At 36.3% G+C, this 71364-nt stretch overlaps 6 protein-coding genes across 10 annotated transcripts; 4 read left to right on the top strand and 2 right to left on the bottom strand.

Moving 5' to 3' along the window:
• The first annotated feature begins 11936 nt into the window (after positions 1–11936).
• On the top strand, positions 11937–13032 carry LOC111789319 (ethylene-responsive transcription factor ERF021-like). Its single transcript, XM_023670045.2, has one exon. The coding sequence runs from the start codon at positions 12101–12103 to the stop codon at positions 12629–12631; it is 531 nt and encodes a 176-aa protein (XP_023525813.2). The 5' UTR covers positions 11937–12100; the 3' UTR covers positions 12632–13032.
• A 9179-nt stretch (positions 13033–22211) lies between these two features.
• LOC111789384 (ethylene-responsive transcription factor ERF022-like) lies at positions 22212–22682 on the top strand. The gene has a single exon (XM_023670142.2). The coding sequence runs from the start codon at positions 22212–22214 to the stop codon at positions 22680–22682; it is 471 nt and encodes a 156-aa protein (XP_023525910.1).
• A 12509-nt stretch (positions 22683–35191) lies between these two features.
• On the top strand, positions 35192–39968 carry EMB2820 (Cytidine/deoxycytidylate deaminase family protein). Of its 3 annotated transcripts, XM_023667495.2 has the most exons (10): positions 35192–35416; positions 35501–35586; positions 35681–35732; positions 35933–36006; positions 36511–36632; positions 37012–37094; positions 37299–37395; positions 38259–38720; positions 38983–39095; positions 39600–39968. In XM_023667495.2, the coding sequence occupies exons 2-10, from the start codon at positions 35526–35528 to the stop codon at positions 39760–39762; spliced, it is 1227 nt and encodes a 408-aa protein (XP_023523263.2). In that variant the 5' UTR covers positions 35192–35416; positions 35501–35525; the 3' UTR covers positions 39763–39968. The 3 variants fall into 3 exon arrangements, with proteins under 3 accessions (XP_023523263.2, XP_023523264.1, XP_086977098.1); XM_023667496.2 differs by lacking the exon at positions 35192–35416 and having other exon boundaries at positions 35517–35586; positions 35681–35727; positions 36501–36632; XM_087120972.1 differs by lacking the exons at positions 35192–35416; positions 35501–35586 and having other exon boundaries at positions 35675–35732; positions 36501–36632.
• A 1920-nt stretch (positions 39969–41888) lies between these two features.
• Positions 41889–44016, bottom strand: LOC111788793 (small ribosomal subunit protein uS4y). The gene is made up of 3 exons (XM_023669298.2): positions 43857–44016; positions 42973–43354; positions 41889–42336 (listed from the first exon to the last, which is right to left on the bottom strand). The coding sequence occupies exons 1-3, from the start codon at positions 43882–43884 to the stop codon at positions 42153–42155; spliced, it is 594 nt and encodes a 197-aa protein (XP_023525066.1). The 5' UTR covers positions 43885–44016; the 3' UTR covers positions 41889–42152.
• A 3717-nt stretch (positions 44017–47733) lies between these two features.
• LOC111788578 (uncharacterized) lies at positions 47734–57343 on the top strand. 3 transcript variants are annotated; one of them, XM_023668958.2, is made up of 19 exons: positions 47734–47885; positions 47990–48094; positions 48208–48264; positions 48398–48468; positions 48555–48654; positions 48776–48846; positions 49857–49957; positions 50066–50169; positions 50477–50530; positions 50638–50693; positions 51248–51286; positions 51445–51589; positions 52214–52392; positions 52486–52553; positions 52660–52732; positions 52821–52882; positions 55193–56123; positions 56499–56789; positions 56895–57343. In XM_023668958.2, the coding sequence occupies exons 1-19, from the start codon at positions 47832–47834 to the stop codon at positions 57187–57189; spliced, it is 2856 nt and encodes a 951-aa protein (XP_023524726.2). In that variant the 5' UTR covers positions 47734–47831; the 3' UTR covers positions 57190–57343. The 3 variants fall into 3 exon arrangements, with proteins under 3 accessions (XP_023524726.2, XP_023524723.2, XP_023524725.2); XM_023668955.2 differs by having other exon boundaries at positions 51224–51286; XM_023668957.2 differs by having other exon boundaries at positions 47749–47882; positions 51224–51286.
• Positions 57344–57736: 393 nt separating this feature from the next.
• LOC111788580 (uncharacterized) lies at positions 57737–64366 on the bottom strand. The gene is made up of 7 exons (XM_087120993.1): positions 64027–64366; positions 62622–63070; positions 61898–62083; positions 61622–61723; positions 61477–61548; positions 61256–61372; positions 57737–59243 (listed from the first exon to the last, which is right to left on the bottom strand). The coding sequence occupies exons 1-7, from the start codon at positions 64244–64246 to the stop codon at positions 57924–57926; spliced, it is 2466 nt and encodes an 821-aa protein (XP_086977119.1). The 5' UTR covers positions 64247–64366; the 3' UTR covers positions 57737–57923.
• Positions 64367–71364: the final 6998 nt, after the last annotated feature.

Genomic DNA, 71364 nt, shown 5'->3' with positions numbered 1-71364 from the left:
AGGTAGCGAAAGCAGAGGAGATAAAAAAGAAGGAGGTCACCTGTGACGGTGAGAAGAAGGAGAAAGAAGACGGAAACAATGCGATGCTATTGGAAAATAGGTCGCCGGAGAAACGAAAGTAGAGAAGGAGAAGGAGGTCATTGTTCCTGGAAGTGCAATTGAAGTAGTACAGGGAACTAAACCTGTTGAGGAAAAGCCGTTGGCCGGACAAGTAGAACAGGTAATTAAAACTGTCGATGAAAAGCAGTTGCCCATTGAAACGAAGACAGAGAAGAAGGCGACGATAATGGCGGCAGCAGCAGCGTTGAACAAGTAATTAATCTGGTGAAAGGAACTATTGATAGTGGATGTCATTATGTGAAGGCAAAGTAAGTAGAAAGAAACAGTTGCATGGGAATCCAATTACATGGACTTCAAAGAAACAAAGATGGTGACACTTTCATCCTGTGAAGCAGAGTATATTGCGGCGACGTCAGCTGCTTGTCAAGGAATATGGCTAGGACGTTTACTGAAAGAATTGGTTTGAAGAATATAAGAATGTGAAGATCAAAATACAAGATTAAGGGGATGATTTGTTAGTTTATTTAATCTTGTATTAACTGTAATTCATTTGTATTTACTGTTTGTATTTCAGATTATGTCAGTTAAGGGAAATTTAGCAGTTAACGTAAGTTTAGCAGTTAAGGAAAGTTGCTAAGGGAAGTTATTAGCGGTTAAGGAAAGTTATTAGCAGTTATTAATGTGTGGCTATTCTGTCTGTATATGTACTGTGTAACAAGTTGAATACAATGAGTAAGTTGGTTTTTCTCTTAGTTGTATGAGTGTTTTCTGACAAGCTCTCCCTGGTTGTACAGTTCCTTGGTGACTTCTTCTTTTGTCACCATTGTATTCACGTTTGGTAGACGGCCTATTATTGCTCCGACTTTCACTTGTGTAGAGTGCTTCTTCATTACTCTTCAATGTATGCCTCCCATTTGTTTAGCCATGGCTTCTTGGCTGGCTAACAAATTTTCGAACTCTACAAGTGATGGTTGAGTGAGCCATCCTTGTATTGCTTGAGATTTCTTGGGATGATTGTCACAATTTAGTGCAACTTATTTTAGTTTGAATTAGTTATGGAATATATGATATTCGTAATCTTCCATAATATATTAGTTAGGAAATATATCTTAGATATCGTAATCAGTTGAATTTGAATAATAGTATATTTTATTTTATTATCAGGATTTAGTTAGTTTATATTTTCTTTGTAGATATTATTTAGTATCTTGTATCCTATTTAAAGGTTGTGAATATCAATGAAGATTTAACATTCGATCCCAATTCTTTTTCTAATTCTTAAATCGGTATTCTTTCGTTGAGTAATAATATTTTCATATCTATGCACACTTTTGAGTGGTAGATATTGCTTCAGTTGGTATCAGAGCCAAGTTGGTACGATTTGATATTATTACTCAACGAGATGAATAGTGGGAGTGCTTCTATGGGTGTAGCTATGGAGAAGCTCGTTGGCAATAACTATAGTTATTGGAAGTTATGCATGGAAGCTTATCTACAAGGGCAAGATCTGTGGGATTTAATTGAAGGTGATGACACAGAAATTCCAGCCGATACTCCACAGAATGCAAAATTACGCCAACAATGGAAGATCAAATGCGGAAAAGCCTTGTTTACTTTGCGGACTTTGATTAGCAAGGAGTATATTGATCATGTTCGTGATTTAAAGTCACCAAAGCAAGTATGGGATACACTTCAAAAGTTGTTCACTAAGAAAAATACCGCTCGACTGCAATTTCTAGAGAATGAACTAGCTATGGTAACTCAAGGTAATTTTTCTGTTGAAGAATATTTTTTGAAAGTGAAAAATCTGTGTTCTGAAATTTTAGAATTAGATGCTGAGGAGCCAGTGAGTGAGGCTCGATTACGGCGTTGTCTTATTCGTGGATTACGAAAAGAGTTTATGCCATTTGTTTCCTCAATACAAGGGTGGGCAAATCAGCCTACAGTTATTGAACTGGAGAATCTTCTTTCCAATCAGGAAGCATTGATTAAGCAAATGACTAGCAGCAACGAATTTTCCCGAAAGTCAGAAGATGTGTTGTATGTCAAAGATCAAAGGAGACATAATTTTCATTCAAAGCCTTCATCTAGCAATGGGAATCAATTAAGAAGTGAGGAGTGGTCAAAGAAGTCATTTAAAGCTTGTTACAGGTGTGGAAAACCAGGCCACTTTAAACAAGATTGTCAGGCGAAAGTGGTGTGTGATCATTGCGGAAAGCCAGGCCATATTAAACCAAATTGCCGAGTCAAGATGCAGGAATCAGAAGCAAATGCGGTACATGAAAATAAAAGTTCTCCAGATCCAATTTGGGAATATTGCTTAACCACTGAGGTTCTTGACCAGCCAACAAACGTGACTTCAGCCGTATATCAAGATGACGTCTCTACAGGTGATCAAAATTCTAATTCCACTACTTACGCTTCTGAGTTTGATTCTCTCCAAATTTCGCATCTGGACTCTCTCTTTTTCTCCGATTTCAATTCTATTGCCCCTGATGACCCTTCTGTTTACTCCACGGCCTTGGATTTGAGATTCGACGAAAATGAAGTTGTCGAGCTAACGTTTGACGATCTTGACGGTCTTTACCTCCCCTCTGAGACTGACGATTTTCTCATCTTGGAGAATTTGGATCAAACTACCAATTCGCAGGATTCGGCTACTGATGCTCCGCCCCAGTCTGACCCAGAAATAGCTGCACTGCTTGATGATGATGATTTATCACGATTTGGATCTGATGTTGAGGACTTGGAGGAAGATTTCGTAGTTCAGGTAAATTTATGTGAAGAAGGGGAGGATGGTTCAATGGATAATAAGTTTAGTGTGGCTAAGGATTTTGAGAAGGCGACAGGAAGCCAGAATATTGTTAATAACAAATCTTTTGGCGACGACATTTTTGAGGATGCAGATGTTGACCATGTGGAGGATGATGTTGACCATGTGGAAGATAATGTTGATAAGCCACGAACTCGACAGCTTTTAGATGATCCATTTGATACCCTCTTAAGTCAGGACTATGCATCTAGTGACAACGGTGACAGTGCTTATGATGAGCATGATGGTTGGGTAGCTGAAGAAGATGAGTCCCTTGCTCAGAAGCTAAAGCATGCCCTTGGTGATCATAGTAAGGATGCCTTGGACCTTGACCAAGGATATAAAGCTCCTGCAAATATTTTGGGTGGACTTTACGTGGACTCAAATGGTGAAGGAGCTTTTATAGTTGTTGAAGCCTCACAGTTTAAGACCATTGGAGAGAAGTCTGTTTTGAGACCGGAACTGTCAAATGCTCTCAAAATTAGATCTTTTCAGAAGATTACCCGATTGAATCGCTGTGATGTGGAACTTATTAAGAAGGAAATCATTCAACATGATCTGTCAATGTCTTATTCAGGTGGTGGCATGCCTAAGAAGTCCATAAGCAAGCCTAGCTGGAAGAAATTCTTCGTAGATTATTTTGTTCGAGAGAAAGTGTTAACGCAGGATGTTGAATTGCAGGAAATACATACTAATGAGCAAGTTGCAGACATATTGACTAAGACACTTACCAAAGTGAAATTTGAAGTTTTTCGTAAAGGCTCTCGGAGTTATTGAGAAATAAGCTTGCACTAAGGGAGGCTGTCACAATTTAGTGCAAGTTATTTTAGTTTGAATTAGTTATGGAATATATGATATTCGTAATCTTCCAGAATATATTAGTTAGGAAATATATCTTAGATATCGTAATCAGTTGAATTTGAATAATAGTATATTTTATTTTATTATCAGGATTTAGTTAGTTTATATTTTCTTTGTAGATATTATTTAGTATCTTGTATCCTATTTAAAGGTTGTGAATATCAATGAAGATTTAACATTCGATCCCAATTCTTTTTCTAATTCTTAAATCGGTATTCTCTCGTTGAGTAATAATATTTTCATATCTATGCACACTTTTGAGTGGTAGATATTGCGTCAATGATGAACTAAGTTGTATTTATACTAGATAGTAGCCCGTCTATTCCTAAAATTTCTCAACGTTTTTCTTAAAATACCTAAATCATTTTCCTAAATTTATCTTTAAAATCCTTAAATCATTTTCCTAAATTCATTCTAAAATAGCTAAATCATATCTTAACATAAATATAATTACTCATGCAATGGTTGGACTTAACACTATTGGGCTAGTGGTGATATTTTAACAGATATTGCAATCAAAGACCATGACACGTGCATAGACTAATAGTATTTTAACTTTTTAGACTTAGGTTAGTATAGGGTGTCTTGCATTTAATGTTTTACTTTATTTATTTGTTATTGTTTTTATCTCGTTTTGAATATATTTTCGAATATGTAAGACCATAACCGTGTTTTAACATGGTCTTTATGTTTCACAATGATAATTTAAATGTTTAATTTCACATAAGAGCATAGGTTATGATGATGATAGCGACCTCAGATTAGCATAAATCTAGGTTGTTACAATTTGTCTAATAAACCGTATCTTTAAAGTAAAATATTATATCATATAACATAAGTTTAAGATTAAAAATGTAACTTATTCCTTTGTGTTTTGGTACAAAAATAGTGTTTTGTAATTATTATTTATCAAATATATTTTGAAAGCATATGAAACACCAATTTAATAAATCTATTTATGGGTTAAACCTTAGGACGACTTATAGATCGATTTTTTCGATTTCTAAGAAACAGTTTACAAAAATATAGATCCTACCATGAACTATATTGTCTCTTTTCTTCATTCTCTAGATTGTCTCTTGTTGTAGTCATCAATAAAACCTTTGGCCAATATTCCTCCTTTGAGTTTTCTCCCCCTATTTTTTTTTTTTTTTTTTTTTTTTTTTTTTTTTTTTTTTGTGTTCATCTTGATCAAGTGTGTGCGTTGATTGAGTAGAGCGATCCTAACAATACTAGTTGTTAGGTATTCCTCCTTGAGTTTTCTCTCTCCCATTCTTGAGTTCATCTTCATCGAATGTGTGCAGGATGGCTCAACAACGCACACACGGGATGAAGATGAACTTAGGAGAAAGAAAACTGAAGAGGAATATTGTTTCAAAATAATTGTAAGGTTGAAATGGAGTTAGGAAGGAGTAAAAAGGTAAAAAGGTAAAAGAGAGAAGGTAAAAATTTGTAGAAAGGTAGGTAGGCAATATATGTGTGGGTTCACTTTTTGTTTGACCTTTTTTTATTATTTATTTATTTAATTTCTTGCGAGGGATAATGAAAGGCAAAGAAAATATATTTGTTGTCCCTTTCAACTATTCTCTCTCCCAATTTCTAAGTCCCTTTCAACTATTCCTAACATACATAGTCGGTTACATATGGGCCATACAACCTTTCTCTTTTCCCCTCCCCTTTATCTTCTAAATTTTAATACAAATCTTACACACGCTTTCATATTTTAATAATATGATATTAAAACATATTTAAACATAATATATGTTTGAATTTGTATTATTAGATTTTGACATATGTGTTAGACTATTTGTTGTGTATACCAAACAGAAGTTCCAATAAGTTTGAGAGACTGGTCCCTTCTTAGACAGAGGTTAGTGAACCAAGTAAAAAGCAATGAAGGATACGTGACAACACAACATTCAAGACCCGACAAGTTCATTTTATTTCTTTTAAAATTTTGATTTATGAGATTTTATTGAAGACTTTAGAGATCAAACTTAAAGTTGTGGCGGAAGGAAGAAAAAATATAAAATAAAATTGGCAAAATTAAAAGAAAAAGTCAAAGTCAACCTAAAAAAAAAGAGGGGCATTTTGGTTATTTTTGCCCTTTTTTTCTTAGGTACTTGTATGTGAGTTACTTAAGGGTTATTGAAGAAGAAAAGGGGGGAAAAAAAAGACAGGAGAGCAAAAAAAAAAAAAAAAAGTTTGGGAACAAAGTAATTGTCGGATGGCTTTGATCCAGCTACTTGTAGACGTTTTACGATCAAAGTTCATTCACGAAAGATGCTCAGAGCCTTGAGGATATTCAATTTGGATTTTTGAATTGTCTAAATCTGTTAAGAAATGAGGAAAAACGAGAGGTAAAGGTTTCAAGATTTTAGACTCGATTTTTCCTTTAGATCCGAGATTATCCTTGAGTTTTAGGTTTTGAAATTAGTCTAAAATGATTTAGGAGGCAATTTTGCACAACTTTTCTGAAGAAACTAGACCATAAATTGATCGGAAGAGAGTTTCGACGAACTTCAAGAATGATAAGTTTTCTAGTTTTTTAACCAATTTTGAAGAAGTTTAATTCTTTCCTAGTTTGTGTAATTAAATAAAATTAATTTTGTTGGATTGCATCAGGGGAAGGAGGACGCATGTTAGCCTTAGAAAATTCAAAGGTAGGTTACGTCCCGAGACTCGAATGCACGCCTTATGAGCCAAAGTGGCAATCTAGTACTACTATGTGTCACACAGAGGACATGTCAAATCCTCCTAGGTTACGACTCGAGACTCGAATGCACGCTTTATGTTTTTGGCCAAGCGCTAGGAGTACAAAAGCAGTATGTTTGAGTTAGACCTAGGTCGGATAGTGTATCGCGTTGAGGCAACCAGGTGTCAAGTTCTCATGAACAAGGCATTTGTGATGTAAGCCCATCCTGATAGGGGGGTACGAGACCACATAGGTATTTTAGTAGCTGGCAAGCACATAAGGTCATTTCCCTAGGATCAAGATGACTCGTGGCCATGTAGAAGAGTTTATTTGTTAACCTTCCACGGTTGATGTTTAGACCAATAGGTGTGATATCAGATTTTATGAGATTGTGGCCTTGGGATACCCGTCATTCATTGTTGTGGTGTAGCAAGCTAACTAGGTCAAAAGTGCAGTAAAGATACTTCCCTTCGAGCTAAGATAAGTTGTCGAGTATATCCACGGTGCTAGAAATCAGAGAATATCCTCCAGACCTAGAGAGGGTTTGTTATGGATAAAAGAACCGCTCGAAACTTCGAGGTCTCCCCTTAAGCTCAAATATCTATAGAACTTAGACTTGAACTTCCTCGAGTCTAGAGAAAAGCTCATGATAACTTATTAGGGATTGGATGCAACAAGATAAATCTATCTCCTAACGTGGCCAATCATGAAGCTCAAAATTTTTGGCCTACATGTAGGCTTTCTACTGAGTATTTTTATACTCACCTCGTTCTACATTTCTTTTGTTGGTGTTCGCTAACTCTTAGAATTTGGGGAGAGTTTGGGAGCTGCGTGATCGCAGAAGCGTTGTCCCTGAGTATTTGTTCAGTGCGTCCTGTCTAGCTCTCTCAATGCTCTTTTATCTTTTTTCACAATAATATACTAGAAGCTAAAAAACCCTACTCTTTTAGGTCAAGTTTTCAAAGTTTGATTATTTTATATCAAACTATTTAAAAGCAAAATAAATTTACGAGTAGGAATTCTGGTACAAATATCCACAAGTCAAAATCATTATATAAATAGAAAAGAATAAAATCATACGATACATTAATTCTATATCGGTCGGTATCAACTACCATAGTTTTTGGGGAAAAAAAATCATTATTTAAACAATACCAACTTTGGAGTCATCCTTGTATTAAAATGTTAATCACAACAAAATTGAAGAATAAGCTGAAATGAGTGGATAATCTAATTCTCAAGGCCAAGATAATGAAGTTTGTAAATAAAGATGAGAAATAAAAAAGTGTTCACATTTGGTGTTAGATGATTGAATATTTAAAAGCTTTGACATTAATTCTCTAAGTATTGGGATTAAGCCAATGGGATGTGAAGGGCGGCGAGATGGCATCACCCACATGCTTTTACAAAAGCTACCAAGGACACAAAGATTGCTTTCCTTTCCATCAGATTGTCCTTTATGTTTTTTTAAGTTTTAGGTAAAATTCTCTTTTCCAATTCTCTTTTCCTCTTTTTGAATTTTTACATATCATAGATTTTTAAAGATTTATCGGATAAAAAAAAAGTGACAATTTGCAAAGAGAACGAGATGTATGATATGTCACACTACAAAAATATGAGGAAAGTATAGACGCCCCATGTCGACACCCCTCTATAGCTACTGAGATCATGCACCTGAAAAAGAAAAGGTAGAAACGGTTGTGTATTTAAATATACTCAGTAAATAACATACTTGTAGGCTATCATCGCATTATTGATCTAATAGGTGATCACGGCTTTACGTTAGGCTTTAGGTGGAGGGCTCACACGGTTCATAGATTTGGGTAGCTAGTTTTAATCATTATCCGTACTTCAAGAACTATCTTTATTAGGTGGGGTCAACATGGTGAGTGTTAACTTGTTGGTAATCCATGAGAGGTTTACTAGTAACTCATCCTACATACCATGTAGTCGTCAAAAGTTGGGGGGAGCAACCCCTCTATACGTGTTAGCTCTACTGATTACTCGTATGACCAGTGTCAGCTCCCTATACGGATCCACCGTGTAGGATAATCTGAGTAAATTATCAAGTCACATGTCCCTAATCAACTTCGAGTCTAGCTCAACGATACTGTACCATAGTGGAAAGGGAAGTGGAAGCTCCACAAACATTATATCGGCTGCTCTCGGCCTAGGCGGCTATCTTTGTCTACCCGGGTTGTTGCGATGGTTTTCTAGGTCCACAAACATGACACTAGGTTTCTTGGTTTCGACTCTTCGAGTCTGGTTCGTTTGGGAGCACTAAGGGCTACAGCCTCTAATAGACTCTCATGATTATAATGCACTCGGACTACTGGAGGCGTTTCAACCTAGGTCATTGTCTAGCCAAACTGATGTTCACACCCTAGTTTTGTTTTACTACAGGGAGAATCACACATTCAATCACCTAGAGTTATTGTACAATAAATTATACATACAGTCACATATGCTCTACGAGGTGATAACATCTATCAAGCACCCAAGCGCAGATATACAATTTTTCATCCTCAGTATTAGCACGATTACGTACAAGTAGTAGAAAAAAGTCCATCTCATCATGCGAGGAGTAATACAGTTATGCTAGTAAAAAGATTGACTATTCTCATGCTTATCCAATCATACATACAAATATTACTTCCTAGAATCTATGTGGTTACTTACTTGATTGTTGCATACCCAAACAAGTGACCAGAAATTTTATAAATTCTCTATAGCGTCCTAATTCAGATAAATATAAGTTAGGATTGAAATCAAGACGACAACGACAAAAAAAAAAAAAAAAAAAAAAAAAAAGACGGAGGAAAAAGGGCCATTCATGCGCTTCCCCACGTGCGCTCACACGCTACAAGAGGATACCACGTGCACAATGGTGTTCTACCGTTGTGGGTCAAGGGAGCCAGGTCAAGTCGGTCAAACAGATGCGAGTCACATTTTTGGGTCGTGGTGCGGGTCGGATGATCTGATTCGCTAGCGATACGTGTTTCCATTGGTAAGCTGACAAGCTATTCCTCCTAGTTTGCAACACATGTTGTTGGCGTTATGGACGTCTTCCTTGCCCATGTGGTTTGACATGCATCCCTCGATCTCCTTCGGCCGATGCGAATTACCTAGATTTCGATGAGAATTCTTCCTTTTTCATATTCACACTAATTTCTTTGCATTTTTATATCTTCTTGTACATAACTCAAATCAACTTAATTTCTAAGTCAAAGTTTTAGTCCATCTTCCTCATGGTATTTTTCTCATAATTTTAAATCAACTATATTGTAACTCGTGAGGAATCACTCTTGAGACGTCCAATATATCTTGCAAATCTAAGGGAACATTGAGACTAAAATCTCAAGCTTTTTTTTCCTTTTTTGAAAATTAGCCTTTAAATTCATCTATAAAATCTCAAAAGTTGGGTACGTAAAGAAAAGTTAAAGAAATTGACGTAGGTACTGAGCTCGGACATTACATTTGAAGATCTAGTTGATACTCTTTAAATAATATAGATTGAATTAAAAAGAAAAAAAAAAAAACAAAGCATTAAGATTTAAAACGTAAGCCAAATAATAACATGCAAGACGAGAAACTACTTGTAACGACCCTACTTTTTTTTTAAAAAAAAATAAGGTCGCCACTAAATGCATGTCATGATAACATCGGCAAAAAAAATCATTTTAAATAATTAAATTTAAATGTTGACATAGAACATAAACATTCATATATTCATTTTAAATTTAAAGATAACATCATAAGAATAGCGTAAATGAAAATAACGAAATAACTTTTCATATCAAGCTTTAAAAAGAAATGTAGTTGTCCTATACTAACTCGAGGCTACAGCTTAAATGTAGAAATTTTAACTATCCTAACTTTATTTATATTGCCTCCTTAAGTGACATCTTCATCCATATATAGGAGCCAATCATGCACACATGAATTTATTAGTGGGCTCGTATACGTACATCTAGACCTAACTATAGGCTAGCACATGCTACGTTGCGAGAATCCAGTAGAAAAAAAAAGAATGCATATCATATTATGGTGTATGTGTTCATACGAATCATATTGGAGAAGTATCCTGTGCACATGACATACAACATGCATGAGGTCTCATAATTTCAAATCATAATACACGGTTATGGTGCACATCATATGTAACGACCCTAATATTTTACCTATTTAATTTAAGGTCACTACTACCCCTTGAAATGGGAATATACATTAAATGGGCCCTATTCTTAAATGCCACTTACTCTCCCTTTTATTACCTCATGAAAGAAAAAAAAATGATTACAAGTAAAAAGAACAAAACATTATTGAAAACAGAGGAAAAACAAAAACCAAATGAATGTTTTATTCTACCCTATGGCTTATTATGCAAAAATATTTCAACTTATACTAACCTATGCTAATGATGCAAACCGAATTCAACCTAGACTACGAAATGGCAAAAAAATCAAACTATCCTATGCATGTGCCATGGTCCCGAGGTGTACGTTGCTGCCGTCGTCGTCACATGGGTGTCTTGCCCTTATCTGCAAAAGTAAAGTAGCACGAGGCTTGAGTATTTCTAGAATACTTAGTAAGTGACCCCCTATCGGGGTTATGCAACAATCACATGCAATGAAATGTTGGGACCTATCGTTTCGTTTCGTTTCATTTCATTTTCCCAACAGTATAATCCTAACGGGTAATCGTGGACGTGTATCATATACTCTACACACAACCCATACATGCGAGTATGGGCTCACCAGCTAGTTCGTACACCGCTGGGCCAAAATGTCATATTCAACCAACGATTCTTCTAATGAATCTACTTAACGTTGAGAGCGTTGTTCTGCAATGGCAACTCATCATGTACTACTGTTTGGTGGAAGATCTTACATAAAATGGGTTCTGGGAGGGATCCGTCAAGAAAATGAGGTACTAATATGCAACTACTCAAATCATGATTAGACTACTTAACGATATCTCTCAATATTGAATCAATAAAAAAATTAAAAGAAAAAAACCAATTAGATAATGTAAAAATTGAGTACGCAAAGAATATCCTACTTGTAGTATACTCCATTCTACACACGATCAAACCAAAACTCTTCTTTATACATCAAAAACATTGTGGGCAAGTATTATATAGTTTGCTAAGATGACATCACTGTCACCAATAGTATAATCACAACCACTGAGTCCATGCCGTGTGGATTACTTTCTTCATCTTCCCATTTCAAAATTAGATATCCAGTATTGTAATATGAAAAAGTTTGTGGGGTCCTTTCACAAATTTCCAAAACTCTAGCCACCTGATTGCAAAAACGCGTCCCTTACAGTAACCTCTGTTCTTCCCTTCAAATCCTTTTTTTTTTTTTTTTTTTTTTTTTTTTAATTTTAAAAAATTTTAAAAATTAAAAAATTTTAAAAATTTTAAAAATTAAAAAATTAGGAAGAATCTTAAAGTTTATGAACATGCTCAAGCAACTACTTGGAAGCTCACTCTAGAGCTTGTCATGGAAAGTGTCCACGTTTCAACCAAATTCTCATCTTGGTTTCTCTCTATATATACTCTTTACCTCCCTCACTTCATTTCCCAATCCTCAAAATAACACAAAACATCAAGACAAACCGACAACTTTTGTACTACATTGTATCTTGTCTCTTTTTTCTGTTGCATGGGAGAGCCGAGCTCGATGGGGAGACACGGCGCTGCAACGTCGATCTACCGAGGAGTTCGAAAGCGTAAATGGGGCAAATGGGTTTCCGAGATTCGCGAACCGGGAAAGAAGACGAGAATATGGTTAGGTAGCTTTGAGACACCGGAGATGGCAGCTGCAGCCTACGACGTTGCTGCCTACCATTTCCGTGGTCGCGACGCACGTCTCAATTTCCCTAATCTTGTCGACTCTCTTCCCTTACCTCTTGGTTCTTCCTCTGATGACATCCGTCTTGCTGCTCACGAGGGAGCGTTGCGGTTACGAACAATGCCGACCGTTGTGCCTGAGAGAAGTGGAACGGGTGGGTTGGGATTGGCCCCGGTTACAGTGCGGTTGTCGCCGAGCCAAATTCAGGCGATTAACGAGTCGCCGTTGGATTCGCCGAAGATGTGGATGCAAATGTCGTCGGAGAGTTTGGTGATGGAGGAGTATTCAAATGAGGATGAAATGTGGGAGAATATGCAGAATGATTCGCTGTGGGATCCTTAGGCTTATTGGGTAACACTATTTTTTTTTTATTTTTTTGTTTAGATTAAGAATATAAAAACGACAACATAGTTTTCATGAAAAATATGAATTGGGTTGTGTGTTAAACTAAGTATAGTATGAGATTAGATTAGATTAGATTAAGGAAGGTGGGTTAGTTAAGAAGATTAATTAATTAAGACCCCTTTGGAATGGGTCAAATGAAGGAAAGGGTGGTTTTTATTTTCCCCTTTTTTTCGAAATTGAATGGGAGACATAATTGGAGGGATTAATTGGGCCCATCAATTCCATTTGTAAATAGAATACTAGAATATTAGTGGTTAGGCAATATGAGTGTGTGGTGTGTGCATTGTCCAATCACATTTGTATCATGTTTATCCTAATGAACTTCATTATTATTATTATCACAACATTCTCTCTCTCCCTCTCCACGAACATCTTTTGTGTCACGGTAGTCTGCTCGAGTTCCTTTAGTAAACTTTTGTTATTGGGTTAACTATATACTTAGACATCTTTTTAGTGATTCACATGACATTATCACATAAGGATATTCCTATATTTTTTTAATCCTAACTTAAATTGTTGCATTTGTAAATTTTTTTCAACTCAAGCAATTTTTATTATTTAGTAACTTAATTATAAATTTTTTAGGTTAGCGGGTTTGAGTTGTATAAGTCATTTATTCAATTTTTTTTTTTTTAATTTTTCATAAAAGTAAAATGCACTTTGTAAAATATTTATTTATTTATTTGAATTAAGATTTTAGCTCGATTTTAATACATATTTTTAAAAAAATATTTTTAAAATTGTTAAAAATTATTCCAAAGAATAATTATGAAAAGGTAAACTCAATCTAATTTTAAGAAAATTTAGGAACCAACTCAGTACATAAAATTTTTATTTATTTAAATCGAAAATCTAACTAGACTCGAATAAGTTTATCACTCAATAGTAACCATATGAGTTAAGTTGAATTAATCAAGTTATCGAGTTTTTCGAGTCATAATTTTTTTTTTTTAACGCATCTAATTTCAAGTTAATTTTTTTTTTAGACAATTAAAGCATGTGCAACAAATAAAGCTTTTAAAGTAAAACAAAGATAAGCAATATAACTTTCATAATTTTTATTAAAATTTCCTTCACTTAGTTTTGTTTTCTCCTTAAATTTTTGTGTATTTATAGTGTTCTTTTCAATAACTTCATTTATATAATTGCAACAAATTAAAATTGTACCAATTAAGTTTTCATAAGTAATTTACGAATTTATTGTCAATAGTGAGTTATAGATATGACAATTTTTACCATATCTAAGGTTAAGTAAATTGAACTATACCTTTGTATTATTGTTAACCTAAAAAAAAAGAAATAAAGACAGACAATAACATGAGAATTAAATACAAAATGAAATCTCACTATAAGACGGTGCTATATTAAAATTTATTAGAGAATGGGAAATGGGCTCGATATACAACTACAAGTCAAAATACATATGACTCAAAATGTAAAAATGAAATGACGCTCCAAAACGACTCCCCCTGTGACTTTGCAACTATTGAACACTCATCCAGCTTGACCAACAACATGCAAACACTTGAAAAAGAGAGGGGTAAGTATAAAAATATTGAGTAAGCAACCTACATGTAGACTCTCATCACATCCTTATCCTAGTAGGTATCCACGGGATTTACTCTGGGCTCTAGGAAGTTCAGGCCTAGTCTCTATTGCTATTTGAGCATCTATGGTGCCGAAAAGTTCTGAATAGTACTTTAGCTGCTCACGAACTCACCTTGGGTATGGAGAAGGTGGTTCACATTTTTTTGACGTCGTGGATCTGCCAAACGACAAGTCCCTTCTTTACGGTGAACTATTTTTATGTTCTTTAATTTAGGTAGCTTACTTTGTCTGTGCTATGTGAAATCGGTGTCCTAGATCAAGGTGCTACCTCGTAGAACTCTCTATGGCAGAGATAGTATGGTGTGCGCTAGCCTTCTCATCATCAATGGGAGGTTAGTTGGTGGATCATCCCATAGGGCCATATAGTCACCTTAAATTGGGGGAGCGACCCCCCCTATGCGTGCCGGTTTCAATGATTACCGAGTGATTCACGTCCCCCCATAGGATGGATCTACAGTATAGAGTAATCCAAATGAACTATTAGATCACACAACTCTAATTGGCCTCATGTGTGGTTCGACAGTATAGGTATTGGACTGGTACTCGACAATTTGGGTCTCAAAGTGAAATGGGTAGCAGAGACTCACCAACTAACCAATGGGTAGTGGAGACTCACCAATTGGACTGGTACTCGACAACTTGTATTCTAATTATGCATATTATCTTTCTAGCTTTGCATAAAACATAAACACGACATGCTTCTCGGAAATCTCAATTTAGGGGCATAACGGTAATTATTTCATAACATACCTACAATATATACTCATCCAAAAACGCCCTTCCAAAATACTTAACTTACATTTTCTAACCACTAAGTTAAGGAATATTTGCATGTTAGCACGTCCTAGCGATCTCTAAAAGTATTACTTACCTAAAGTTTGTGTGGCTACTTATTTGGATATTGCATATCTTCTCGATCTGACCTTTTCGTTTGTCAGGAGCTTCAAATCTTTTGAAATTTCTCTCGTAAGTTCGAATTCAACTTAAAATAGGATTAACATCAAAATTAGAGTGAAAAACAGTCACACGAGAGTTGAACAAGAGTCGAATGGGTCAAGGATAGACGTACCCTCGGTGTGTCATAGGTTTGTTGTAGAAGACCTCGAAGGTTAACAATTAGGCATGGAGGAGATCATGTTTGAGTTTGAAGGTACGGACTTCGGATTTTTCAGAAACTTCAACAAACAAAATCTCACTCGATTCTTCACGAAATTGAGCTAAACTTGTCTTGTTGGATTCGTCTTGGAGAGTTCTAAAAAATTGCATAAGGGATCGATACCTATGATAGACCACGTGCGCACGTGGAAACGAACCACGTGCGCACTAATTAACCAATTTTCTAAGATAGACCAAGTAAATATTTCAATTATTTTGAAAGAAACACTCATAGGAGTTCAATCAGGTTCCGGCAATGGAATTGAAGCAGCTTTATTACTGAGTTCGCATCTTCTGCCGATTGTCAGCCTGTTCAGTTGACCTCAGAGGATTCCAGTCACCCGGCACAACATCTTTCTTTTCGGCGGCGAAACCATTATGTTGCCCAGGCTAGGACTACTCCAGAAGATCAGCAGTCAGGACCCCAAATATCTATAGTGGTCTACTGTAGGTTTCCTTTCCCTCCTGGGAACCCCATGTTTATCAAAGACCCATGCGATCTGGTACAGAGCCTTCACCCCAGAACCTTTTCTTTCCTCTATCCCCTTCTCTAGAAAGGGAAGAACTGGAGCCAGAGCTAGTTGGGTTGGGGTGAACCGCCTATAGTTTAATATATCCTCTCAATCAGCGGATTTGGATTCCTTCCTATATATATCCACTCATGTCTCGGTCTCACTGCTTCGCACCTTTTCGATTCATTCGCCGCCATCCTCTATCGCAGCGGAGCCATGTCCATCTCGACGCTTGAATGGGTTTCCCCGACCAGCTAAGAAAAATTTCTTTCCCTAAATCGGGCCCGAGACATTCAACAATGTTTGTAAGCATGAACTTTAACTAATTTAAACACGATATTGGAGGTCTAAGAGAAATGGATTTCTTACCAGTTTAGATCGTAAACATGAATTATGGTTTCCGCTACACTAATATCGACTCTGATTGATTTGTTGTGGGACTATGGCATAATGTAGATGAATGTACCAGGTTGATTGTGCATGATGAATGTGAATTATTACTCGTTAATGTCCCCCTAGAAGCATGATGGGATGTTGGAAAACATGTTTATGCCTTGATTACATTTGGATTTGATTCTTTGTGACCTAGAGTTACTGTATGCTTAAATTATGAACCTTACCTTACGTTTTACCTTTCTTTGGTCCTTTAGCCATGTTTAGGGTCCATTATGATGTTATGAGTCGGTTAGTACTACGTAGAGACAGTTAGAGTGCAACTTTTCATTGTGAACTTACCTTGATGGGTGAGGGTCTAGCTATTATATAAGAATGTGACGTCATCTACTTAAAGCATGTGGCACATTAGAGGGTACTATTGAGTAGGGGTATACATAGTCCCGGTTAGGTTGGGTTGAGGGATTTTTTTTGAACAACCCAAAAAGTTTGGGTTTGTTGGATTGGTAATCCAACACAACAAAAAAAAATTTCACAACCCAACCCAACTCAACCTTCTATTTTCGAGTTGGGTTTGGGTTGTTCCAAACTGAGAAGAGATAAGAAGTGGAGAAACAATCTATCGTCGAGCGGAGAAGTCTAACGAGAAACATAGAGAGGAGACGAAGAGAAACACAAAGCGAAGAAGTCCGATAAAAAACACAGAGCGTAGAAGTCTGACAGAAATTGAGTGGAAATCCGAGCGGAGAGACAATCAGCAACGACGTCAACAAGGTCGAGTGGAGAAATGGGAGCTGAGAAGAGAGTCTGACAGAGAAATAAAGAGGTGACTGGCAGGTGACGTTGACGTCCGCTATGAGACGAGAACTACGTCAACAGAGAAGACGAACGCTGTGGATGAAAACGATGAAGATGAAAAGCAAAGAGACAATGAGATAGATAATCATCATTACAATTATCAATTGAATCTCGTGTATCGAAGAGGAGAGAGAGAAAGTCTACACCCTAAAGAGTGCATGTGGCCACGTGGCAAGGTCATACAACATGACTCATGAGCGGGCTGCGTGGGCTTGAGCCTTTTTTTAAGGTTTTCGGGTTGGGTCGGGTTGTCCCAATAATTTGAATTTTGAACCGAACCCAACCCGAACTGGATCAGGTTCCAAAAAATGAACCCAACCGAAACCCGAAGTCCTTTTAAACCCAACCGAACCCTTATAATTCAGGTTGGGTCGGGTTGGGTGTACACCCCTACTAGTGAGGGAACTCTGGTTGTGCTTCATGGAGAGCTTGCCTTGTATCACAATCGCACTCTTGTTGCAGCAAGACAGTGATTGTGCGACACTTGTTCTAACCTAGCGAACATGTCAATCGAGTGAAATTTAGACTTTGCGAACAATATCGATATATGCTTGCGTCTCGGGTCACGTTTGAGATAAATGTTTTAAAAAACATGAGCGAGAAAATGTGTTGAAAATATTTTTAAACGATTAAACAACAACGAATTTGATAACATATAACTTTGGTAGGAAAAATTGACAATTAGTCATATCTTCCTATAGTATATTTTGGGGCATTTTAACCCTAGCAGGTGTAGACTTTATTTTGGTGACCGGTCATACATCCTTGTTGACACAACAGTAATAGTAAAGGTTTATCTAACATGAAAGCAAGTAAAAGAGGCTTGGAACGGGCATGTAGCGATTGACAACACGTCCTAGACAAGTATGACTAGGATATCTGACATGCAACTACCAACAACACACCTCAGACAAGCATACCGTGACACCTTGCACTACTTAAGCACCTCGAATGACATAGGAACATGGCGCTTGGTAGGCATCGTGAAGGGAGCTTTTGGTTAGCACTAAGTAAAAGGTATGTAAGGAGTTATAAGGAAACAGATAGGTTACCTATAGAGAGTGGTGAATCATCCATACTTGTTAGACTCGCCCTAGAGTCCAAGATTTACGGAGGCACTCTAACTTATGCATAAGAGGATAATAATTAAATGAATCATGGAGAGTAGAAAATGAGAAGCTAAATGCACCTAAGAATCTAACTAATCTTAATTGGTGACCTAAAGAGCCTATAGTACTAGAAAAGAACTCAAATTATAGAATTGGCTACATTAGGACCCTCGATAACTACCTAGCTTAAGAAGTCCCAAATATGTGAAGTCTCACTAAGAACTTAGATTGCTTATTGAATATTTTTATACTCATTATTGCTATTTCTATTTTACATATATATCATACGCACTAATGTTATTTTCTTGAAACTCGTACCATTTTGTAAACCCTAATCGTGCGAAATTAATTTTTAAAGTTGTCACATTTTTAACTCTTAAATATACGTGGTGGTCCATAATTTAAAGCCTCATGTAATGACAATTCTTAAGGCATTCTCGAGTCCAATGAGCTTTATGGGCTAAATAAAAGTAAAAGTAAGCTGAATCCGGTCAATCCGAGATGTGGGCGTTAAAATTACACATCCTCTGAAGGTATTGCTATTTTCTGATAAAGCTTCCCCAAAAATCCTCATACCCACACAGATAGTATTCCCCACTTATAAACTCGTGATCTTCCACTAAATTAACCAATGTGGGACTCACACCAAATCGTGATTCCCACACCAATTTAGTGCCCAATCGCATTAGGATTAATAAAAATCTTATTATAAAGTTAATGAAAAATCTAAATTGCATCTTAGTCCTTAGTATTCTTTTAATATTTTAATTGCCAAAATATCTATTTTAATCTCTTAAAGTTTATTATTTTTAGATCATATAAAACTTTTTAAATTGTTTATCTATCTGCTAAAAGTATGTTAGAATGGACAGATATACTTATCATTCTTGTACGTGCATGAGCTGAGATTCAAAATGGTTGAGAATTGAGCGATTCCAACGTTCAACAATTGATTTTGGAACGTCTTCTTCACTCTAATCATCACAACAACGAGTTCAAAGTGCTTCCTAAGGTGATTTCTTCTATCCAAGTTTCCTTAATTGTCGTTAGTTATGTTGAATTATTGATAGGTTCTATGTGATTTTTGGTTGGATCGTAAGCAAATTGTTCATAGAGAATTAATAGTACTTAAGGTGTAAATTATAATTACAGGGATAAAACGAACTTTTGAGTTATACTTACCAACGACTCGTGAAATATTGACATATTGATTATATCTATGAACACAACTTGTCCTACATTGCATAAAAATGCAACTCTATGCCTGTAATGGAGTGATAATTAATTAATAAATTAATGAAAATCATCGAGGTGATAATTAATTTAAGTGGGGGAGAATGTCAAAACCATACTATGAAGAGAGTACTAGGTTGTGACCCTCACGTTGCATCAAGAAAAGTGGCGACCCTCAAGAAGCATCAATCCGGCCACACAAAGGCCAATATAGAAGAATGTCACGATTGACTGAGATGGATGGTGCATCATCCAACACACCATATAATGTGTGCATTGAAGAGGAAACTAGCATAAGTAAGGATAATGAGTAGACATGAGCGTCACAGATAGGATTGTTGAAGGGTCGGGTATGGCCTAGGCCTTAACCTTGAAAGTTGAGGTTCTTAAGGGAATTAGACATGCGGTTCTGGAGTCAAGTCCGTCCATATGAAATATGAAAGCTCGGAAAATTTGGTGTCAACCGGACACCAGACGGAAGCTCCACAACATCGTATGGTCGTTCACCAAAATCATGTCAAAACCCGCCACTTTGAGAATGCCTTAAAATGTCTATGGGAGGAGGCATGGTGTCAGCTCTCAACCTCTCTTAGGCCCTATGGCCTAAGCGAGCATTTTGATACGAGTGTCTCATGCGACTTCCTTTGAAATGGGTCTTTTAAGAACAGTATCGGGTGGCACGAGAGTGCCTATATTGCGCCCCTGCTTGCATGTTAGAGGTTGAATTTGACACCCTTTATCTGGTACATTATCCGTAAATAACATGACATGGGCACGGGAGGACCAATATCTCAATAGAACCCGAATATTATGAGCGACATGTTGGCTTATTCTCGATGGCATGATCAAGTGAGTTATGATGGCCGACGACACCCCGCATCACTTGAGATGGCATCAAGACATATGAGTCATGTTGGTTGAGAACTAAGATGACAAGATGAGATGTGACAATGTATTGAAAAAACTTGATCCCAACTAGAGGCAAGACAGCGTGTGTGATCGAACAAGCTTGGATTTTATTAAATTTAATTTTAATATAGTCGGAGTTGAGGGCTGCGTAGGACGGTGAAGTAGAAGAACCGGTGGACGCGGAAATCGTAGGGCTTATGGGCGGATCACCCTGGCGGTGCGTTGACTATTAACAATGCCTTTTTGACGCTTCTTGTGTGTACCATTCCAATATTAGACGCACAAAAATTCAAATGTTTTTCTAGTTAGCTTGCTCCAGCTGTTTCACTCACTCCCCATTCTTTATTTGACTAAATGGATAACGAAAAAAAAAAACCATTTATTTGAAACCCAAAAATGTTTATATTTATATTTATATTTATATTCCTATTCATGGACCGAAATAAACACGTTGAAAATGAAACCTACAAAGCTCGTGCATAACAACAAAATTCAAATGTCTTAATTCATCTCCTTAGTCTCTACAACAATACGCTTAGTCGATGGAATTGAGAAAATTCTCTCCCTGTTGTTACAAACATATGATTCATGGGGAGATAAAGAAATAGATCGAACAAATCTTCTGTGTGTCACCCTTTTCCAATCCAAGAAAGATGCAATAGGATTTTCGGGATAAGGAATAAACAAACCATGGATAAATCTAAAAGACGAGGTCAACCTCTTGCCATATTTTTATCATCAAAGACGGTTTATTATGTCATTGATACACGCAACACTTGAAATAATATAAGGAAAGTTAAATACTAAATGAGACAAAAAAAAAAAATCCCAACACCGGAATAAAAAGATCAATGCACAAATTGAACGGAGCCACCAAACAAAAGAGAAAAGGGAAACATGGAGTTGTTGATCTTAGCTTAAAACTAAGACGAGTCCTTATTAGCCACTCATACGATCCTGCTTCAGCTTAATTCTTGTCATCGTTTGAACTAATTTGAAAAGAAATCAATAAAAACATCAAGAATGTTATATAAATACTCTTCGTTAAACCGAAGAAGATGAATGTTATATAAATACTCTTCGTTAAACCGAAGAAGATGAACTCCTCCTAATTTTTAAAATCCTTACGACACTAAATTTCTCCTAGCTAACTTAACTTTGGAGTCTGTGTAACAAGCACCACACTGACATGTAGGTTTTCTCTTGTTTTACAAATCACGTTCTTCCCTTCTCAAACAAATTTTATCGTTGCTATAACAAGAATATCAAACACATTCTTTTCATTTCTACATTTTTTTTTTTTATTAATTTTATTAATTTAAAACCCTTTGAAATAATTTATAGTTAAATATGAGGAAGATAAAGAAGAAGAAAAAGATTGAAATAAATTAGAATTACAATCGAGTTTAGAGTACTAAAAGTTAAATATAAGTAGAATTCGTGTAGCTACTCGAGTAAGACACCCAACCTTAACGTTATAGAAAAATAAAAAATTAGAAAAGAGACAGTAAAACCCGTGTCATATTTTGACCCATGCAACGGAAAAAAAAGACAAGACAAAACGTGCGTGTGTTCCAAATGACAGCATGTTTCAACTTCATTCTAGCAGCTACCTCGAAACCGCACTCTCATGATCCACAAATTTGTCCCTTTCACTCTATTTAAACACCTCAAAATCCCCACACTCTCAGAAAAAAAATACTCACTTTTAACCCTTTTTTTAAATTTTATTTAATTCCCATGGAACCCACTTATAGAGGCGTTCGTAAGCGCAAATGGGGGAAATGGGTCTCGGAAATCCGCCAACCCGGCAAAAAAACCCGAATCTGGCTCGGCAGTTACGACTTCCCGGCGATGGCCGCTGCCGCATACGACGTCGCCGCACTCCACCTCCGTGGGCGTAACGCCCAGCTCAACTTCCCCGAGCTGGCCGAGACCTTCCCCCGGCCTGAGAGTTCGAGGGCAGAGGACATTCAGAGTGCGGCGCAGATGGCTGCATTGCGTATGAGGAACCCGGTCGGGGCAGCGCCAGTTAGAGTGGGGCTGTCGGAGAGTGAGATACAGGCGATAAATGAGTCGCCGTTGGATTCGCCGAGGACAATGTGGATGCAGATGGCGGCGGAGGCGGAGGCAGTTTGTTTGGAGGAAGAGCCGGGGTTTGATGAGGGGGAGGATAACATCACGACCCATCGTTCCATTTGGGATTCTTGAATGTAATTAAGTCGTCATTGTTGGATGATGAAAGTCCCACGTCTGCTAATTTAGAGAATGATCATAGGGTTATAAACAAAGAATACTCTCTCCATTGAAACGACCCCTTTTGAGAACCCCAAAATAAAGTCACGAGAGCTTACACTTAAAAGCGACAATATCATATCATTATGGAGAGTCGTGTTCGTCTAACAGTTATTATTATGATTATTAATTACTTCTTCGAACTCGAATTAAACTTAATTATGGTTTAACGTGTATTATAATTTTGAGGAACATTTGGGTATCAGCCAGCCGCCCAATCTTGAAATTGGGACAAAATCACACCACTTTTGAGACAACGGAAGCTTCCTTCCTTCGCTCAATTTTTTTTTTTTTTTTTAAATAAAAATAAATATGGAAAGTTGGATTCCAAAAATTATTAAACTCAAACCTGATTGCCGTACAATATAGTACTAAACCCAATTATTTATTTATTATTATTATTATTATTATTATTATTATTATTATTATTATTATTATTTTAGGGGAAAATACCTAAATTTGGAGCCACGTGTATATTTGATTTATGTTTGTATTTCTACTCCAAAATTAACTTTAATAGGAAGGAATAAATAGTGAAAACTAAATTAATTATCAATGAGTTTAAAAGAATTGAGTTAATTAATACAAAATCTACATATATGACGAAAATGAGTGTTGTTTGGAGTAGAAGTGTAAAATCTTGTAATATAGAAATTAAACTAAAACTAAACTCAAAATTTAAAATAGAATCTTCATTTGAGTTCACAATAAAAACCCTCACATTTGTGGGTATTTAGTATTTTTTTTTTTTTTAAGACAAATATGCCATTTGGTCATCTTTCTTTTTTAAAACTTTTTCTATAATAAATTAGTAGTGCACCTCCATATGGTTTGTTCTAGCATGAAACTTCAAATTTTCTACTAAGCAAGTCGTAGATTGGTTGTCGTAATGAAATGGTGTCGGGTAATCAACATTCTGGTGCAAATTTTTTATTAAAAGTGTTGAAGGATCACTTGTATATACATGTATGAATAGATACATGTGTTAAATGGTCACTTGTAAATGCATATATGAATAGATACATGTAGGTTCATTAGTTCGTAATTAATTAGGTACATGATAAAATGAATGGTATTGGGGAATGTCCCAAATTACCTATATATATGTATGTTGGCATTGGTGGAAGAGGTAGAAAATCAATTAAGTATTCCTTCATAGTTATACAACTCTCTTGTCCCAAAAAATTCTACTAAATTTCTCTGTTGTCACCAACAACGGGTATCAGAGCGATCTTGCAGCAGCAAGAATGATAGTAGAAAGACAAGTTGATAACTATGTTCAGCCCGCCATTCCGAGATTAGATGGTCACTATGATCATTGGGCGATGTTGATGGAAAATTTCCTCAGATCAAAGGAGTTCTTTGATATGATGGAGACGTGTAGAGCCAAATGAAGGCAAGGTACTCTTAGCTATTCAACAGCAACGGTTGGCAGCATCGAAGTTGAAGGACCTGAAGGTCAAGAATTACTTATTCCAGTCCATTGATCGGACTATATTGGAAACGATGCTTCAAAAGAAGACATCCAAGGAAATTGGGGATTCAATGAGGAGGAAGTATCAAGGCTCAACGAGAGTAAATCATGCTCAATTTCAAGCAGTTAGAAGAGACTTTGAAAATTTTCAAATGCAAAAGGGAGGAACGGTGAATGATTATATTGGCAAGGGTATGAGTCTTGCAAGTAAAATGAGGATACATGGTGATTCAATCACGGATGTTGTAGTTGTAGAAAAGATTTTGCGATCTCTAACTCCAAAGTTCGCTTATATTATATGTTCTATTGAAGAAGCAAACAATGTCGAAGAGATGCAAATAGATGAAAAGCTCCTTGCTAGTGCATGAGCAAAAGCTTAATCGCACAAGTGCAATAGAGGAGATGAAAGCCTTAAAGGTATCCACACCAGGTGAAGCTTCAAGCTCCAGAGGTAGAGGGCAAAGAAGGGGCAGAGGTCATGGAAGAGGCGGTCGAGAAAAAAATGGATATGTTGGCAGGTCAGCAGATCTAGTCAGAGACGATTATGACAACAAAGGTAAGAGACATTTTGACAAGTCTAAGGTGGAATGCTACAGATGTGGACGCCCTGGACATTACAAGAATGAATGTTATACCAGGCTCAAAAAGGAGAAAAGAGATCAAGCCAACTTTGCGGAGTAAAGATAAGAAGAAACATTGTTAATGTCATTCCATGCAATGAAGGTTGCAGATCAAGGAGTGTGGGTCGTAGACTCTGGATGCAGCAACCATATGATAGGTTGTAAGGAATTCTTCTCCACTCTAGATGAAAATTTTTGTACTCCTGTTTGTCTTGGCAACAATGCAAAAGTCCAAGTGATCGAAAAGGAACAGTAGATATCAAGACTAGAAGTAGAGTCAATTTCTAATGTATTTTACATTTCTGATCTGAAGGTCAACTTGCTTAGTATCGGTCAATTGCAAGAAAAGGGGTATGTGATCACATTTCAAAAAAATGTGAGATTTGTGACTCCAGAAGAGGATCGATTGCTAAGATACAGATGATCACCCATCGCTTATATCCATTGAAGTGAAATATCGTTGCCAGAAGTTTGATGGAGAGAGAAAAAAAGTAATTATGAATTTGTTTTGGTTTTAAATTCGGTGAAAAAGTCATTACTCAATTTAAGAGAGAAATGTCTTATGGAGAGAGAAGAGTGATGGGCCAGTTATGGCTAAACTTAGCTAAGAAAAACTAAGAGAAGAGAGGCCGGTATGGCTAAACTTAGCTAGGAAAAACTATAAGGAGAGAGAGAAAACAACAAGCGAGAACAAGAAAGAACAACAGAGAGATGCACAGCAAACTTGTCTGAGTTAGTGTGTAATACAAAAAACTTTCGGAGAACTTCTTTTTCTCCTTGTCTCTCCCCTTTCGACACTCCCTTTAAAGTTCCGTGAGAGTTATCTAAACGAGTTAGATTCAGAGCGAGCGTTTTTTTCTCTCAAGTTGGTATCGGAGTAGCTTTATTTTTCTACAAATTGGTATCCGAGCAATTTATTTTCTACAAATTGGTATCAGAGCTGATGGCGAACATGATGGGACAAATGCCGCTACCACGATTGACGAAGACGAACTACGAGAATTGGAGCATCCAAATGAAAGCTCTTCTTGATTTGCAAGACGAAGACGGTTTCGAAGAACCGATTGATACCATGGGTTATACGGTGGCGTAAAACAAGGCGCTAAAGGAATTACGGTCAAAGGATAAAGCAGCATTATACATGTTGTTCCGGGCTGTTGACAAGTCGGGCTTTGAGAAGATTGCAAGGGCAACTACTTCACAAGTCGGGCTTTGAGAAGATTGCAAGGGCAACTACTTCAAAAGAAGCATGGGACACTCTAGAAAAGATGTTCAAAGGAACCGACCGAGTCAAACAAGTGCGTCTCCAGACTCTACGTAGCAAGTTGAAGAGCATGAAGATGAAGGAGTCAGAAAATGTATCTGACTATATTACACGTGTACAGACCGTGGCGAATCAGCTAAATTGAAATGGAGAAATGTTACCCGAGACGCAGGTTGTGGAGAAAATCTTGAGGTCATTAACAGACAACTTCGAGAATGTCGTGTGTGCCATAGAAGAGTCGAAGGACCTAGCGAAGTTCACAGTCGATGAGCTTGCCGGTTCTCTCGAGGCACACGAGCAACGCAAGAAAAAGGAGGAGGAGCCGTTCGATCAAGCGCTTCAGACGAAGGCATCAATAAAGGATGGAAAAATACTCTACTCACAGAATTTTCGAGGTAGAGATAGTGGAAGCCGCGGGAATGGTCGAGCTGCTCGAGGCAATAGTCACGAAGAAAGCTACCATGAGAAGAGACTGTCGAGCCAAGCAAATTGGCGTGGAAGAGGACGCAATCAAGAGTGCGGTCAAGGATACAATTTCAACGTCCAGTGCTATAAATGTCAGAAATATGACCACTATGCAAATAATTGTAACTCCGACAGATGTTACAATTGCGGCAGAATGGGTCACTATGCGAGAGATTGTCGAACCAAAGAGAAGGTGGAAGAATCCATCAACCTAGCCTTGGATGACATAACAGATGGAGGCATCCTCTTGATGGCCCAAAACGAAGAGACAAACACAAAAGGAGACGGCGATGCGAAGACAATGGCGATAGTCGTGAGGTAGTGGAAGTTGTTAGAAATGAAGTGATACGCAGTGGATTTGGCGAAATCGCGATATCGGAGATGATAAAATCGAAGAAGGGTGAACAACCGAATAACAGAGAGCCTGAGCTCGAAGAGAGAGAGCTCCAATGGCGGGAAAGAGAATTTGAGGAAGAAAGAAGAAAGAGAATGGAATGGAGAGAAAGGATGGCAGAAATGTAGATTGAACATGAGAAACAGATGGTTCAAATGCAAGCTGCAATCCCTTCAAATTCCCTTGAAAATCCCAAAACAATGACGAAGAAGAAACCCATGCGACCAGCGAACAAGCCAATGAAACTGCCAGATCATGAGGAGAAGAACAGAGATTCAGAGCAACAACTCATAACTATCGTGGATAAATCTGTGGAGAAGTCTTAGTTGCAGATGTTGAAATCGCTGAACGAGCATTTTTTAAGGAAACACACGAGAAGAGAAAGGAGTTTGGAGCTCTGGTTCAGGCTAAAGAGGGTTTGGAGATCCACTTGAAGAAGAATGTCGACGATAAGAAATAAAGTCAAATGGATGAAGTGGGAGATAGGATTTGTAGGTTAGTTGAGAGTGAGAGATTGAAGAATGGGAAGATTGGGAGATTAAAAGATGAGAATAATGGGCTTGTGTTGAAAGTTGAGGAAGAAAGGGAGAAATGGACGAAGGTTTGTTACGAGAGGGATGGAATTAAGGCTAATTCTGATGGATTGTTCGAGGAAATAGGAGATTTGAGAAAGAAAATGATTGAAATGGAGAAGAATGAGAAAAGAGCTTTGGAAGAGACAGAGGACTTGAAGGTGAAATGCAAGAAGTTGTCAACTAAAAGGATGGAGAGTGAAATTATGAATCGGAATCTGTTGAAAGAGAAGAAATTTGTTAAGAGGTTATTGGATGAATCTGGTAAGGTTTTTGAAGATTTGGCGGCCCACTCAGATTCGAAATTGAAGGAGAAAGATGTAGAGATGTTAACTCAACAGAGAGATTTAGTTGATGTGAATCTGAATCGAGTCCAACAGGAGGCAGTGAGTTTACGACGCACAATTGAGATAATCACTTGTGATAAAGGTGAAATGGATGAAGCAAAAATGAAAGTGGAAAATGTCGTTGTGGACTTGCGAAGGGAATTGAGTAAAGTGAACGAAGCTATGACATCTGAGTCCAGCGTGGCTGAGAACGGGAGAAATAAAGAGTCGGTGCCTCAGATGGGCTGTTCTCGAGAAAATTCAAATGAAGTCTCACCAGAGAAGGACAACCTTAGTTTACCGATCGAGAACAAGAAGAGAAAGTTGAAGAGACCACGACTGAGCTCGAGAAAACGAAAACGGCACTGGTGGAACCATCGAATAGAACATTTAAGTTTATGGGGGAGTTTTGTTCGAGAAATAAACTTAAATGTAGGAGAGAGAAAAAAAATAATTATGAATTTGTTTTGGTTTTATATTCCGTCAAAAAGTCCGAGAGAAAAGTGATGGGGCTAAACTTAGCCTCTATAAAAACTATAGAAAGGGCTTTACTAAATGTCAGAGATAAGAGAACAAGTGAGAACAAGAAATAACCACAGAGAGCAGCACAGCAAACTTGTCTGAGTTGGTGTGTAATACAAAAAAAACCTTTTGAAAACTTATTTGTCTCCTTGTCTCTCCCCTTTCGACACCCCCTTTAAAGTTTCATGAGAGTTATCTAAACGAGTTAGATTCAGAGCAAGCGTTTTTTCTCTCAAGTTGGTATCGGAGCGGCTTTATTTTTCTACAAATTAGTATCAGAACAATTTATTTTCGACAAGAAGATACCAAATTGGCTTTGGCATTTTAGGTATTGTCATCTACACTTTTAAAGGGTTAAAGATGTTGTCTTCAAAGAAATGGTGATTGGGTTGCCAGACATCACTCCTCCAACAGAGATTTGTGAGAGCTGTGGTAGCAAAGCATAAAAGAAATTCTTTTCTATCTGGAGAATCGAGAAGAGCTTAAGCAATTTTGGAGTTGGTGCATTAAAACATATGTGGTCCAGTCTCTCCAGCATCAAATGGTAACAATAAATATTTCATGACCCTTATTGATGATTTTAGTAGAAAAATATGGACTTATTTCTTGCGCTTCAAAAAATTAGAAGCCTTTGATTGCTTCAAGAAATTTTGTGCTACTATGAAGACGGAAACAGGAAGAAGAGTCAAAGCTTTAAGAACTGACAAAGGTGGAAAGTTCTGCTCGAACGAGTTTATTAAGTTTTGTGAAGAGAAAGGCATAAGGAGGCAGTTGACAGCAGCATATACACCACAACAAAATGGTGTGACCGAAAGGAAGAACAGGATCATTCTCAACATGGTTCGAAATTTACTAAATAAAAGAGAAATTCCAAAAGAATTCTGGCCAGAAGCTATTGTATGGTCTGTTCACATTCTCAACCTAAGCCCTACTTTCTCTGTTAGAGATATGACTCCACAAGAAGCATGGAGCGGAAGGAAACCTGCAGTAGACCACTTTAGAATATTTGGGTGCATAGCATATGCACACGTTCCTGACGAGAAAAGGAAGAAACTTGAGGACAAGAGTTTGAAATGTGTGTTCCTTAGAGTAAGCGAGACTTCTAAGGCGTACAAGCTCTATGATCCTTTGACAAAGAAGGTGGTGGTACGCCACAATGTAATCTTTGACAAAAAAAGAAGACTTGGACATGGGAAGAAAAGATCACTGTGAATCAGCAGATTCCTCTAGATCTTGGAGAAGAAAAAGCCACTATTCAGCCTCACTATGAGCCTGGAGAGAGCTCATCACAAGCTCAACAAGACGATCCAGTAGAAGAAGAAGATCACGATCACAGTCAAAGAAATCCAAGAACAAGAACGAGACCAACTTGGATGATTGATTATGAGATGGACTATGACTCAAGTGATAGTGCTTGCATTCTTTGCCTCCTTTATGGATAGTGATCCAATTTTCTATGAAGAAGCTATAAAGGAGAAGAAATGGAGAGAAGCCATGGACAGTGAAATCAAATCCATAGAGGAGAATAAGATTTGTAGGCAGAAAACAATTGGAATAAAATGAGTTTTCAAAACCAAGTTGAATGAACATGGTGAGGTGGATAAGTACAAGGCATGACTAGTTGCAAAAGGATACAAGTAGAAGTATGGAGTTGATTATAAAGAGGTATTTGCGCCAGTAGCACATCAAGATACTATAAGGCTTATAATTTCTATTGCAGCACAGAAATCATGACCTATTTATCAACTTAATGTGAAATCAATTTTCTTACATGGAGAGTTTCAAGAAAAGGTATATGTGGAGCAACCAGAAGGTTTTGTTCAAAAAGATAAAGAGGAAAAAGTGTACAGGTTGAAGAAAGCTTTGTACAGTCTGAAGCAAGCTCCGAGAGCATGGTACAATCGCATTGATTCTCATTTTGAAAAGATGGGATTCACTAAATGCCCATGAACATACGTTGTATGTGAAAACCGAAAAGGGAGGTAACATTCTCATTATTTGCTTATATTTTGATGATTTAATATTTACCGTCAATAATGAAGAAATGTTTGAACTTTTTAAGAAGAGCATGATGAAGAAATGTTTGAACTTTTTAAGAAGAGCATGATGAAGAAATTTGAAATGACATATCTTGGTTTGATGATATAGGTTGAAGAAAGCTTTGTACAGTCTGAAGCAAGCTCCGAGAGCATGGTACAATCGCATTGATTCTCATTTTGAAAAGATGGGATTCACTAAATGCCCATGAACATACGTTGTATGTGAAAACCGAAAAGGGAGGTAACATTCTCATTATTTGCTTATATTTTGATGATTTAATATTTACCGTCAATAATGAAGAAATGTTTGAACTTTTTAAGAAGAGCATGATGAAGAAATTTGAAATGACATATCTTGGTTTGATGATATAGGTTGAAGAAAGCTTTGTACAGTCTGAAGCAAGCTCCGAGAGCATGGTACAATCGCATTGATTCTCATTTTGAAAAGATGGGATTCACTAAATGCCCATGAACATACGTTGTATGTGAAAATCGAAAGGGGAGGTAACATTCTCATTATTTGCTTATATTTTGATGATTTAATATTTACCGTCAATAATGAAGAAATGTTTGAACTTTTTAAGAAGAGCATGATGAAGAAATTTGAAATGACATCTTGGTTTGATGATATATTTTCTTGGGGTAGAAGTTACTCAAACTGTAACTTTATCTGTCAGAAGAAATATGCTCAAGAGTTGCTTGAAAATTTTAAAATGGATGAGCGCACATTTGGAACTCCATCAGAATTGGGTTTGAAGTTACACAAGGATATTGAAGTGCGAGAGATTGATAATAGATACTTAACTTCAACAAGACCAAACATCATGTATGCGGTTAGTATGATAAGTCACTATATGAAGCATCCAACGGAAAAACATCTCAATGCAGCAAGAAAGATACTTCGTTATGTGAGAGGAAATTTTGATTTGGGAGTATTCTACCAGAAATGAGATGATTTGAAGATGGTTGGCTATATAGATAACAACTGCATGTGATATAGATGATCATAAAAGTACTTCAGGAAGCATTTTCATGATGAGTTGAGGAGCTATTTGCTGGTCTTCAAACAAGCAACCTATTGTAACACTCTCAACTATAGAAGCAGAGTTTGTGGCAGCAGCAGCATGGTCGTGCCAAGCAATTTGGTTAAGAAAGATGCTTGAAATTCTTAATCAGAAGAAACCAGGTATGATAGTTATATACTGTGATAATATGTCGACTATTAAGTTGTCTAAAAATCCTATGTTGCATGGAAGGAGTAAGCACATCGATGTTCGATTTCATTTTCTACGTGATTTGTGTAAAGAAGGCACTATTGAACTCAATTTTTGCCGAAGTGATGAACAAATCGTAGACCTATTCACAAAGTCCTTGAAACAACCATTGTTCGAGAAACTTAGAAGAAAGATGGGGATGTGCAGAATCCAAGATGTAGCTCAAGAAGATGAAGTGAAGTCCTAAACTGATTTATGTAGAATCAGTTGGAGGGAGGGTGTTGAAGGGTCACTTATAGATACATGTATGAGTAGATACATGTGTTGAAGGGTCACTTGTACATGTACAGATACATGTATAAGTACATGTATGAATAGATACATGTAGGTTCATTAGTCCATAATTAATTAGGTACATGACTCTGGGATAATGAATAGTATCGGGAAATGTCCCAAATTACCTATATGTATATGTATATGTATGTTGGCATTGGTGGAAGAGGTAGAAAATCAATTAAGCATTCCTTCGTAGTTATACAAAGTTCTCTTCTCTCAAAGAATTCTACCAAATTTTTCTGCTGTCACCAACAAAGAGTTTCAACCGTGTACTTTCTTGAGTTGTTTCAGTTATTGCTTTGTACTCCTTTTCAGTGGTTGATAATAATACTGCTGGTTATGTTTTGCTGCACCAAGAAATTGTCTCGAACCGAACTTAAACACAAACCAATGGTTGATCTTCGAGTATCGTTGTCTCCTACATAGTTAACATCACAGCATCCAACTAACTTGCACGCTTCTTTTGTACAAAAAATTGCACTCAGTTGTACCTTTGATGTATCTCAAGATCCTTTGAGCTTTATTATCAAATCTTCTTGGTTGGTTCATGTAGATCTCCCGGTCAAACTCTCTATATAAGAAATCATTCTTCACATCCATCTACCATAATTTCCAATTTTTACTTGCCTCAAGTGCTAGCAAGACACGTACAGTAGTGATTTTCACTACTAGATTAAACATTTCATCATAATCTAATCTATAATGTTGAGAGAACCTTCCAACTACAAGTCGACCCTTATATTTCTCAATTGATTCAGCCTAGGAATGCTTTATTTTGTAAACCCACTTGCAAGAGATGAGTTTGAGATCTTCAATTTCATCCTCAATCGCCTTCTGCCAAGTTGAGTTTTGTGATGCTTCTTCATACGTCTCTAGCTTTTTTAACTCCATCTTTTATAATTACTACAATGACATACTTAGGATTTGTCTTTTGAATTCTTTTTTACAATTTATGTTGTTGATGTGTTGTTTTCTTTTCATCGGGTTCGTTTGGTTGAGCCACTTCTTACTCACCAACATCAATGTCACTTGGATCTTCAAAACATCAACATTCGACCAAATATGTGTAATTTGCTCCTAGTCTTCTATGATAGATTTTTTTTAACGTTGTTCAAGTTTGGTTACGCTTTCTTCTTTGAAGACCACCACATTTCCGTTGCACCATTCTGATCTCCAATCATGTGTTTGAGTATTCTTAATCAACGATCCAGTCATTCTCATGATCAGTATACCCTCCTATCATCGTCATGCGTGCTAGCTCGTCTTTCTCTAAAGCACATAGTACCTCTACATTCCACTCATCCTCTATCTTCTTTTCAGAGGTTACTGCATTGCCTTTGACAGACTTTTTCTTAGACCAACAATCTTTTAACATGTGACTCTTCTTTCTTGCAATTGTAGCAAATGTCTTCAAATCGCTTCCCTTGAGAATTTTTGTTGTCGTTCTTCTAAGTTCTCCTAAGCTGTGTAGTTCCTCGGTGACTTCTTCCTTTGTCACCATTTTTGTATCCATGCGACTTATTATTGTTCCAAATTTTACTTGTTTAGAGTGCTTCTTCTTCACTTTTTAGCGTGATGCCTCCCATTTGCTTAGTCATGACTTCTTGACAAGCTAGCAAATTTTCGAACTCCACAAGTGATGGTTGAGTGGGTCATCCTTGCACAACAGTAATGAAACTTCTATATTTTGATTGCAATCCAGGGATGATGATCCATTTCATTCAAGCTACTCCAATGACGGACTTCAGATCTAGTTTAATAATCTCCCAACAGATCAACTTAACTTTGTGGAAGTACTGAGCAATTGTTATGTTGCTTTGTGAGATTGATAAACAGCTCGTTCTCCAAAAGTTGTAATCTTGTATCGTTCTTCTGTGAGAAAAGCATCATGACATTTTTATCTTTTTTTATAAAAGAACTTGAAAAAAAAAAAAAAAAAAAGGTTTGACTTGTGTAGGAGGTCTTCATTTGAGGTCCCAGTGAGACCAAAGTAGAAGTCAGAGTATAGAAATGGTCAAACCTTTGACTTTCCATTTACCAATTTTATTGAAAAAAGGGCATGTCATGTAAAAATGCACGTTTATAATTAGGGGATTATTTTATGTTGAATATGAAGTTGTCTACTGGACTCCAAATTCAAAGGAGACTTTTCGGCAAATAGTCTTCAGACGACTTTTATACAACATTTGGTCAATACAAAAATTTAAAATGATTTGACTTAGACTTGGTGAGGGATGCACAACACGGGTTGAGCTAGATTGTTAAAAATTTTGGGTCGGTTGGATTAGTGACTCGAACAACTCGAACAGAGCCCACAACCCAACTCAACTCAACCTTCTACTTTTGGGTTGAGCTAGATTGAATAGTCCAGTTATTTTTTTAAATTATTTTAAAAAATCATTCTACCTTACATGTTACATGAATAACAACCAAGTCAGGTCTAAGATCTGCATCTATGAATTGAATTCATTGGAGCATCAACCAAGTTTCCTCTCTTCTTTTGAAGAGTTGCAAGCAAGAATATAATCCATTTTGTGTCATGGGGTGTTTAGAGCTTCAATCAACGATACGCCTTCTAATGAGATGTAGATCCATGTGCGAAAAATGTGTTATTTCGTCAGAGAATGATGCGTCTTACATAAAATAAGAAATTAGTAAAAAAAAATAGAGGAACGAGACAAACATCGACACGTGAGGAGAGGCTAGCACAGGTAAGCTCACATAAAGATTTGAGCCCATATGTCGTACTCTATCGTTGGCATGGATGACATCAATTCATTGGCATAATTGAGAATGCTCACATCGGGATATAACCCACTTGTCTCATCTGATCATTAGCTCCTTTAACATCACTTTGATGACATCGTTCCTAAGCAACGATAATGTAGAACGACACCCTTCTCTCAGTTATCTTAATTACAAACTTGGCCATTAGCTACTTTCTCTCTTTAGGATATAGGGTTGTATACATAGTATTTTTTTACACACCGTTCACAATGCATACATGAACCCACTAGTTGGACTCATTAACATACCCCTACAAGTAACTCATTATTTTTAAATGGAAGATGAAATAGACGCGAATTTCAAATTAAATAAGAATAATAATAATAATAATAATAAATGGAAGAATATGGGTTTTGGGCGGGTCGTGGTATACTTTAAACCCGAAACCGATGGGCAATACCCGCCCCATGTGAAGAGCAAGAGGGTAACGGTAACCCTACCCACCATCTTCCTTCCTTGCTCGCCATTGCTGCCACCGTCGTTCTCCGAGTACGCCGCCGTACAGTTCCGGCTTTTCTCCTCAATTCGCACCATTTCCGACCGTTTTTTGTTGCTTTCCGTCGCCGTTCGTTGTCCACGGCTGTCTATTGCTCTCTGCCGCACAACCATTGAGTTTTGTCTATTGCTTTCTGTTTAGGTGAGATTCTAAACTTGTTTGTTTTCTCTTTTTGTTGTCTTCTCGGGATGAGTTTAGAACACTAACTCATTTTTTCTCTTCTAGGAATTCGGATTAACAAGCATACACTATGAGCCAAATCATCTATATACCGGATAAGCCGCCAATTCCACCTGATCAACAACCCACTGGTAACCTAACTTTTTATTATGAGATCTTATTGTATGTTTCTTCTGAGAACTTTTTGTACTCTCTCAGACTTCGTCCCTTGTTTGTATCTCGCAGTTAATGTCTTTGCTGCGGTGGTTGAGCCCAAGTTAATCAACAATCTTGTAAGGTTAGCTTTTATGTTACTTATCAATGTTTACTGATTCAATCTGTTCTTCATGAGGTTTCTCATTTGTTCTTCTATGAAATAAGATGAAGTATTCCCATTGATGTCAATTTGAACTGAACCCATTTTTTTCCTTGAATTAAGTTGATGATAATTTTATAATCGATTCCTTACTTTTGAATGACCAAAATTTGTCTCCTCAGGTGCTTAAATAGGATATCGCCATTGGAAAATCTCCGCCATGTGAAGAGAGTTCAGAAGAAGCACCTTGAAGATGGTATGTAGATTTATTGCTGATATTTTGTTCCTTTCCTCAATGATTATTCCTATAAAGTTGTCTTTGTTTATTTTGCGTTTAATTTCTATTTTTAAATGTTCATCTCAAGTTTTCTTACACAAGCAATAAATAGAGACTGGAATTTCATGTTTATAAGTGTCTGTTAGATCAAAGAAATGATAATACTTCGATGCAGAGAACCAAGGGAGCCACTAAATGAGATGTTATTAGCATACTTCAAAATTTCATGCTCCAACGAATATCATTCAAACTGATCTTGTTTTTTTCTTTTTTCTTTTCTAATTTATTTTCATGATTACTTAAGTTTTTCTCTTCCATATTTGTTTTGGATAGTTAGTGATTTTCTATTAGCTTGCCACCATTTATTTTACTGCTAATGCAGGTTTGCAATAATCACATTCTTGGATACTTGTATATTTCTTAGCTACAAGGTTCTGTTAATCTATGCATTGAATTAAGTTGTTGATCATTAGGTTTTTACAGGAAAAACTCTAATAGCATTGATCCTATGTCTTGCAAGTGAAAACGACAGCAATTTGGATGCCATGCCTCTAGATGTACAAGAGCTCGTGACTTCATACCAGTTGAGTGCCTTTATCACAAAGGTGCGTCCTCCTATCAATTGAAATGTTCATTAATTAAATTATGTTTCATGATATAATTAAAGTACATCAATCAAAACCATTCAGTTCATCTGGAAACTAATATTCAATATCTTGATGTATAAATATTTCTATGTGCCCCTATTAACTCCTTTTAAGTACTTTTAGCTGTGGTGTCAGACCCTGGAAGGTACAGGATAATTTTTTATTCATGTTTGTTATTCAGTTGACTGCTGTTTGATCTCATCCTTCAAAATTTTGATCACATTGGTATTGAATTCTGTTTTTCTTAAGGGCACTTCATCTTTTGTAATCGGAGATATCCTATTTAATTCTCAAGGAATAGAGATATACTTGACCTTCTTTAGATTATGTGACCCAGGTTTGTAAGGAAGCAGCAACAACAAAAGAAGAATGGGAAGAGCAGTGCAAGCTTTGGCCAACATCATATCATCCACCCACATAGTAATTATTCTGACATTCTTTCTATTTTCTCAATTAAATGTTAGGTAGTTTTAATTCAGTTCCAATGGTTGTGCTACATCGTGATTGTGGTTGGTCTAGTTATGTTGACAGTGATAACTTGGTTTAAAGTCTTTTTCTTCTGGAAAAGATAAATATTCTACCAGCTGGAACTTACTTCCTCTATCATCTCTTTCTGAATGTCAGCAATATTGATGGTATCACCGGATTTAATGAAGAGGACACACAATCAGTTTTTGGCTTCATGCGACTAGCAGTAGAATTAGCACAGTCCAATAAATTGGTTAGTTAATGTGCTTTGGTTTTCCCTTTCTGGTATCCAATCCAAGATCAATTTGGATTTATGCTGCGTAGTTAGTACAATGAATTAGCTTTTGTTTTCTCATTTTGCATTTCTAATTTTATTATCAACTAAAGTTTTGGATTTTTTTTTTTTTTTTTTTTAATCTTTTATTTACCGGATTCCTTCAGATTTCTTAACTCTTTAGAATTTAGATACTAAGAGGCAATGTTTTATTTGAAAATTGTTGTGCCATGTTTCAACTCTTTTGAACAGAGCCAAATACTCACCCAAAAGATCAAACTAACCTAGCCCAACCTACTTAAACAATCTAAAGGCTTGATCCAGTCTGATGGAAGAAGAAAGATGACCATGTAGAGAAGCAGCTAGGAAAGGTAGCCTATAGACTCAAACGATTAGCTCGTTGAAAACTCACCCCGTATTCTATGTGAGTCAGTTGACTTCGACTAGACTAGCTACCGAAGGAAAGGGATGCAGTCTCTCCCTTGGTCTTTTGAGAGGAGAAGGCAGAGAAGAAAACGTATCTTTGCTTTACCTCTGAGTAAAATATAAGTTAGTGATTTTAGTTTTGGAATTTCGGAACTTCTACATTTAGTTGGTTTGAACAGTTTTCGAGTATCTTGTTATTTATGTGTTTGAGGAGTGAAGTAGAGAACTGTTTTCTCTTTTAGCCAGTTTATTTTCTTATCTGAAAAGACTATCTATTTAAGAAACAAGTACTCATCTCTCTTAAATATTACCATGCAGCAGGTAAGTAAGGGCTAGCTATGCTATTTGCCCCATGAATCCCTAATGTTATGTCTCGTTTTGGGAAGGGTGTTTATTGTTCTATTGAAATTTTGCAGGTAGTAAATGCTGCGGTGATTGTAGATCCTTCCGTTAAGCAAGTAATTGCAAGTGCTTGTGATCATCATATTTCCTCTGAGAATGCTTCCATGAGCAATGCCGGTGGGGAAATAGACTTTAGAAATCGGCTAGAATCTGTTGGTTCTCATCTTGATTCCAATGGAGCCACCATCCATGGAAATTTGCCCTCAAGTGCCTCTTTGAAAACATTGAAACAATCATGTTCTACTGTTTCGTGTTTGTATCCCTGGCAATGGACTGACCAACAGTTGCAACATTTATCAAACTCTTGTTGTTGGCACCCTCTAAGGCATGCTGCTATTGCAGCTATTGAATCTTCTGCTGCACGGGATCGTCGTTTATTCCCAACTTCTGGAACCATTGGTGATAAATCAGTTGAAACAGATGATATCGGCCCTCACTGCAACCTAGCAAAAAGACAGAAGACGAATCTCGAAAATGTAAGCTATGTATGTTATTGAGTGAAAACTTTTTTGAATCAATTATAAAGATGTTTCTCTTCAAAAAAATGAAAGTTATAAAGAAGAGATTACTATCTAACATCCTTACATAATATTAAGAAATGTCAAAGCCAAGATTTTGTGTTGCTAAGCTCCATCTTTTAGTAACGTACTTTTCTCAGGAAATGCAGCATACTTGTATATATCTTTGTCCTTTTATTTGCATTGATTTATTAATATATAGTTATGTTGTGTTGCACAGGCCAAAAGCGAGGAGAAGGAAGGTACTGATATTGAAGGCATATGTTCAAAATCAGGCAGGCCTTATCTATGCACTGGTTATGACATTTATCTTGTGTGGGAGCCATGTATTATGTAAGTTCACAAAATGGATCCTTACTCTCCTCTTTTCACCTAACCATTGTCTATGATCTGATCTGTGTGGCTACGCATTTTACAACATCCACCCCACCCTTAGAGTTAGTTGTAGGAAGTATATTTTTTAGGCTAAAACTGCATAATGTTCCTTCTCTAGTTTGTTTTTAATTTTGCTATAATGATTCTAGAAGGTTTCAGTACTGCCTCAAAGATTACGGCCAGTTTAGTATTTGGAATCGGTTCAGAATTGACATTTGAAGTTCTTAAGATTATTGTTTTTGCAGTGCTTAAAAAGTCATACTAGTTAAAGGGCATTTAGAATAATTTATCGTCCCGAATTTTGTTTAAACTACAAGTAGAATAAAAAACGCTAAATTAAAATCGACCGGGTGGTGCCCTATAATGTTAGGACCATACTCTTATGGATTCAACTTTTTTCTACTACAACAATCTAATCATTTGGCTTATTTCTTGTGATATTTCCTTTCTTGGTTGTTAAAGGTGTGCGATGGCGCTTGTTCATCAACGAGTTAGGCGCGTGTTTTATGCGTTCCCAAATCCTAATGACGGGGCATTGGGCAGTGTTCATAGACTACAGGGTGAAAAGAGCTTAAACCATCACTATGCTGTTTTTAGAGTTGCATTACATGAAGATGTACTATAATGGCTGCCTCCATCTCCCTAACAGTGAAGATTCCTCAATTCTATTGCAGAGGGAGTTGGGAATATGACTAATTCAGGTTTTGTTGTGTTTTTATTGTCGATCTAATCCATTGATTTTCTTGGTGAACCATAGTTTTTGTACTCAATGATTGCTAATGTCCCATTTCTTCAAATCAAATATGACACCATTGTTCATTATTATTATTATTACCTTTTGCACTATGAGACTCTAATAGTGAGTTTTTTTTTGTTACTTTATTCTAAACCTAACAGTTCACAAAACTTCCATCATTTCTACTCAAAGCTCCATAGTAGAGAAGTTTCATATCAAAGAAGATGAATTGTCATTATGTGTCCATATATAACCTCAAGCTCAAGTCCATTATTACTAGATATTGTTCTCATCGAATTTTTTTTTTTTTTTTTTTTTTTTTGGACTTCCCTTCAAATTTTAAAATGCATTTGCTAGTGAGAGGTTTCCACACCTCCATACCCTTACAAGAAAATTCACCCCCTTTAGGGGCCTAACGTTCTCATCTATTGCTAGCAGATAATGTCTTTTTTCCTTTTAAGTTTTTCCTCAAAGTTTTAAAATGTGTATGCAAGATAGAGAGGTTTTCACACTTTTGCAAGGAATGATTCCCTCTCCAACCGATCTGTGATCTTACACCAAAAATCTTAATTCTTCCACACAGAACTTGCCAACAAGAAATTTAAATAAATATATATATATATATATATATATATATATATATATATATATATATATATATATATATATATATATATATATATATACTAGTAGTTCTGTTACTTTTCGTCGAAATTTTAAACTCGCTATCATACCCATTTAAACTAACAAAATTGTGAAATATGAACTCTATTTTTCCAATAAATTCTTGTTTTCATCATTTACCAAACATATCTTTTAAAACGGTTCAAATCAACGTCATAGACTTAAACATTTCATAATAAAATAGTTAATCATTTACCAAACATATCTTTTAAAACGTTTCAAATCAATGTCATAGACTTAAACATTCATAATAAAATCGTTAAGCAATACTGCAGAAAATAAATAACGTGAAATTTAAATAAAACAAGGAAAAAAATTAAATAATGTCGTGATCTAACTTAGGAGCTACAAACAACATGAATGTATCTACCCTAGTTTCAGTCTTATGGCCATTATTATGACGTGGTCGTCCGTCAGAGATGTCTTACCTTTAATTGAAAATTTAGAAGAGCACGTGACTTAAATATTTTAAGAAATATTTAATAAGTAACCCCATAACTAGAGTTAGGAAAAACAATTGCATACACTCATATTTGAGACCTATCGTTTCATAAAAAACATGACCTTCGTCTAATCTTCTAGTCCGGGTAGAATTGGATGTGTAGTATTTCTCTACACATAGCCCATGTACATGCACGTGGACCTCATGCAAGCACGTATTCTATGAAATTTAGGTTGCATGTTTAAAATCATTCAAATTTTTAAAAAAAAAAAATTCTAAGAAGAATTTGAACCCTTTAGTTTTTGTAAATTTGAGTATTTTCTTTTCAATTTACTCTTAGTTCAAAATCATAAGCTTTTGAATTAAATTTTTCTAAAAAACTGATTAAATTTTTAGAATAATAGTTCTCCCAACAAACCAATTATGCCCGAGTCAAAATTTTAATAATATTTTTAGGTTAGGGCATTAATTGATAATCTTAATATAAGTAGGGATTTGTTTAGACAAACATTAAAGATAAAATTGGAAAGTAGATGAAAATATACATGTACCCAAACAGGAACAAATATGCGTTATAATTGATTGGCACCAAACTTCTTTGAATGGAAGTTGTGTGAATTCTACTTTTTGCTACACTAGTTAAGGCTATCATATATGTTTTATGAACTTTAAACCTCCTCTCTCACATTTAATACCATCTTAAATTTGGTCTTAACTAGCTATTCAAATTACTTATAACATACATAACATACATACCATATATATATATATATATATAAGCCTATATCACTAAATCTTTCAACCACACACACACATGTATATATAAGCCTTTACAAAGTTTTATAAATGGTCAGATTCCAGAATATAATAAGCTGTGCTGCGACCCGAATTAGATTAAATCAACTCAATAGATTCATAATGCATTGGAGTATTGAGGAAAACAAAGTGGTTCAAAGTGATGCAGAAAACTGTGGCAACTAAAACCAAATAGGTTAAACGCTAATTCTCATGACAAAAAACCAATAATAATAACAGACAAGTTTTCTAATTCAAAGTACTTTAAAGCAAAACTTCTAAAAAGATGAAATATTCTCTCTGATAGATAAAAGATATAGATATTGAGGGCTAATCTCATTATTTCTCAGTCGATAACTCAATCCTCATCTTCTTCATCTCCATCTCCTCCAGCAGCCTTCTTTGCAGCTGCCTTCTGATTCCTTCTTTTCACCCTTCCAGGACGCCCGCCTCCAAACGGACTTGTAAGAGAGAAGTCTATGTGCTTCTGGGAATCGACCCTCACCATGAAAGAAGGGATGTTCACGACCTGCCTTCCAACCCTAAAGAAGACATGAGAAATGTGACAGATATTAACAAAAACTTCACATCCACAATAAAGGAAGAGTGTACTTACGAGTCAAATTACATCAAAAGCACTTTGAAATATACACAGGTGTTTAATCGAATTACATCAAAAGCACCTCGAAGTATACACACTTGCATAAAAGGTGTTTAATCGTATATCACAGTGATAATTCAACTCGACTTCTTTTAAACGTCATTCGAGCACTTGGGTAAAAAAAAAGTTGACAAATATTGCTCGCAAAGCATGCCTTTGGCTTTTTCCTCAGGCATTGCTATGTTATTCCTAAATATAATAATTTTGGGCAGGGAGAAATTTTTCTTGTAATAAACATGCCAGACTGTTTGCCTATGAAGACGCTACAAATCTTTCTTGTAATGTACACTTAGCCAAGCCAAAACTACCCAACAATAATGAACTTATTATTTTGCAAAGCAGCACAACAACTTTTAATCCTCTGAATACAAATATAGAAAGTTGACCATCTAGCACTAAGAATTTTGTACGACGATGTAAGAACAAATGAGAATAGCTCATGGAAGGAAAAAATGTTATTGGTATGCATAATCAGGAAAGATATTAGAGAGTATGAATAATGACTCTGTCACTCTACCTTATATGCTTTTGCCTGATGAGCACTCTAGCATGATGGATTGACTTTGCCATACCAGACTTGAATACGAGAGTTTGGAGACGACGCTCAAGGAAATTCTCCACAGTAAGGGCCAAGACATAATCGAGCTTGTTCTGACTCTCATCCAAAAGACCATACCTGTTCATCCTCCTAAGCAGAGCCTCTCCCTCAAAAATCCTACGCGGGTTCTTTTCATCAAGTGTTAAGAGCATCCGAGCATTGTTTCGGATTCGGCTCAATGCATATTGAACCCTCCACAACTCCCTCTTACAACGAAGCCCATATTCTCCAACCAACTTCAACTCTGCATCCAAACGCTCCTTCTCATAAGGACGTCGGGGTTTCTTGAAAGTCTTCCCATCTACATTTAGATAAAACCCAAAATACAATTATCTCCGCTTTCAGCAAAAACACCAAGAAGACGCATTACGTTTTATAAGTTGTCACATAAGATGAACTATATCATATACTAATCTCCACAAAATGCAGTGAACAAAACTATGAAAAAGAAAAAAGAAAAAGCTGAGATAAGATGGTCAAGCATCAAAACTCCTTTAAACCCAATGTCACCAATTCTACAACATGCGCAACGATCCAACAAGTGAAGCCAACATCAACAGCTCACAAAAAGAGTTCCAATATTCAAGTAAAACGAATTAAATCCTCAGAAATCTTCCAGCTACTAGATCAACAAAATTGCATAATGTATGCGAAACACAATCGGAGAACCCAATCGAAGAAACAACGAAAAGGAATCCAAACAGAAGTTCGAAAAAATTGATAATGAAAAAGAAAACATACACGACGGATCTTTGAAGAACAAATTAGATGAGAATGGATATGCATCGGAGTTTTCTACTTACAGTTCCTATAGAAAGAGACGTGCACCATGATCTCTTCTCTGCTACGTCTTCACTAACTCAATGGTCCAGAATGCAAAGGAGAGGAGAAGAGAGGCACCCCTGAAGCAAAAGAGGGTTAGAGAAGCGGCTAGGGTTTTTACACTATCGTTTTCATGTTTTCTTTTTTTTTTTTTTTTTTTTTTTTTTTTTTCTTAATAAATTAAAGTTGGGCCGTGGGTTGGGCCGTGGGTTGGGCTGCTAGAGTGAAAAGTTGGGCCTGAGATATTAATAACAATTAGAATTTTTTTTTTATTTTTTTTAAATTAAAAGATAAATATTTTATATACCGCTAATAATAAAGATATTTTATTTATTTTTGTTTTATTTATTTTATTTATTTTTTTTAATTTAGAACATTAATAAAAATTCCAAGGAGGAAGCATTGAGAAGCTACTTTGGGCATCTCACCATTGTGCATGCAACCTTTCAAGCCAATGAAATGCACACTTCGTGCAACGTTGCATATCGCTCGTCGATGTTGTGTTGGACGCTCAAAGTATCTCAATGCTTAAAACACTAGCCCTCTTTGTTCTATTCGAAGTGTCTAAATCTTTTATGAGTGCATCTCGACACTATAATGTCTTCCCTTGTATGAAAGGGCAGTATCTCGACGTTGCTGCTAACATCTCGATGTTGTTTATCACTATATAAAAACTTCATATTTTTACCGAATACATATCTTTATCATTTTTGGACGTTCATTTCTAGTCACCTAAAACAATCATATTTCTTTCATTTCTTTAAATATTGAAATAATCGTGTTTCAAAGTTTGGTCGTATCGTCATGATGAGTAGTTAAGTTTCATGCTTTCAATTAAGCCAGTTCACATTTACAGAGATATCATAACATAGATTGACAACCAATCCCCACATTATATGATAGGTTAGGACAAGTGAGAGTAATCTCGAAGTATCTCGCGTTTATTGATTAGGGTGAATCAGTCTACAATCGAAGTGGATACTTGTGATTGATGGTTAGGTTATGTGATGTCCCACATTGGTTGGGGAGGAGAACAAACCACCATTCTTAAGGGTGTCGAAACCTTCCCCTAGCAGACGCGTTTTAAAGTCTTGAGGAGAAGCCCGAAAGGGAAAGCCCAAAGAGGATAATATCTACTAGCGATGGATCTAGGCCGTTACAGGTTACCTTGTTGAGCGCCCGTAATCAATGTCATCAGGTAATTTTGTGAGGCCTCAATTTTTCTTCATTTATTGTCGAAATGCTTTAGTTAATATTATTTTCTTGCTTGTTATACATGTGTTTGTGATATGCAAATTAATTAGGCGAGATGGTTAATTAGGCTCTTGATCTTGACCTTGGCTACAAACTAATTAAGCATGATTGCTAATTAGGCCTTTGATGTTGACCTTGGCTACAAATTAATTAGGCAAGGTTGTTAATTAGGCTATGCTTATGAACATACAATATGCATGGGGTCTCTCTAAATCCATCATAAGGTTTTTTCTGACACAACCCTCTAGTCTCATCTCTTTGTTACTCGTGGATATTTATATTAATATCATTTTCATACTCTTATGGTTGTGTTCTATGTCGATCTACCTACATGATGCAATATGGCACTCATCACCATATAACATGCTTAATATAGAAAATATCATCATATTAAGGTAAACATCACGCAATCATCATACTCATCATATTGCCATAAAGTGCATCAAGCATATCAAGTACGTCATTCATCGAAATATATATACACTACGCACATCATCAAGTATCATAATTCACACATCATCATAACTCGTACATCATCATATACTAGTATACGACATCATACGATACAACTCATACATCATCATAACTTATACATCGTCAAATACTAACATACGGCATCATACGATACAGCTCACACATCACCATATACTAACATACGGCATCGTACGACACAGTTTATACATCATCATAACTCATACAATTTTTAGCCTATCCTATAGTAAGGTCACTTACTTGATTGGCCTTAGCCGAAGTATCCCTTAATTTAATTAACGTAAGCTCCCGTTCCTCGAGAGCTGCTCCAAAGGTTGTCAAGGGTCGCTTCTTATTACACAATTCGTCACCTTTCGTTAGTATTTCACATTTTAATTAATAATTCAACTAACAATGTGAAATACAGCTCTAGAACGGTTCCAGTAAAAATCAAATTCCACGTTTTCATTGTTTCTAAATTTTGTTGGATAATAAAACTTAAATTAAAAATATGTCAATATTATTTCATATTTAATCATTCCATCCAAATATTATTTATTATAATATTATATTCATTAGATGTAAATAAGAATAATTTCTCACATCTTCCATTTTTCTTCCTGTTTACCACTTTATTTCTCTATTCTCTGTATTTTTTTTTTCTACAAATGACTATGCAATTAATAGAAGCCATTTTTAATAGATTATGTTTTCCTTTCTTTTCTAAAAATGCTATGCAATTTATATTATTGTTATTTAATTCTATTTACCATACTTTTGGCCATTTTCAATAAAAAAAAAAATTCTAAAAATAATTATCAAATTAACCGAACCCATTTTCAATAGATTCTTACTTTTTTTTTAAAAAAATAATTGAAAGAGAATAAAAGAAAAGGCTTAATTTTCCTTTTTTTTCTGTCCTGTAAATCTCTCTTCAGTTAAATCTACATCCATCTAACATGGTTTTTTATATATTTTTTCAGTTTCTTTCTTTTCTCTTTTCAATCTTTCTTACTCTTTTTTTTAGGTCGTGTGATGTCCCACTTTGTATGGAGAGGAGAATAAAACAAGTGTAAAGGGTGTGGAAACCTTAAGAAACCTCGAGAAAAAACCCAAAAGGGAAAGCACAAATAGGACAATATATGCTAGCGGTAGACTTGGGTCTGGGCCGTTTTCTTGTGATTTCCCCAAGGATAGACACAAGGCGGTGTGCCAGTGAGAACGCTGGTCCTAAAGGGGTGGAATTAGTGGAGGTCCCATATCGATTGTCTTTTTTTTTTTTTTTTTTTTCTTTTTAGGATTTGGTTCAAGTTGCTTTCTTAAGCCTTTACACGAGGGAGTTGATTGTCCACTCTCTTTGAGATGAAAACTAGGTTCATTTTCTTTACTTTTCACGTTATTTGTGGGTGATCATCTTTATCTCACTAGTCTCCGTCTTAATTTCTAATCCTTTTTCTAACATTTTTGCTCATTCTCTAGCATGATGTATAGGTCCAAAACTAGGTTCATTTTCGTTACTTTTCACGTTCTTTGTGGGTGATCGTCTTTATCTCACTAGTCTTCGTCTTAATTTCAAATCCTTTTGCAAATAGGTCTCAAAAGCTAACTTTAAAGTTATGTTCATTGTTTTCAAATTAAGTTAAAAAAGAGCCGAAATAGGATTGTGTTAGGTTCGCACAATGCACGCCTCTCATGTGGTTGAGCATAGAGTCAACCTCAACGTCAGGCTAATGCCAAGCCCAAACTCACCTCTTCTCTTCCGTGTTCGGATCCTTTTCATATTAACTTTAAAAAATAGCATTACTGTCCTTAACCTTTATAAAAAAAATGTTTTAAAAAAATATTCTCCACTGTATATGGACAGAAACTATCTATTCAAGCCTTGGTTAATTTTTTTTTTTTTTTAGTTTAGGGATATTAATGTTATTTTAAAAATTAATTGGTATTTTTAAAATGTGTACTGAGCGTTCCATTCATATATTTAATTTAAAAAAGGTTTAAAAATATATTTTTATTAATTTAAGTTAAAAGTTTTAAAATAATTTTATTTTTGGACGGGGATCAAATTGGGAAAATGTATGCGACTCTAAAATGGTAATTTAACAAGTTGTATCCATGGTTGTTTGGATATAAAGTCTGACTATTATTAAATAAAAATAGGCCCCTCCTTCCTTCAAGAACATCTCCGCCTTTCTCTCTGTTCCAGATTTCCAGATTCACGAGAGAACGAAATGGAAAATGGCTGCAAAGAAGAAGCCGACAATGGAGCTTCATCAACTATGGTGGTTTGTCTTCATCCATCAATGGCTTTCTATTTTTTGGCAAATTTGAATTCAAACAAACATTCTCTGCTCACTCCCGAGCCAAGATTTCTCTTCTGATTTTGCAGGTCGATCCGGCCAAGCTTCCATCCTTGACCTGGCAACGCAAGCTCGATTTCACTGGAAACTCTCCAGAGTCGTTCTCTTTCACTCTCAACGACAAGTGGCATCTGGTCAGTATAATTTACTCATAAACTCTGTTGAATATTGCGATTTGACGCCATGAAATCGATTCCTCCTTTTCTTTAATTTTCTGATTTCAATCGTTTTTTGTTCCGTTTTATAGGGCCCCTTGGGCTACCGGTTATGGCGTCACGGCAAGGAAGAAGCCGCTAAAGGAAGAGTAATAGCAACTGCTTAAATTACTTCAGATCAATTCTGTGTTTCTGTTTCAGTATTGATCATTGATTTCTTCTTGTTTTCTGTTTTCATTTCATTTTCTCTCTCTACTGTATCTTCTATTTCTCTCTCCTCAGATTCCGCTTTATGATTTCTTTGCGTCTCCACCAATCACGTGCTACCACGGCGTATCGTTAGGTGGCATAGGGTAGGTTTCCTCCTCCGCTGCCGCACGCGGTTCGCCGACTGATCTTAACTGTTTCTGACATATGAAATCGTGATCGTTAAATTCAGTGCAGGAAGCATCGGCCGGAGTTACCGAGGAGAGTTTCAACGCTTTCAAATGTTCTATGGACCGAGTGAAGATGTACCAGTTTTAGCCAATCAATTCTCTGTATGTCAATCTCTATACGGTTCTTGTTTCATTATCCTCTATGTATTCGTTGAATTGTTTCATTATCTTCTTTGTATTCACTGAATTGCTTCATTATCTTCCTTGTATCGTTTGGTATTAGGCATTTGTTTCACGCCCAAATGGAAACAAATTCTCAACTGTATTATGCTCTGCCAGACCTCAAAAATCCAAGTAAGCTATCCACACAGTTTTTGAGTTTCTGAGTTTAATTAGCCACTTTGAATCTTTTGGGAGATTTAATTTACTTATTTATCTATTCATATTAATAATACTCACCCAACTTTTTAAACTAAATTAGCACCCAATTTTGACTACAAACAAAATTTTCAAATATCCAATTATAATTACTCAGCTTCCATATAAAAAAAAAATTATTATTTAAATTTTAAAGTTTCAAGAATATTCTAAAATTCTTAAATTTAAACGGTTAACATTAAATACTCACAAAATATTAAATCAATCCTAAACAACTTTTAACTTTATATAAAAAAAAACGTTTATTAACACCTCATAGATTATCTAGGGTCGTTTTAATTTCATTTTATAAAGTTTATGGGTATTTTTTAAAGGTTTTACTGTATCTTTGAATTTTTTTTAAATATTTTGAGGTACTTTGAAGTTTTTTTTTTTTTTTTTTTTTAAAAAAAAGTTTATATGAATTTCAATGAAGCTTTTAAAAATTTAATGATATTTTTTTAAATACTTTTTAAAGTTTTAAATTGAAGAGTATTTTTGAAATAAAATATTAACCGTTCTTATACAAAACTAACCCTAAGAGTATGAGTATTTTCTAGACAAAAAAAAAAGAGAAAGTTTAAAAGTATTTTTATTAATTTAGCTTAAATTTTAATTCGGTTACTTTTGCTAATTTATGATTAATTTTCCCTTATGCAAAATGTGAAAATATATTTACTTTCTCCTATAAAAATTATTATTATTATTTAATCAATTTTGATTAAAAAAATATATATAATAACTTCAAATTAAGGGTAGAAACTAATTTTAAAATTTATTAGAATTAAACATTTGAAAGTAGAAAATGAAACTCAGATATTATCCAATTTCAAAATACCTTAATCATGATAGGTTGGATTTAGTTATGAATGGTTTTGAGATTTGAAATGAATATTGCAGTATTATTTCCTCTATTTTTCACTTCGGAGGGTTTTTTTTTTCACCAGAGATGGAAAGAACGACGGCATAGAAGCATGGGATTGGAATTTGAGTGGAGAAAAAAGTACGTACCACGCTCTGTTTCCCAGGGCTTGGACAATCTACGATGGTATGGTTTTACTCCTAATCAGTAAAATCCTGTTTACATCATTTCAGTCAACCCCCTGTTTTTCTTCTCCTTCTTCTACATATATTTGTTACTTTTTTTTGGAACTAGGTGAACCCGACCCGGATCTTAAGATTGTTTGTCGTCAAATTTCGCCAATTATCCCTCACAATTACAAGGAGAGTAGTTTCCCCGTCTCCGTATTTACATTCAATGTATGACTCTTTAACTTATCATTTAAATTTGAATTAGATTGATCAATTAAATTTGAACTAGATCGTTACGATTAAATTATTATTTTTTAATAACGGTTGATTAAAAAATCTGTCTCTAACAAGATACATTCATGTGTAAAATGGATAGTGATATTATGATCATCTCCTTAAATAATTTCTTTTTTTTGAATAAATGAGTGAGAATATTTGTGTGTAAAATGGATAGTGATATTATGATCATCTCCTTAAATAATTTCTTTTTTTGAATAAATGAGTAGGAATATTTGTTTGTTTGTTTATATGGCAGCTTTCAAATAAAGGTCCGACTTCTGCAGAAGTAACTTTGCTGTTTACTTGGGCGGTAAGTGCTGTCAAATCCTTCGTATGCAAAATTTTATAGTTTTATATTTATACATTGGTAAGCCATTTTCTTACCAAATTTTGGAGCTTTGCTGTTTACCTTTTCAGAACTCTGTGGGCGGAAACTCTGGATTTACTGGTCATCACTTTAACTCGAAGATAGGGCAAGTTATTCTCATGCTTTTCTTGTTTGAAATCACTTTCTAGTAAAAACATTTTAAAACTTTGAGTGAAAGTTTGAAAGGAAAAATTCAAAGAGAACAATATATGCTAGTGGTGAACTTGGCCTTGAACTGTTACACATAAATTAGAGAAAAGAATGAGTGCCAACGAGTACGTTGGGCTTCGATGGAGTGAAAGGTAAGATCCTGGGCTCCAAACCACAATAGATTGTGAGATCAGATATTGATTGAATAGGAGAGATATTGATTGAATAGGAGATGAAGTATTGAGAGTAATATCTATTGAGAATTGTTGAGAGGGAGTCCACCCTAGCTAAGGTAGAAAATAGTCATGATTTGGAATATATCTATATTGGTATATAGGTATGAGTTCTATGAGATCTTACTCTCATTCAAAAGTTTTTTTTTTTAATTTAATTTAATTTTTATTTTTATTTTTATTTTACGGTAGAAAGCTTTCTCTATTTAGAAGCATTTATGACTAAATTTATTATGAAATTCATTCTCTAAAGTGTCAAAGCTGAATTTGTGAGCAGCGCAGAAGATGGAGCTCATGGAGTCCTTTTACACCACAAGTCAGTATTCTTTCATTCATTTAATCAATTTTCTTTTTGGTGGGTTTCAAATTTACCTCTTCAATCTTTGATTTAGAGATTAGAGAGATGTAAAACAAATATCAAATATTCTTTTTTTTTTTCTTTTTACTATAACAAATGTGCATTACGTCCAACAGAACCGCGAATGGGCGTCCAACAGTAACGTATGCTATTACAGCAGAGGCCACGGATGATGTTCACGTCTCAGTCTGTCCTCGCTTTGTAATATCTGGTGATTCCGAGGGCATTTCAGCAAAAGATATGTGGCAAGAAGTTAAAAATGTTAGATCTTTACCCTCCCTTTTGTTATCTCTCAACTATTTTTAAATTATTTGTTGATATGCTCTGTTGTGCTTTCACTAGTATCATATTCTTCTTTTATCCAACACCACAATAGCTTTAAAGTCAATTAATGCATTTAAAATTATGCTTATTTGGAAAACTATTTCCAAAAACAAAAAAAAGAATATTTTGCTTTCCAAAACAAAAGCTTTATTTTTTCTTAAAGTTCATTTCTTTATTTGCTATCACCGATCCTTCCTTTCCTTTAGAAAGATCTGAAGTCAAATAATTGTCGGTAGAGTGCTTACCACTCTTTCAATGCTTTAAAATAATGATTTTAAAAGATAAATCTAGAAACATCAACAAATCAACATATAATTTCTTTTCATTTCTAAAATGTTAAAAGCGATGTGTGTCGTATTATTTGTCTTTAAAAAAGATAATTCTTTGACATTTCTTAGAAGCCTCCCATATGCATCATTGATTCTTCATTCCAACAGAAGCCAAAAGGAACAGAGTGGAGGAATTGTCAACTTCACCTTTTATTTTATTTCAAAAAATTCATTACTTTAAATTTTGTCTTCATACAAGCACATAATAATTTGATATGAAATATTATTCCAGCATGGGTCATTTGACGAGCTTGGCAGTAGTGGGCCACATGAGGGGTCAAAACCAGGATCAAGTATCGGAGCAGCCATAGCAGCTAAAGTGACCATTCCTTCTTCATCTACTCGTACAGTCACCTTCTCGTTAGCATGGGACTGTCCAGAAGTTAAATTTGATGGAAAGACATACCACAGGTCACATCTTGACTCTACTCTTATCAAAGCTGATCAATTGAAAATCTGGATTTTAATTTTAAAAAAGTGTTAGCAATTAATACTCTTTGACAGACGGTATACTAACTTTTACGGAACGCTCGGAGAAGCAGCAAAGACAATTGCCCGTGATGCTATATTAGGTAAGTGTTTCTAAAATAGGGTTTGCTTAAAAAACAATAGTAATGTGTTGGTGATGTGGACTGATGATTGGTGAACTAAATATGGGGAAAAAAAAAAAAAAAAAAGAACATGGAAAATGGGAAGGCCAGATAGAAGCATGGCAAAGGCCAATAGTAGAAGACAAGAGGCTTCCTGAATGGTGAGTGGAGAGAATTGTATGAAACAAAACAAACAACTCATTGTCAAATTACGTCAGTAATAGCTGGTTTTCTTTGATAATGGTGTAGGTACCCTGTCACTCTCTTCAATGAGCTATACTTCCTAAATTCTGGTGGAACAATGTGGACAGGTACTCTCTCTCTCTCTCTCTCTCTCTCTCTCTCTCTCTCTTCTGTGTCTCTCTCTCTCTTAAGACTTGGAATATGATATAGTTTGGTTTCTTTGTGGGTCAAAATGGGTGCTATCATTTGGTTGGTTTTAAATATTTAAGCCTTTTTAATGTCCTCTTTCACCCACCCTATCTATCCATACTAATTCCCTACCCTTCTAAAACACATTAGATGTTTTTAAAGAATATAAAGTATGGATGTCAAAATCAAATGTCTAAAAATTTAGTCCATTGATTGACCACAAAACCTATGGCAATCAAAAAATCCCATGCCAAACCAACCCTCAATTTATGGATGGTTAAATAATAATAAGGTTAGAGTAATTTGTCATAGACATATTAAAATTTTAAATTACTTTTAAAAAATAAATTTGTTAAATTAAAAAATAATACTCATGAATTTCGTTTTTTAGATTAAAAAATGCCTCTAAACTTTTTAAATTTTAAATAAGAAACTTTCAAAAAATAAAAAATAAAAAATAATTTTATTCCTCAATCCCTAAAACTTTTCCATACTTCTCTTTTTAATCTGTCCTAAATATCAAAACTTTGAATTAAAAGATGTTTTGTCATTTCTTAATATTTCCATACATAAATATAAGAAATTTCAACATCCAAATAGAAAATATTAGGAAATATAAGAAATTTCAACATCCAAATAGTCAATTTATTTTAAGTTATATCGAGTTGGGCTTTCTCTTTCTTGCTTACCTTTAAGATTTTTAAAACATGTCCGATATTGAGAGATTTTCACAACCTACTTTATAAAGAATATTTTATTCTCCTTTCCAACTAATGTGGGATCTCACATCAGCTCTAGTTCAATTGAAAAGACCCATGTTCTACTACATAAGATTAGTTTATTACTTAAACAATGCATGGATATGTGAAATACATTATGAGAAATAGAAACAGAGGATGACAAATCTAACCAATATGCCACTGATCCAATCCTCTCCAAAGTTTCAAAACACTTAATGAAATGTGAGCTTAATTTGCATTCATGCTTAGACCTCAGAAAACCCTTCATCGACACTATCTCGAATTTCAAGTTTCTATACCTTATATCAACATAACTCTTCTATCAATTTTGAATTGTACACATTCTTGCCCTCACCTTATATACGACTTTTTTGGTAGCTTGGACCAACTCTAATTCTAATCATTCACTTTCACTCACCTTGTCCCAATACTTGCGGACTTACCAAACTTCCGTGAAGGCCTTGAATAATGTCAGTCAATTTAGAAACCTTCAAACAAACCTTCAACATTATCTTACCAAATCAAGAGAAACTAAAATTTTCAATCTTCGTAATGGGTCTAGGCCCACTACAAAATAATTCTACTTTACGGAGACCCATTAGACTACCTTCCTTAGAATTCAAGTGTTTAAGAGACCCAATCTTGTTTAACCCAAACTTATACTTAAAAGAACTTGGTATAAAGCTTACTATATAAGGGTGTCAAAAAGCTGGCTTATAAAGCTTTATCTTATTATCCTTTTAGCCTCAGTTAATATCCTTTTAGTCTCTAGTTCAACTCCTATGACTTATATAAGCCTCACAAACAACAGTTTAGGAATCTCTTTCAAGACTCGGTTATTGAAATTTCTGTAAGCCACGGAACATTAGTGAAAACATGTCTGAACAAAGATATCATAGTAAACTCGAAAAGAAAACTTAAAAAAAAAACTTTGTTCTTGGAAAAGATATTTGTTTTTCACTATACCTTGATCAATTTGTGATAATCGATATATCACTGCATGGGTGCACTCTTTGGAAAGTACCATGATGCATAAAGTCTTGGCCTATTGACTTGTGTTTGTAACATAGGTTACCTCATTTCTGCTAGGATCATTCTACGCATAGCCTTAAAAATGAAACTTGGGTTCATACCTCTACCTCTTTGTTAAAATCAACATCTTGCAAAGTGTATCGGGAAGATTATTGTGAGTAGAATATCTAGTGGTTTGAAAATAATTTCTAGTTAATGATGTATAATCATATAACATATACAAAATCATGTTGATGGTGTTTCATCCAACATATTCATATTGACACGGAATCAGGATCATCCTATATGAATCCACATATCATATCACATAGATTAAATTCAATAACATAGAGTAATGCATACATCAAACAATTTATCTAACTTATCTCTTAGGCATTCTAACAATAAGTTAATACATTTTGTTGAGCTGCAATCGACCTTTTATATCTTTCTTTTGTTTAAAGAAATGATTTGGTAAATCAAATTTCCTGATCTCAGACGGCTTACCTCCGCTGCAAAATCTATCAACCATAAGTCATCAAAAAATTTTCCTCGAAAGGACAAAATCGGAGTCCAATGGAGCACCCAACGGCGACCACCGCCTGGACGTCGCCGTTGAGATTCTCGAGAGAATGTCTCAGATCTTCGATCAAGCCCACGGAGGCGCCGGACCCTCAAACGCTGCACTCGGAACCAGATTGCTTCCTACTCTACAAGAGAACGTCGGCCAGTTACTCCTCGTCGAAGGAAGCGAATACCTAATGTGGAACACTTTCGACGTCCATTTCTACTCCTCTTTTGCTCTTATCATGCTTTTCCCCAAACTCGAACTCGGCATTCAGAGGGATTTCGCCGCGGCGGTTTTGATGCACGATCCCAGAAAGGCCAAGATCATGAGCGACGGAAAGTACTATCCTCGCAAGGTTATTGGCGCTGTTCCTCACGATATTGGCTTCAACGATCCTTGGTTTGAAGTAAATGCTTACAACCTTTTGAACGTCACCAGATGGAAGGATTTGGGTTCCAAATTCGTTCTTCAAGTTTACAGAGACGTGGTTGCTACAGGGGACAAGAATTTTGCAAAATCTGTTTGGCCTTCGGTGTATGTAGCGTTGGCTTTCATGGATCAGTTCGATAAGGATAAAGATGGGATGATTGAGAATGAGGGGTTTCCTGATCAAACTTATGATGTTTGGACTGTGAAGGGTGTGAGTGCATACTGCGGTGGGCTGTGGGTGGCTGCTCTTCAGGCGGCTTCAGCATTGGCTTACGAGGTTGATGATGAAGCAGCTGCTCATTACTTTTGGATCAAGTATCAGAAGGCAAGAGGTGTTTATGATACGTTATGGAATGGCTCTTACTTCAACTATGACAATAGTGGTGGTCCTTGGAGCTCGTCCATTCAAGCTGATCAACTGGCAGGACAATGGTGAGTGAACAAGCTTTTATTGATCCCCTTCTACTTTTCTTGCTTTTACATTTCTTTATCTCTTGTGGCCTGGCTGAATTTGCGTGATTTTGGAGCTGTCTCTGTTAAGAGGATGGATTGAGTAGTAGCTTAACAATGTATCTTAGGGTTGGATTGAGTAGTAACTTGATTGTGTTTTGTTAGGAATCTTACGATGCTCCACAATGGTATGATATTGTTCACTTCGAGCATAAGCTCTCGTGGCTTTACTTTTGGTTTTTTCAAAAGGCCTTATACCAACGGAGATATATTCCTTACTTATAAATCCATGATTACCTCCTTAATTAGTGGATGTAGAACTCCCCACCAACAATCTTTCACGTTCTGAAAACACAGGTATGCTAGAGCATGTGGGCTTTGTCCCATTGTTGATGAAGAGAAGATAAGGAGTACACTTGAAAAGATATTCAATTTCAATGTGATGAAGGTGAAGGGAGGAACTCGCGGGGCAGTAAACGGGATGTTTCCAGATGGAAGGGTTGATAGATCCATATTGCAGCCAAAGGAGATTTGGGCTGGAGTTACATACTCTGTTGCTGCCTCAATGATTCAAGAAGGAATGGTGGAAACAGGCTTCCAGACTGCAATGGGCATTCATCAAGCTGCTTGGGGTCAAGATGGCCTCGGGTACCACATTTTGTTCTTTATATTATGGAATTCCACTGGTTTTTAAGCTACTTTTCTTGAACTTATAGGAAATTTGATATCTGTTTGTTCTGAAATCCTGTTCAGGTATTCATTTCAAACCCCAGAAGCATGGGACATAGATGATAAGTATAGATCTTTGGGGTACATGAGGCCATTGGCGATTTGGGCAATGCAGTGGGCGATTTCGAAGCCTACCCTTTTGAAGAAGCACAAAGTTCCAAGAAAAGAGCTTTCTGAGAGTGAAGAATCATGCTTATTTGCCACACAACATGCTGCTTTCTTGAAAGTTGCATCTCTCTTGAAGTTGCCTTCCGAGGAAGCTAAACCCAGGAGTGTTGTGGAGGTTGCTTATGATTTCATTTGCAAGAGGTCAGCCTAATTACTCAATTCAAATCACTCTAATAATTAAATGGTTTAAGAAAGAAATATGTAACTTTTTTTCAAGGAAATATGCTGCACAAAGCATTTTCTTGTTGTAAGAACAAGTTATATACTTTTTATTGGCTGTATGTATCATTTTGTATTGTAACTAATGCTTGTCTTCTTCTTTTTTTTTTTTTTTTTTTTTTTTTTTTTTTTTAACCTTTTACATTACAATATTGAAATATTTTTTTTCTAATATTTATTATAAGTTAATTATAAAATGACTAAATAACATATACAACAACACAACAATGCTTACAGAGATATATAAATATGTGAAATATATAATTGTTTTTTTCCTTGCCTAAAAAACATATTGTACATATTTGGTGTTATGGTTAAAAATTTCCATGCCTGTTTCTTTAGCCAACACCACCTTGGTTTCAATCTTCACCCTGAATTTGAAACGTAAAATTGGCATTTCTTTAACGCACAACTTCAACACACAAGGGTGATGAGAATTCTACTTTATGAATTAATGAACAAGCTCGTACATCATAACATATATAAACCGAATGCTTTTAATAACTTGGTCGATATGAAGGCAGGCAATGCAAATACAACAGTCAATCCCCTACACAGCAGATTGAACAAGTTCAACACATTAATAACACCCTCTCCTCTCCTCTCCTCTCCTCTCTTCCTTACTGCTTACACAACCAACGATCCTAACCCTAATTTATCAAAAATTCAACGACTTGCCCCATAAACTTGAGTAGAATCATACTGTGGATACCCAGGCTGCGGCTGAGGCTGTGGCTGTGGCGACACACTCTTCCCGTAACCTACAGGAGCACTTGAAGGCACAGTTCCATACCCGCCTGATTGTGGAACTGACTGATCATAGCTTGGCTGAGCTGCAGTCTGTTGAGGATAAGTGGGCTGCCCACTGGCTGGCGCAGAATAAACTGCTGCAGCAGTTGCTTGGGCACTGCTATATGCAGCGGGATCTTGAGGTGCTTGGTATGCAGCATATCCAGCAGTATTTGCAGCAGCCTGCTCGGGATAACCCTGTTGCGTGGTCGGATACTGCTCATATGCGGCAGCAGGAGCTACTTGCTGGCCATAGGCAGACAGTTGCTGTACACCAGGTTGACCATAACCTGCCTGGCTGCCCTGCTGCGGGTGGTAATTGGCAGCAGCGGCAGCGGCAGCGGCAGCAGCAGGTGCCTGGTTGTAACCATCTGTGTTTTGTATGCCATAGGGGGTAGGATACTGCTGAGTAGAACCACCAGTTGGGTATTGATACGTCTGTTGAGGTTGCACATTTTGCCCATATGTAGCAGGTGCTGACCCACCTTGATAAGGCTCTCCAGGCTGACCAACCCTAGGAGCGCCATAAGACTGGGGAGGAGGTCCCTGCGCTGGAGCACCATATGATGGAGGCTTATCATACTGTTGTTGTCCAGGGTAAACCTGTTGAGCCCCAGCCTGAGGGTAAAGTTGCTGAGCATTCCCATGCCCACCATATGGATTCTGCGATGGAGCATGATGATCATATTTCTGTTCATATCCATGGCCATAGCTCTGATGAGGAGCAGCCTGAGAATAGGGAGCAGCATGCCCATAACCTTGGTTTTGCTGCTGACTATAGTTGTAACTGGACTGAGTTTGTGGTGGACCGAGAGCTGGAGCAGGAGAAGGGCCAGGAGCATGTGCAGGCATAGCACCAGGGAAATGAGAAGGTGGAGCATCTGAATAATGGCTTCTTCCACCATAGTAGTCATAACCACCCGAACTGGGCGGTGGCCCCTGCATACTGGGGGGTGGCCTTTGCTCCCAACCAGAGCTATAGCTGCTCCGAGGACCACCCATTTGTTGAGGATAGTTTCCAAATGCAGGATGCTGATACTGGGTATTATGAGATGGATAAGGTCCTCTGTGTGGATAATCATATGCTGCAGGATGTGAAGGATGGGGACCCCGTTGACCCCATTGATTACCACCAGGACCACGGGGCCGGTAAGCCTGTTGGTTAAAACCAGTGGAGTGTGGTGAAGGCCTCACAGTCTACTCCAAGGACAAACAAAAAGATGAGTAAGTAAACCGTGGAAATTATTAATCAACAGTTTGATTATAAGCTAGTAAAAGGAATAAAGTAAATGAGCAGCGTGAACTTGGTGATCCAAATCTCTTGTTCAAGAACATTGGGTGAGCCCCTGGTACATATTAGTTCCAGAAAATAAGCAAGATGAATCAAAAACATTACCATTCTGATGTTCAGAAGAAATAAAAGTAAGGTAAAAGGCTTTATAACAAAGAAAATACCAGATAGATCATATCATTGAAGATCAAACCAATAAAATACCAGATGTATTATATCGCTCTAAACCATTGCATGCAAGGGAACAAGTACTTCAACAGGGATGTAAGATATCCAAAAGCATTCATAAATATCAGAACAGGGAGCACCCAGGTTAGCATGGCTTCTAAGTTAAAAAGAAAAGAACCGCCAATTACAACTGCCCAAATAATTCGAAGGTAGTGTAGTGAAGTAGTCAAATTACAACCAACAAAACATGCCCTCAAATCATAAAAACATTAACAAACTTGAAAAGCTTTTTAGGAAAAGGATGAAAAGCGCAGAAAAAGTCTAGTGATGACAAAATCATGGTCTGAGAGAGATTAACATTTGAACTCTGGCATCTCACACATGCATTGTTCTGTTTCATCAAATAGATAGTGATTCTTCTAAACAGATGCCAGATATACCGACATCAACTTCACAACTAAATCTTATCTCTTTCATTCTGAAGTAGTGACCAACACATGCTGAGCATTTCACTGTCAGACAGATCATCCACAGGAAAAAAGGAAAATATCAACAAATAATTAAATTGATATTGATTGCCGTTAGTTTAAAGCGATTATGTTGCTATAGTGCAGTTATGGTGGCATGAACCAAATTTCCATGCCTATGATGCCTCAGTCAATGGTATCAGCTTTGAATACTATTCGTCCCATGCAAATGAAAGCATCATGACTTCAACCAGGCATTACTTTCTTCCAACACAATCTCAAGCATAGAACATGGGTCCACTAATGAGCACTAAGGTTAATGCAATACATTGTTACTCAATTATTCTTAGTTTGAAATCTTGAAGCAATCTTACCAACTATTAACATCCTGCAATCGCGAGATTTAATGCCTGATACCTCTCTTCAGTGGATGGGAGTGAAAAGTAGTTGGCTATTGCTACACCAAGAAAGCAATGTCGACCCCATGGAAAAGGCAATATTGTAATCTGCAGTTTTAAAGCCAACCAATTCGAGTTTGACACCTTTATGATAGATAAATTATGGCAACCGGCATCTTGGATTTCAGTATAAGATCTTTCCTAGAACATTCATGTGATCTTTGCATAGACCATTCATTGATTTCACAAGCTATTAGGACCACCAGTCAAGTGATTTCCCCAATCCCATTAAAGATAATCATACAAAATCTGCATACTGTTTCCCATAGCAGTGATTGTTAAACCCGGCCAAATTTATATACTCAACCAGCATGATTGAAAAGAATCTAGCACTGTTCCATCAATGACATCAAGTGGACAAAAATACAACACACCTTCCACACCTAGAACTATATAATATAGCATATAGATGCTAATATTTTGCTTCTCTGACACTGAGCAGATTAATCTGTATGATAATCTTAACGCTGTTACTTCAGAACCTTAATCTCTAGTCTCAGACAAGACTGGTAAGCAAGATTAGGTACCAATAATAGCAAAACTGCTGAAAATAATAAAAAAAAAATTACAGAAATGAACATATACATAGATATATCACCAAGAATGAACCATATTCATGGAATGAACTTATGTATGGTACAGAAAGAACATACTAATAATTCAAATCCAAAAATTAATAAAAGTAAGCACAGGCCAAATTTAGATGATATGAACATGCTAAAAGCATTTTTATGATACAGAAAATCGAAGTCATAATTCCAAGTAAGGATTTAGGGATATAAGGACCAAAATGTCTGGAGGAAAGGTGATGTGTTAAAAGCATACCTGATTCATAACTTCTTTTATCATGTCTGTAGCAATTTCAATCTGCTTCTTATCACCAGTAACTCTAATAGTCCTTTCCTTAGATTCATCTCCTTCTGGAAGATTTTGGGGTATCAACTACATCAAAATCAGATCTAAGTCAGGCATGATGGTTATATTAAACCATAAAAATTAATTAGCATGTACCATAAAGATAGATAGGTTTGCAACATATCAACTACCTGTATACGTGCACCAGATCTGGTCTGAAGACTTTTGATAGTCTCCCCACCTCTTCCTATAATTAAACCAACCTAGGTAAAGAAAATCAGGTAAGCTATTGAGAGAACCAGTTGATAAGCAATCCACATAAATTAGGATTCCAACCTTCTCATTTGGGACTTGTATCTGAATCTGTTCGGCAGTTGCCATAGAATGTGATGAAGTAAGGCCCCTGGCTATGAGTGATGGAGATCCACCAGCATCAGCCTATGACAAAATAAAATTTACTCAATAATTCAATATCAGGACAACAAACCTCCAACAGATGCTAAAACAACAATTAAATGAAAAATACTAGTCACAGAAAAAAATCAGGAGAAGTGGAAAAAATACAAGCATAATGGCATATAAATAAAAACTAATAATAAAGAGAGTAAATACCTCTGCAATCACGGCATTAATTAACTCCTCTGCCTTTTTTATACTTTCCGAAGTTCCAACTATTTCTACAGGTCTACTTAAACGATTTGGATCAGCATCTGAATCCCTCATGATTTGGATTTTAGCACCAGAATTGTACTGCAAGTATCTAATAGTATCTCCAGCCTTGCCAATGAGAACACCAACCTGCAGTAAATAGGTCAACTATTAACTAAATCCTAATTATCAGAAAAAACTTGATGATGGATCAGAAGTAAATTTTTCAACATCCAGGCCATGTTTTCTTACAAGCTCATCTTCTGTATTCTAGCCACCTAGCCACTACACTTGCAGCATAGCTTTCATCAAAAGAATAGGTTAAATTATAAGTTTGGTCTTCAAAGTATATAGGTCCCTAATCCTTAATAACTTACTATAACATCTATAAACAATTTATTTTGTGTCTGATGGTCCTTAAACTTCAAAAAAACATTTTATATACCAGCAACCTGTTGGACACAATTGAAAATTCATTAGCTTATTAGACACTTCTGCAATTAAGGATTCTAACAGCTACAGTCAAACATTTGGAACTTTTCAGATACCACTCCAAAAGCTCATGAAAAAATTGTAATTTAACCCTAAAAAAGAATTTAATATCAGTAACTTGAGGTTGAAGGTGGAAATTATCATCAACCTTCAATATCAATCCTATGATCAAATTTAATATCTCGCAAGTTCACACCTTACTATTAGGAACTTCCATCCTGTATGTTGTTGTTTCGGCCACTGATGATGGTTGACCATGCTCAGAATTAGAACCATCCTCCTGCTGCAGGGGCAATGCAGCCTCAACTACCGGAGGTTGATTTTCCTCCTTGGAGAGTTCTTGAGTTTTGTCCTCCTGAGAGATTTCTGCAGCAGAATCCTGAGCGCCACCTGCTTCATGAGGCTCTGCAGTGGGCTGTTCAGTTTCCTCTTTTTCATGAACCTCCTCCAATGAAGCAGGTTGTTCTGTTTCCTCCACAGAATCCAGAGCATCACCTGCTTCATTAGGCTCTGCAGTGGGTTTGTCAGTTTCCTCTCTTTCAGAAACCTCCTCCAATGAAGCAGGATGTTCTGAGTCCTCTTCAGATGTATCATCTTCCTTAGCCGGTTCCTCCACCATCTTTTTTTTATGCCCATTCTCACTAGCTGTAGAAGAAAGCAAAATACTAAGATATTGTAATTTGCAACAAGAATAAATAATAATATACTACTTCCATGAAACATTGATTGAATATCCATTGGTTAAATAGTAAATTAAAATGAACACAGCAAAAATGAGTTGAACTTTTGTTAAGAAGTCCACCTCAGTACCTCACCGAAGAACCTTCAAAACCATAATCCAATGTCCAAAACTCAAATTATAAATCTAGCATAATCAGCCAGAAATGATTTCTAAAGAACATATTAACGCATCAAACTAGGACACTAGTTGGACATTACTAAAAAATTGTTAAAGACATTCAATATGTATCAAATACTTGTTGGGCACATGTCAGAACGTTCTCCTTGAACCTAGGAATCCTGCCGGTACTTTCTTTGTTGAACTAATGCTTCCATCTTCCAATGGAAAACGGGGAAAACGGCATTCACTAAACCCCAGGAAGCTCAGAACAGAAACAACGTTCAAGTACCATAGAACTTCAGTGTGTTAAAAATATCTCACGCCTGAAATGAGGTAGTAAAATGAAAATAGGCATATCTAGCTGGATATCTGGCGTATTCCAGTTGATAGATGCAGCACCAGTAGCCATTTCATGAGGCGTTGGGAAGGAAAGTATTATTCAGTTCTAAACCTTGAAGAATAAAGTTCGATTTCCTTGCAGAAATCACGAGGATCGAAGATATTTGAAATATAACCAAAGCAGCAGTAGAAAATAGAATTCCTTACGCTTCTCGACTTCCAGGGGTATGGTTTGAGGGGAAAAAAATTATGCACTAGGAAAATCACGCAGCATTTTCCGGCAGCAGCTAACAAGTATTAGAAGAAGTAACGAAGAGAGACGGAGAAAGTCCACAAATATACATCCGATATTTCCATGGTTTTAAAAAAAAAGGCCTAAATCACATAGAAAGCTGCAACATACAAAGAAGAAAGAAGATACCATTCTCCTCCGGCTTTCCGTCGAGACGAGGCCGCTTGGCCTCCGATTCGTCAGAAACTGCAACGTCAGCGTCGTCAGAAGCAGGAGACTCCTCATTGGGCTCGCCATGGTTCTCCTCGGGGGCTTCAGTGGCTTCATTGTCCAAATCTGCAAGCTTGCGTTTGTGATCCAAGGGCTCGGGACTCGCCGCTCCGGTAGCTACAACGACTTCCTCCGCCATGGTGGTGAGCAGGAAAGACGTATTGAAGTAGTGTCGAAAAGCCCTCGGTGGTGAGGGAGATCGATGCTAGGGTTCAGATGAGAGGATAGTGAGAGAAAGAAAAAAAAAGGATATGATCTGAAGACGTGGCCGTGGGTTGTGGACATCTTATATAGGGAAATGCTAATGCCAGACATATTCTCGATTTGCCCAAATTTTAGGGCTAACTTCGTAGGTGGGCTCTCCTCGGTCCAATGGGCCTAATTGGGCTTTTTTCTTTTACCGATATTCTTCTGGACTAGCTTTAGGTATGGTCCAATGGGCCTATAGACGATAGTCAGGTCTCTAGTTGGGTTCTTAAGGAGAATCGTGTTCAAGTAATAACTCAAATGGTTTATAGTATATGGATAAGTTTGGTGTTTTATCCCAATAACACTGTTGATACCACCCACTTTGTAATTGTTATAAATGATTTGTTTCAAATTGTTCATGTGAACCCATGTGATTGGGGGTATTATATACCATGAGTTTATATAAGATTAGACCACGAAATATTTAATATCTATTTATAAATCTGTTAGTTGAGAAGATTAATGTTTTCACATGGTGGCTATATGCAACTCGATCTTAATCCCAAATGAGTAATGAACTTCTGTCTCTGAGGGCTTGTCCTTTTTGTAGCCCATTCAATATGCGTACCATTTTGGGGATTTTATCAAATATGGAGATAGGAACATAATTTCAGAATATGTAATCCAATCCTTCCCATATAGGGGTAAGCAGATGAGTAGTTCCCTTGAGTGTTGATTTCGAGACTTGAACAAGACTCTGCCCTCTCAGACCCAAAAATGACTTGATTTATGATTAGACCATAGACAAATTATTCATTAGATAATCAATGATATTTAAAGTGAAAGATGTAATTACATGGGTAAAAAGGACTTTTGACCTGTCTATAATTACGAACAACTCGTGAATGATCGACTTGCTTGTAATATTATATCAATGGAGACAATTTATCCTATCGTGCATAATAATTCAATTATAAATCTAATAGTAAAGAGATTAATTAATTATTTTTGTATCATTTAAGCTTATAATCTATAGTTTCACATGGTCTCATTTTTAGCTTATAGTAACCCTATAAGTTTAGTTTTAGTTAAAATAAAAAGTTTAAATTAATATTTAATATATTAAATATAGAGGATAAAATTGATTTAATTTGAACCAAATATAAAGAAAAAAATGTTAGGGTTTTATGTCCTAAAACTCATAGTGTGTAAACAAAAACATATTCTATTTTTAATAAAATTATTATTGTTGTTTATTCAGTAAAAATTATTATTGAATAAAGTGAACTTTACGATCATTAATCTAAATCCAATAAACTAAGAACACTCTGGCTGAGGTTGAGTACGACTTTTCATCCACATATGCATGGATAAACTGAGAGGTTGAACTAGATTCTAGAGGACATGTTGAGGACATTGTGTTATAGACTTTGCTGGTTGTTGGGATGAACACTTGTACTTAATGGAGTTTGCTTATAATAATAGCTACATGTGACTGTGTAGATTGCCCCCTTAGAGACTCTATACGAGTGTAGGTGTCAAACTTGGTATCAGAGTCATGCCCTAAACTTGGTCGTGCCAATAGATTGGTAAATCCTCAAATGTCGAACAAAGAACTCCAAAAGAAAAGGAGCCGAGCCTCCTTGAAGGCATAGTAAAAAAGAACTAAGACTCCAAAAGAAAAAGAAGTCGAGCCTCGATTAGGGGAGGCATACTTTTCTCGAGGGGAGGTGTTGGATGATGAAAGTAAATACAGACTGTTGATTGGCAGATTAATATATTTGGCCGTTACTAGGCCTGACATAGTTTATTCAATTCGTATGCTTAGTCAATTTATGCATGAACCAAGAAAACCACATTGGGAGGCAGTTCTTCGGGTTCTGAGATACATCAAGGTACTCCTCGTCAAGGACTCCTACTACCATCTGAAAACAATTTAAGATTACAAGCATATTGCGATTATGACTGGGGTGGTTGTCGAACTCCAGACGGTCTATTTCTGGGTTCTGCATTTTCCTCGAAAATTCAATTATTTCTTGGAAGTCTTAACTAATGTGTCCAGATCATTCGCAAAAGGCTAGTATCGAGCTATGACAAATACTTGTTTAGAGTTAACTTGGTTAAGATGCATTCTTCAAGACTTGAATGTTCCACTGTCCGAACCAGCATTATTATATTGTGATAATCAAGCAGCATTACATACAGCAGCCAATCCAGTCTTTCACGAACATACGGAACACATTGAAATAGATTGCCATATAGTTCGAGAAAAGTTACAAGCTGGAATCATCAAACCGTGTTATGTTTCGACTAAAATGCAATTGGCAGATGTTTTCACTAAAGATTTGGGAAGACATCAGTTTGATCTTTTGAAGGACAAGTTGGGTGTGATTGACATACACTCTCCAACTTGAGGGGAGTATTAAGATATGATATTTGGAGAATATGTTTTAATAATTAGTTATGGAGCATATGTTAGATATCCGTTAATATTTTTTCTTTGTTTTTGGGAGTTGTTAGTAGTATATTTTATCTTATGATTTGATTAATAGTATATTTTATCTTATTTACAAAATTTAGCAGTTGTATTAGTTGATAGTTTGTATCCTATATTTTCCTTGTATTAGTTGATAGTTTATATTGTATTTAAACGTTTGTAATCACTAAGATCATAGATTTTCATCCATGTGGGCAATGCCATCATATAAGATGTAACTCCAATTTTCTTGAGAACTTCACTCAGTCCTTCGTATTTTTATTTTTCTTGAGAATTTCACCTAGTCCTTCGTATTTTTATTTTTCTTGAGAACTTCACCCAGTCCTTCGTATTTTTTTTTTCTTGAGAACTTCACCTAGTCCTTCGTATTTTTATTTTTCTTGAGAACTCCACCCAGTCCTTCATATTTTTAGACAAGAAATGTGACCGGAAAGTACTTCCTTCTTCCATTTTTGAAGTTTTGGGCTTGAGGATTCTTCCTTGCATATGGGTAGTTAATGAACCGGGCTTGAGGATTCTTCCCTGCATATAATGAACCTCCAAAAAATTAAAAAGATATCGCTTCTTCCATTTTATTTTTATTTTTCTTGAGAACTTCACCCCGTCCTTCGTATTTTTAGACAAGAAATGTGACCGGATACTTCCTTCTTCCATTTTTGAAGTTTTGGGCTTGAGGATTCAGATATCGCTTCTTCCATTTTTGAAGTTTTGGGCTTGAGGATTCAGATATCGCTTCCTCCGACCTTGTGGTTAACAACCACACGCTCTAACCAACTGAGCTATTCCAACTAATCATTCATTGCATTTTGAATTTTTGAATTTAAAATTTATTTTTGTTCGTTTAGAATTATTAATTCAAGGTCAAAAGCAGCATTGGTAAGCTTCAATGAGACACCAAGATTTGAAGTGAAAGATGATGTTGGGATGACAATTGCAAAACATGGTTCGATAAGAAGAAAAATGAGAAGAGGCAAGTTCATGGTACAAGAAGTGGAAGGAAGAACAACAACTCAGGTGGAGATGGTGGTTGATTTTCTTAATTCGAGTCCACGTAAGTAGAGACCGGGTTGAGGGGTTTGCAAAGTTAATCTTGTCAAAGGCATGTCGAGGCAATTTACGACGTATTCGTGCTACATAGGATGTTCTCACCTTCAACATAATATAATAAGGCAGAAGTGTTGAAAATTGTTAGGGTCTAAAATTAGCTCATTGAAGGAAAGATCATGAGTATATTTGAGAAACACTATTTAAAAAAAAAAAGAAAACAAAAAAGACCAAAAGAAAGTCCTAAGAACTGATACTCAAAATGAATAATATCATATCATTGTGGAGGTAGATTGTTCCTATCGAGAAGTTCAAGAACCGAAGAGAAGTATGGTTAAAAAATGGTTTAATTGTTTGAGGTTGAGTTGGAAAAATATTACTACAAGATTCTCTAATTTCCTCGTCGACATTGACATTGGTTGCCCCTTCGGCCGTGGTTCTTAGAGCTTAATGCTATGTGGCATAGGATTATTATGTGTATGCATACTATATATCTAGTAATCTCCAAGTATATGGCAGAACAAATCCAGTCATATTATATATTGAACATCCATAGTGAAGCAACGAATCCTATAGGTGCAAAGCGTTGGATGAAAGTCCCACGTCCCCTAATTTAGGGAGTGATCATGAGTTTATTATCAAGGAATACTATCTCCATTGGTTTGAGGCCTCTTGGGGAAGTCCAAAGTAAAACCATGAGAGCTTATGCTCAAAGTGGACAATATCATACCATTCTGGAGAGTCGTGTTCATTCTAACATAGTATCAGAGTCATGCCTTAAACTTAGATATGTCAATAGAATCCTCAAATGTCGAACAAAGGACTGCAAAAGAAAAAGAAGTCGAGGTTCGATTAAGGGGAGGCGTACTTTGTTCGAGGGGAGGTGTTGAATAAAAGTCTCACATCGGCTAATTTAGGGAATGATCCTGTGTTTATAATCAAGGAATACTATCTTCATTGGTTTGAGGCCTTTTGGGGAAGCCCAAAGAAAAACCATGAGAGCTTATGCTCAAAGTGGACAATATCATACCATTGTGGAGAGTTGTGTTCATCCAACACAAAGCATGTCTCGAAGGACAAGCGCCCCGACACATGGCCCAAAGCCTATGTGTGTGTCAAACCAGGTTCTTGAACAAATTCTTAGGGCGAGCTACAACCTATCTAACTTCACCTTCTTACCTTGGTTCTTGCACAAATTCTTCAAGAATGGATTAAAGCTCTTGTATTATCATATGTATGAGAATTTGGCACCTACGCATATGTATTCAAACACATTGAAGGCACCTTAAGAAATCATATGTTTGGATCTAAGTGGGTTTCAAATTGTAAAACCCAATACAAATCAAGTTCTTTATGAAAGCAAAAAATTTCAATGGGAGGTTCCAAATGTTGTATAAATGCCAAGACCAAAATGATGTTGGAGTTTTTGAATTTCGTACCGGTGGCTGCTTCGATATTTTTATTAATTTAGTTTTTTTATATATATATATTAATTTTGTCGATTTTATTTATATTATGATATATGATTTTTATACAAGTCCGACCTTAGCTCAGTTGGTAGAGCGGAGGACTATAGTGGTTGAAGAATCCCAAACCATCCTTAATTCGCTAGTTTAAATCCGGCCCGTCCGAGTTTTTAAAAGTTTAATATGTATGTACTATTGATAGGACTTGTAGGTCATAATATCCATACAATTATTCAAAACTAATTTTTTTTTTTTTTTTTTTTTTTTTTTTTTTTTTTAACAAATTTAACGACGTGAATCCAATAAAGGACTAGGTTGTCAAAATTTTCGGGTTAGGTTGGGTTACCAATCCAACTAACCCAAACTTTTGGGTTGTTCCAAAAAATTCTCTCAACCCAACTCAACCCGACCTGACCCATGTACACCCGTAACTTATCTGATCGGTTGGGCTTTATGCCATAAAATCTCGTAGTTAATTATTTTATTTTTAATAATAATTTTGATTATTTTATATGCAATTTAACACTATTTATTATATGATAAATCTAAGGTTATTAATGTAATTTTCAACAATATGTGGTTACAAATGGGTGGATCATGTTCAAGAAATAATCTAATGGGTTTATGGTATATGGATAAAGTTTGGTGTTTATGTAACGCCCCTAATTTTCTCTACCCTAATTAGCGACGTTACCTTATACTCGTCAAATCAACAGGATAAGAGTTCATGTGGGACAGTCTCAATAACGATAATACATTCATCAATATAAGCAGTTCATACCTAGGAAAACAATTACGACAACCTAGCCTAGAAGTAATCAACAGAGAACTAGAGGAAACAATCCAAAACTATGAACCCAAAAGAATCCAACAGGCGCCTACGACACTACAGACTCTCCTCAAGATTTCCATGGCCCTTCGCATCATCCACCGTCAGCCGTACATGGGAGCCTTGCCTTACCTGAAAATATTTGTAGCACGTGGCTTGAGTATTATATAAAATACCTAGTAAGTCACCCCATTATTGGGGTTAAGCATATATTCATACATCCGGATGCAAGCAGTCGCACACAATACATCTACATGTCGCACACGATACACATACCTGACGCACACAACACACATACATGTCACACAGAATACCCATACATGTCGCACATAACAGCCATACCTATAGCACATGATACATACATAACGCTCATAATAACCATACATGTCGTACATAATAACTATACATGTCGCACATCATAACCATACATGACACACATAATAACCATAACATGCCGCACATAATAACCATACATGCCGCACAGTGTTAGAAGAACGAAGCTGAGAGAGGGGTCTGTCTTCCATTCCTTGTCCGGGCGGGGGTGGATGCATGGTAATTTCCCACACATGGCCCACGTGTGTGACTGTGGGCCCACCAGGCGAGCTCGCAAGCGAACTCCCTGGGCCTGGCTTGGTCGGGTATGTATGACATACAATACCGGACGCCACGGACAAAGGAGGGCCTGCATGATATCGTGACGAACACAATATCGAATTTACGCATCCATACCATCAGTAGCATAACGGGGGAGTGCCCCAGGTACATAACCATAGCGTGCATGAGGTTCTTAAGGTTTACCTCCATGGCATTATACGTACAACGCTCCATCCCCTCGCCGCATTACATAGCATAATCAGGTTCACATTAAGCAAGCATATCATAGCATAACCGGGTCCATATTGAGCAAACATATCATAGCATACTAGTCATCTCATTCATGGCATGTGGGGTTCTCATTACAATCATGACATGTCAATCAAGCTCATCATACATATAGGGCAACAAACCGCGTCACAACATCATATTCATAAACATGACATACATAGCAATTCACTGCAAGAATCACATACATAATGATAGCATGCATAGCATTTCACGGCAAGAAACATCTAACCTAGCATACAACAACAACATATGGTGCATGCAAGGGTCACAGGGCACGCACCAACATACATACATAACTAACGCCAACAGTAAGGTTACTTACCTCCTTGGCCTTGGCCGAAGTCACC

This window comes from Cucurbita pepo, chromosome 2 (assembly GCF_057944985.1).
Source record: "Cucurbita pepo subsp. pepo isolate OVF chromosome 2, ASM5794498v1, whole genome shotgun sequence".
NCBI lineage: Eukaryota > Viridiplantae > Streptophyta > Magnoliopsida > Cucurbitales > Cucurbitaceae > Cucurbita > Cucurbita pepo.
Note: the sequence above shows the minus strand (reverse complement) of the source record. Positions and strands in the feature narration are given on the sequence as shown.

Bases quoted from the DNA above. Each gene is read 5' to 3' on its own strand.
- LOC111789319 (XM_023670045.2), top strand. From the start codon at position 12,101: ATGGGAGAGCCGAGCTCGATGGGGAGACACGGCGCTGCAACGTCGATC.
- LOC111789384 (XM_023670142.2), top strand. From the start codon at position 22,212: ATGGAACCCACTTATAGAGGCGTTCGTAAGCGCAAATGGGGGAAATGG.
- EMB2820 (XM_023667495.2), top strand. From the start codon at position 35,526: ATGAGCCAAATCATCTATATACCGGATAAGCCGCCAATTCCACCTGAT. The intron at 35,733-35,932 runs GTTAGCTTTTAT...TTGTCTCCTCAG, and splicing joins TTAATCAACAATCTTGTAAG to GTGCTTAAATAGGATATCGC. The intron at 38,721-38,982 runs GTAAGCTATGTA...TGTGTTGCACAG, and splicing joins AGAAGACGAATCTCGAAAAT to GCCAAAAGCGAGGAGAAGGA.
- LOC111788793 (XM_023669298.2), bottom strand. From the start codon at position 43,884: ATGGTGCACGTCTCTTTCTATAGGAACT. The intron at 43,355-43,856 runs GTAAGTAGAAAA...ATCTAAATGTAG, and splicing joins CGTCTCTTTCTATAGGAACT to ATGGGAAGACTTTCAAGAAA. The intron at 42,337-42,972 runs GTAGAGTGACAG...TGTCTTCTTTAG, and splicing joins ATCAGGCAAAAGCATATAAG to GGTTGGAAGGCAGGTCGTGA.
- LOC111788578 (XM_023668955.2), top strand. From the start codon at position 47,832: ATGGAAAATGGCTGCAAAGAAGAAGCCGACAATGGAGCTTCATCAACT. The intron at 48,095-48,207 runs GTCAGTATAATT...TCCGTTTTATAG, and splicing joins TCAACGACAAGTGGCATCTG to GGCCCCTTGGGCTACCGGTT. The intron at 56,790-56,894 runs GTACCACATTTT...AATCCTGTTCAG, and splicing joins TGGGGTCAAGATGGCCTCGG to GTATTCATTTCAAACCCCAG.
- LOC111788580 (XM_087120993.1), bottom strand. From the start codon at position 64,246: ATGGCGGAGGAAGTCGTTGTAGCTACCGGAGCGGCGAGTCCCGAGCCC. The intron at 61,549-61,621 runs GTTGGAATCCTA...TTCTTTACCTAG, and splicing joins TACAAGTCCCAAATGAGAAG to GTTGGTTTAATTATAGGAAG. The intron at 59,244-61,255 runs GTATGCTTTTAA...TCCTTGGAGTAG, and splicing joins TAAAAGAAGTTATGAATCAG to ACTGTGAGGCCTTCACCACA.